Below are 72089 nucleotides of genomic sequence, written 5' to 3' on the forward strand. Positions count from 1 at the left end.
AAAAAAAACGATGGGTTATAGCCCATCGTTTTTTGAATTTTTTAACTTTTTTTCAAATCCTAAAAAATGATGAAAAACGGCGTGCTATAGTATGCCGTACGGTATGGGCTATAATGGTCAAAAATGGGATAAAAAACGTCTAAAAAATAGACGTCTAAAACACGTCTATTTTTAGACGTGTTTTAGACGTCTATTTTTAGACGTTTTATCCCATTTTTAGACGCTCGTCTAATAGCCCATACTGTTCGGCATACTATAGCACGCCGTTTTTCATAATTTTTGAGGATTTGAAAAAAATGGAAAAAAAAAACAAAAAACGATGGGTTATAGCCCATCGTTTTTTGAATTTTTTATTTTTTTTCAAATCCTCAAAAATGATGAAAAACGGCGTGCTATAGTATGCCGTACGGTATGGGCTATTGCCCATGGTCAAAAATGGGATAAAAAAACGTCAAAAAATAGACGTCTAAAACACGTCTATTTTTAGACGTGTTTTAGACGTGTATTTTTTGACGTTTTTATCCGATTTTTAGACGCTCGTCTAATAGCCCATACTGTTCGGCATACTATAGCACGCCGTTTTTCATCATTTTTGAGGATTTGAAAAAAATGGAAAAAAAAACCGATGGGTTATAGCCCATCGTTTTTTGAATTTTTAAACTTTTTTTCAAATCCTAAAAAATGATGAAAAACGGCGTGCTATAGTATGCCGTACGGTATGGGCTATAGCCCATGGTCAAAAATGGGATAAAAAACGTCAAAAAATAGACGTCTAAAACACGTCTATTTTTAGACGTGTTTTAGACGTCTATTTTTTGACGTTTTATCCCATTTTTAGACGCTCGTCTAATAGCCCATACTGTTCGGCATACTATAGCACGCCGTTTTTCATCATTTTTGAGGATTTGAAAAAAATGGAAAAAAAAACGATGGGTTATAGCCCATCGTTTTTTGAATTTTTTAACTTTTTTTCAAATCCTAAAAAATGATGAAAAACGGCGTGCTATAGTATGCCGTACGGTATGGGCTATAATGGTCAAAAATGGGATAAAAAACGTCTAAAAAATAGACGTCTAAAACACGTCTATTTTTAGACGTGTTTTAGACGTCTATTTTTAGACGTTTTATCCCATTTTTAGACGCTCGTCTAATAGCCCATACTGTTCGGCATACTATAGCACGCCGTTTTTCATAATTTTTGAGGATTTGAAAAAAATGGAAAAAAAAACAAAAAACGATGGGTTATAGCCCATCGTTTTTTGAATTTTTTATTTTTTTTCAAATCCTCAAAAATGATGAAAAACGGCGTGCTATAGTATGCCGTACGGTATGGGCTATTGCCCATGGTCAAAAATGGGATAAAAAAACGTCAAAAAATAGACGTCTAAAACACGTCTATTTTTAGACGTGTTTTAGACGTGTATTTTTTGACGTTTTTATCCGATTTTTAGACGCTCGTCTAATAGCCCATACTGTTCGGCATACTATAGCACGCCGTTTTTCATCATTTTTGAGGATTTGAAAAAAATGGAAAAAAAAAACCGATGGGTTATAGCCCATCGTTTTTTGAATTTTTTAACTTTTTTTCAAATCCTAAAAAATGATGAAAAACGGCGTGCTATAGTATGCCGTACGGTATGGGCTATAGCCCATGGTCAAAAATGGGATAAAAAACGTCTAAATATAGACGTCTAAAACACGTCTATTTTTAGACGTGTTTTAGACGACTATTTTTGGACGTTTTTTCCCATTTTTAGACGCTCGTCTAATAGCCCATACTGTTCGGCATACTATAGCACGCCGTTTTTCATCATTTTTGAGGATTTGAAAAAAATGGGGAAAAAAAAACGATGGGTTATAGCCCATCGTTTTTTGAATTTTAGATTTTTTTTCAAATCCTGAAAAATGATGAAAAACGGCGTGCTATAGTATGCCGTACGGTATGGGCTATTGCCCATGGTCAAAAATGGGATAAAAAAACGTCAAAAAATAGACGTCTAAAACACGTCTATTTTTAGACGTGTTTTAGACGTGTATTTTTTGACGTTTTTATCCGATTTTTTGACGCTCGTCTAATAGCCCATACTGTTCGGCATACTATAGCACGCCGTTTTTCATCATTTTTGAGGATTTGAAAAAAATGGAAAAAAAAAAACGATGGGTTATAGCCCATCGTTTTTTGAATTATTTTACTTTTTTTCAAATCCTAAAAAATTATGAAAAACGGCGTGCTATAGTATGCCGTACGGTATGGGCTATAGCCCATGGTCAAAAATGGGATAAAAAACGTCTAAAAATAGACGTCTAAAACACGTCTATTTTTAGACGTGTTTTAGACGACTATTTTTGGACGTTTTATCCCATTTTTAGACGCTCGTCTAATAGCCCATACTGTTCGGCATACTATAGCACGCCGTTTTTCATCATTTTTGAGGATTTGAAAAAAATGGAAAAAAAAAAAACGATGGGTTATAGCCCATCGTTTTTTGAATTTTTTAACTTTTTTTCAAATCCTAAAAAATGATGAAAAACGCCGTGCTATAGTATGCCGTACGGTATGGGCTATAGCCCATGGTCAAAAATGGGATAAAAAACGTCTAAAAATAGACGTCTAAAACACGTCTATTTTTAGACGTCTATTTTTAGACGTTTTATCCCATTTTTAGACGCTCGTCTAATAGCCCATACTGTCCGGCATACTATAGCACGCCGTTTTTCATCATTTTTGAGGATTTGAAAAAAATGAAGAAAAAAGAAAACGATGGGTTATAGCCCACCGTTTTTTGACTTCTTTTCAAATCCTCAAAAATGATGAAAAACGGCTTGCTATAGTATGCCGTACAGTATGGGCTATAGCCCATGGTCAAAAATGGGATAAAAAACGTCTAAAAATAGACGTCTAAAACACGTCTATTTTAGACGTGTTTTAGACGTGTATTTTTTGACATTTTTATCCCATTTTTAGACGCTCGTCTAATAGCCCATACTGTACGGCATACTATAGCACGCCGTTTTTCATCATTTTTGAGGATTTTTAAAAATGGAAAAAAAAACAAAAAACGATGGGTTATAGCCCATCGTTTTTTGAATTTTTGATTTTTTTTCAAATCCTCAAAAATGATGAAAAACGGCGTGCTATAGTATGCCGTACGATGTGGGCTATAGCCCATATCCTCGCGGTGTATAGCGGTGTATGAGCGGTGTACCCATTCTCATACACCCATCCCCAATGCATTCTCTATGGCAATAGCACAAACTTTGGCATGCTACTAGTCCTACATACTTACACCTAGCAACCCCATTCTAGCCTACTTAGGTTCATCTTACGGTGGACATGTTTGCCTGAAAAGGAATCTTTGAAATGTTTCATAGTTTTAGAAATTTGAGACATTTAACATGGGGCTCAATGGCAGCTCTATAGGCACGTCAAAAGTCACTTTCACCTAGAAACTCCATTCACACTTTTTATTATTCAGCTTACTGTGGAGACACATGCTGTAACTTTTTTATTTTGAAATGTTTTGTAGTTTATGAGTTATTTAACTTAAACGCCCAATGCATTCTCTATGGCAATAGGGTGAGGTATTGATTTTACCAAAAGGTGGCGTGCCGTGAGCGACCTGAGGAATTAAATACATGCGCATGCGCTGCTGCGCATCCCGTGCACCGCAGCTCAAGGAACCCCCCCCCCCCCCCCCCCCCCCCACACACACACACACACACACACACACACACACACACACACACACACACATGCACACGCGCGCGCACAAACACACGCACGCCCCAAATGAGACAGCGGACACACTTCTGGTCCGTTACAACGGTGTACTGCAGCTGTCAATGCAATCCCTATGAGAGGCATCATAAAATACCCTAATTTCACTGGTTCATTACTGAGGCTGTAGCGACTTTTTTGTGTTCTAATAAAGTGTCCCATTATGTTTGATTTGTCCTTTTCAATGTCACATACTGTACCTGCCATCTCAATATACAATACAATGTACTATTCATATACTCCATCAGCATGTCAAAAGTGCTAGAATTTGTTAATCTCAAGTTAAAATGGTATCCCTTGAGGTTTTCAATATGTGTATAAACTGTTTTTAGATCATTTTGAAATTTGTTTTAGCTTTTTATTTGTAAACCTTGTAATTTCACATGTACAGTATACATTGTATTGTCTTATTTGTTTTTATTTTCCTGATCTTCTGATGTATTGTGATGTTTTTCTATGTGATTGTATTACTTGACAACACTGAAAATGAGTTTGATTACTCAGTGTAATTTGAGGAATAAATAAAACTTGATTGAATGAATGAGTACCCAGATATTTGTTGTGTTTCGTTTTATATGCTATATGTATTTGTCGAAAAAGTATCCAAACAGCATCTTGGCAAGACTAATTATTAATACTCATCTGGAGAATTCACCGGGTAGTTGAAAATGTCAGGATATGTCACTCCTCCATTTAGCTGGGTTATTTTTCCCAACTACTTGTATAATTAACTATAAGTCAATTATACAAGTGGACAACAGTAGTATAGTCCCAGTCTATGCGCAGCAAACGTCACTTCAATTGACTTTTCCAATTGCCAATCACAGCGGGCATTCCTCGAACTGAGGTGGGATCCATGATATATAGGGCTCTTTGCATGCCGTAAATGGAGTAGTTTTTGTTGTGCATACCGAGACCTGAATTGGGTGGTTTCTACGAGAAATGTGTGCATGTTGGCAGGTCTGCTACTTGTATGATCACTCAATACCAAACAATGCACGCTCACAACAAACTTTCCTAACCTGGTGGAGACCTGTGCTCCGAGGAGCACACTTTCTAGTTTTAGTTATGGAAGTGCCCTTTGAGCCCATGACCACATTGATACCTCACTACAGTTAGTGTATACGGTCAAGCCCATGATTCATTCTACATATAGATTAAACACAAGAGAGACTGAACGTTAGTGAACTTAAAAACTTTATTTGAAGATGTGACAAACAGGAACAACATGGTCATTTCTATAAAGGATTCAAAAACCTTAAAGCCCTTAACTTCTTCTCTTTTTTAATAAACTTTTTATTCACAGATATATTAAACACTGAACAGGTAAATTCTGCAAACACAAACAAAGCTCAAACATTTACTTTACAAATGAACATCAGTCCCTTACTGTCCACAACCAAGTTGATTCAACTATTCCCCAGACTCCTGAAATCTCACACCAGTATTTGTGTCAAAACATCCTGGCAATGGCAATATAAAATGCATGAGAAACAAAAATGATTCAACTTTTAGATTCAACCTTTGAATATCCTTCTGTAAAATCAATGTATTTTTGAGTGATGCAACCACTCCAGAGAACAGCAATGTCTGTGTTCACCTATGTGACGCGTGTGTGCCTATGTATGTGTTGGTTCATGAGCACCAGTATTGACTATGACTACCGTACCAGTAGGGGCACTGTTGTGCCAGAAACAGAGAGAGGTAGTATTAGTGCTGCACTGTTGCCTGCTAATGAGAGAGGAGGGGGGGGGGGGGGGGGGGGGGGGGAGTGGCACCACTCAGTTCACATGGGTGTGATTTTCTTTAATGAATGAATCCCTCTTTATCATTCCCACACTGCACACATGTAGTGGAAGATGAAGTCATACTCTGACTTAATAAAAACAACTGAACATTTACAGTATTTACAGAACCCCTTTAAGACACAAAGAAAAATAACCTTAATTTGGTTTTAAATGTACATGTATCGACTGAATTCCAGTGTGAACTTAGAACTGTACATGTAAATCTAGAAAACATGGGACCACATTATTGATATAGGTATAAAACAAAAACTAAATTGTTAAGAACTCATGTTGCACAGTGAGAAGAAGCTGATCAGCTACACGGGAGGTGTACTGTTGTCTTTTAATCAAACACTGCCATCTAGAGGTTGCATGATTAAAAGCACAAAATAAATAATACTTTATCATTTCTAAAGCTTTTGTATTTCATAACATTTCAAAACAAGAATACTTTTTTCAAAATGTGAACAGATGTGTGCCTGGTCAGAGTAAGAATACCTTTAGAACTTAGTCACCAAGTATAATTTAAACAAACTGGGGGAACTTTTACATTTTTATCATGATTGGTGACACCTCATATATACACAAATTCAATTTCTGGTATCACAAAATATTTCCGTAAAATATCTTCCATAAAATGTCAATTCCAATCATATATGCAACTGCAGCCAAGTACTATATCTATCTACTAACAGGTTCAAACATCACTGATATCAGGTTATTAAAACATACAGATATTTTCAGCCAGCTAGTAAAGCATTTCATAAATATGAAGCACCAGTACTCGGGTTAGTTTCAACCAGGAAAAGTACTGTAAGGCAATGGCATCAACAATGTATATATTATATAAACATTTGAGCCGGTAACAAGTTGTGAGTGCACACTTTGCGCGCAGTTTCGTTCGGCAAGTCATAGACCGTGAAGCGCGTCTCCAAACCTACCCCTGCATCTCACCCCAGCTCTGTGGTTTCCATGCGCTGGCCCCAGAATATACACAGACAGCGGACACACAACATTAACGGAGAAATAACAACAACATGAAGCAGCGGACACATGACATTCACAGAGAAACGGAACAACACCACAACAACCGGCCCAGCACGGAAAACACAGGGTCAGTGGCCAAAGATAAAGTGTGTCTCTCACTCGGATCGCACTGCATCACAGATTCGTGGAGTTAGACCGAGCATAAACCCTCCCTGATGGCCTGCAATAAATCAAACACTGTGGGTAATGCATAGCTAAAGTATGTGCCATGACTAGCAACCATTATTGGCTTTTCCACTAGACTGCAGCCATCAGTTGAACAATGTGATGCTGCAACAACACTCCTGCTAGGCCCACATGTGCTGACCAGGTATTGCATTCTGACAATGTCTTCTTCATATGGTTTCCCCAACACTGCATTCTCTTCAGCACAAATAGAAGGGGCCTTGGACAGTTCCAGCCCATCTGTCCCAACTGCTGATCACAAAACTGACACAACCAGGTCACTTCAGTTTCTTTAAAAGCATTGCAGAGGAGTTTCACAATCCCATCGAAACACCTGATGCTCCAAGGCAAAGAGCTGTAGTACCACCTGAGCAGCACTCCTATAGTTATGGCACATATACAGTGTGACTATTTATTTTGGTTATAAGCCAGGTGGTGTATTTTAAGCGCATCCACACATCACTGTCTCAAAAGGCAACAGGAGCATCTGCTGATCCCTCTGGCTCAGTGACAGCAGACAACAGCCTGAGAGAAAATGTTAATGCCTACGTTACAAAGAGACACCGAGTGGGGTATTATAATAATGATAATAATAATAATAATAATAATAATAAACAGCCCATTAGCTCGAGTTTCAGTTCAGTTCAGATCTAGACCTTTAATAAAGCACTACAGAGAATACGCCGATCACTACAATCAAACATCAAAATTACATCAGAAACAAAACCTCAAAACAGAAAAAGTGGCACTCTGAACAAGCTGTTCCCCAAAGACAGGAGGGGAGGGGACTAGTTAGTAAGTGAGAACCAGCCTTAAGAGACTGTGGAACTTAAAAACACCCAATTTCTCTAACAGCATACCTGGGTCCCCACAGAGTCAGTGAGCGGAATAATTTTCTTTGGAACAAACAAGCAGTGCATCAGCTAATAGAGCACATCTCCCAGAGGGTAGTTCAATATAGGACACTCCACTTCCCCTTCCTCCGCTTAAGCTATTAATAAACCTAAACAAAAGAGCAGAGGGCTAATGAGGCAGTAACAGGGAACTCATGCACACAGAGCTTTGTGGTGTTTAACTGCAAGGATACTACAGAACAGATACTACTTGTCTATTTTAAAAGCACAGGTAAACTTTTGTTGGCTATTTCAAGTGCTATGTTCTGATCCCGTCGACTGCTTAACCACTTTCAACCCGGCGTCTCTATTTAAGCATGTCAATATAGGTAAACATTTTCATTTGTTTTTTCCTTTTCCAAAAATAGATCTAAATAAAAAATAGGGCTGAAGTCGTTAAAATTATAATCAATTGAATAGGCGTACATGGATGCATAGTTCTGAGTGAAGAAATGTACTGAATGTCTTGCTACTAAAAGATAATCTTTACATATTTTACTAGTTAGACAGAAAATAATGTGACAGAAAGAAGCATTTCTGTACATATTTGCATGAAAGAAAATATCTCATTCAGCTTAAAAGCAGACTGTGAAGTTGTCTCACTGTTGAAAATGGAATTAGATGAATGAGTGCATTACTTAAAACAGAAACGTCCAGATAAAAAAAGGTGAAGCCTTTTATACTGTATCTTCATATTCTATATTAACAGAATATCGCAAATAACATGGAATAATATAACTCATGTTGATCATACATATCTGTATTTAAAAAATATATATAAGATAACAACTTTCTTGTGTTTAAGGGCATTTGCTGTGTACTGCCCCTTATCATTCCAGTCACTCCAATTGTCAGAATAATTTAAACATACTCTTATTAAAAAAAAAAAGTATAAATAATAAAGTATCAGCGTCATAAAATAATGCAAGTTATCACACACTACACAGTGCAAAGATCATTATTTCAGTCATGCAGTACAACATGGCAAAGAGAGGAAGTGCTTTGGAAGAAAAAAGCAGAGTTGGTTTAAGTTCCTAATTAGGAACTTGATGTTGTCAACTTGTCATATAGGGTATAGGTTTAAGATATAGGGTATAGGTTTAAGATATAGGGTATAGGTTTAAGCGATATTAATGAGTGCATTAATGACAATAAAGAACACCCATTAGTGTAATATTGCAATTATACAACAGTTATCCTTAAAACTAAGATAATCGCTGAACTTTTTCTATCTCTACTACGACCCGATTTGTTATGGGTAGATGGGGTTAGAATTGTTCAAACAAACAAGATGTATTCTACAACGTATTTCCCGAATGCAAGTGTGTAACGGGGTGGCACCTGGGCTGGCACCTCAGATTCCAGGGATGATGCATGACACACAAAACCACCCACTGGCCACACCACCATTTTCTAAATACGGTAAAAAAATGTTTTTAAGTGGTTAAGAACCAAGGCGGTGATAAGCAGGGGATTTTCTTTGCAGCAAGTCTGATGGACAGAGGAGCTCACTTTGTTGCAAGTAAACTAATTAATCATATTTAGGTCAAGAAGTACCATCCATCACCACACTTTAGCCTGCAGCATACTGCGAAAGCAATTCAAACATTTATTCTGAGAACGAACCATTTTATACTGGCTGAGGCTCATCTTTGAGTTCTTATTTTGCCTGCTATTTTTGCCATTATTTGGTATTTTATACATTTATGTTTTTCTATATTTGGTTTCTACATTTTCCAATTATTTTGGTAAAAGGTATTCTTTGCAGTTTAATTTCATATTTCCGTTCCATTCTGCTCGTATGGGTTCAATTCCTCATTTATTCCCTTTGAGTCATGTGCAGACAGTGAGGTAAATGATTTGTTTATGTGAATTTTATTTTATTACGTTCTATGCGTTTTGTTTTCCTTTGCTTATTCTGAACACCGTTTATTATATTTTGTGTCAGTTTGTCGTGGGCATTCGAGCACAAATAAAGCCGCCAGTATGTACAAAAACTACTGCCTCGTTCTTCTCATCAAAAGGAAGTGACACTTATACTGTACATACTGTAGTGTACACAGATCTATTCTGTTTGTTTACATCAACCTCTGACATAACCTTGACATAATTTGTCTCACCATTTCTGGCACCAGACACGATGGACAAGGTGTGTGTGCTATCTCTCTCTATTAATGACTTGTCGTCTGCTCTGATGACTGATATATAATACCTCATAACCACCCACAGACAACCCTCCTACAAAGCTATCCATGTTACACTGCCAGCAGATTGCTGAAAGAAAATACAAATGCAGTGCATTGGGTGTCTGACCAATCACATGCCTCTTTAGTGACGTTTGCTAGTTTGAAAGTCTTGGGGGTGTAGGATGGCAAGGCACTGCGTTTGTTTGTACGTTTGCTCTGCAATTACCTAATTAATTTTGTTGTTTGACTGCTGAAGCATTTATTATTTATTTGTATGCTGCAGGCTTTATTCTACAATACATGCTCTACGGACTACTGTAAATGACAGCCATTTTATTCCAACTTCATATGCAAGGGGTTGGCAATCCCCCAGTAAGAAGTACAGTAAGAGCAAAATGTCCACTGTGTGAATATCTGGTAGGTCAGATAGTAATTTTCTTTTGGCACACAATATATATTAGCAAGTCTAACTTCCCCCTTTGGTATGCTGAACCTCAGCAACCTCAACTTAACAACTAATACCCCCATGGGCTGGCCAATCTGAATGTTCTGGTAGGATATTCCAACCAGTCCCATTCTTTGTATTCATGTTGAAATGATGTCAACTTTTAGGTCCTTCACTATAAAATACTCCCAGTCCCACGACAATTCCGCTAAAGGCCCACATATTGGGTTAAGTATCAAACCATGTGGTATGTCAACCATGGTAACACAGTCATCCTCATTACAGCTACCAAGCTAAATAACCAAGATTCTAGACAGATTATTTTCTATTAGGGCCACCTCCACTCAGGTTTTTGACTGACACAACTGCATTTGATTGACTATGAAAATACTGTACACATGTTCTTATCAACAGGCTACGCTACTTTAAAAGCAAAAAAGCAAAAAAAAACACATAGGAACCATAAAAAGCGGCAATGCATGTCAGTAAGTAGGCAAGCAAGTAGGTCGAAGTGGCTTATTGTCGGTTTCATCCAAGCAACAAGGCCACGACCCCCTAACAACAAGGCCCTAGACCAGGGAGATGGATTGCTGAGGTGGAGCACCTCACCTACTGTCAGCTCCCAATACTTATGCACAAACAAAGCCATGCTACTCTTACGCTTAGTAGGAAATGCCTGGTATCCAACCCTGGCACGCTAAAGCAGCTGGTAGGGTAGAGAAACTTGAGCCACCACTCAAATGTACCATAATTTAGCTAGTTTATTTTGCACCATGCTTCTGAACACTTTAGACACTTACACAAACTTTTACATGGGCTCTGTACTTAATGTGTAGCCATGGGGTCTCACATTGAGAGTTGGAATTAGAGATGCACGATATTGACATTATGAACGATATCCGATGCCGGATTATTTGCAGGGTCATATCGTCAGATAACGAAATATTACTTTATTATATTATATTTATATTGAAATTTGGTGAAAGTAGATGGTAAGCCCCCCTCCCCACTAACACCTGACATTCTTACAGAGACACAGGCTTCTCTGCGAGTACAAAGCCATTGATGCTCACATTATTATTGAGTTGTGTCATCAATATGAAAATGAAAAAATATTTTGAGATCGGTTCGATACCGATATGGCCGATTTTGATATGCTACCAATTATATTCTGCATCTCTAGTTGGAATTAATTTCTCAACGAGTTGGCAACTATGAACATTACATAGACATTGTCTTTCTTTCTCTTTTGCTCAATGCATAAATGTCTCTACATACACAGAATATCTAGATTTAAAAAGACTCCATTGTCCATTGATTAATCTCAGAGCCATCTGAAGCACACACAAATAAGTTAACATAAAAACAATATATTTTATCATAAATAAACTTCAGTCTGTAAAGTTTTAACATATAAATTACCCTGCTCCAGACTTTTCTCAGAAGAAGAAAAAAGTGGACACCTTTACCCAATAAACTGTATAAAGCACACTGCAACGTTCCCTTTAAAATCTCTAGAGCTCTGGACACATGGCCAAAATGTATACTTTGTGTCAAAGTATAAGTTAGCCTCAACATGTTGGACACACAGGGGCAGTAGGACAGCACATCTGTTTGCTGACACTCTTCCCGGGTACACGGGAATTACTAAAGGCTATTGCTAGACATGATTGATTGATTGGTTGAGGTTGTTGCTGCTCCTGTTGCATGCTCGTTTCTGAGTCATGCTCTTGTCCATGCATTTGAGGCAGCGAGCTGCCAAAGGGAGAGTGAGAGTAAAAGAAAGAGATAAGGGAGAGAGGGATCTCTACACTGTTCCTATCCATCCTTTAGTTCAACAATATTTGCCTGTGTCACTCCATCTCTCTTTCACTGACCCTCTGAGAAGCAGAAGGCTGGAGGCGCTGGCTGGTCTGTGTGTTCAGAATCCGTACCCGGGGTCAGAGGTGTGTTGACAGGGGTGCTGCAGCAGGGCTGGGACATGGAGGAGGGGTCGCTCTCCGGTGGGGTCTTCTCCTGAGACTGGGATGAGGACGAGGAGGACTGCGTGCTCTCGCTGGAGCTGCTGCGCGTCTCTGTGCTGGTGCTCGTCTTCTTCATCTTCCTCCTTTTGGCCAGTGGCGCCTTATCCACCGTCTGTAGGCGGAACCCCTCTCGCTTGCACTTATTGAAAGCCTGTGAAAAGCCACAGGATTGATCTGGATTAAGGTCATGTAAGAAATGATAAAAACACAATGATAGAACAGAAAGGGGAGGAATGGTTAGACCCCCCCAAAGAACATTGTGGACAAAGACAAGTTATACAAAATGCCATGATTGAGTGTGTGTGTGTGTGTGTGTGTGTGTGTGTGTGTGTGTGTGTGTGTGTTTGTGTGTGTGTGTGTGTGTGTGTGTGTGTGTGTGTGTGTGTGTGTGTGTGCATGTGTGCATGTGTGTAATTTCATACATTGAAGGTGGCTTTGACATAGGTGTGAACGTTGGCGGTGGAAGAGCCCAGGATGTCTGGGGTCATTAGGGGGTTGGAGGACAGCTGGCTGTCATCCTGGAGCCAAGCGTTGTAGCGCAGACCACACATCTTAATCCTCTTGTTTGGATCCACCGTCAGCAGCTCTATGTGAAGCCAGACTCAAACCATTAATGTTAGCTTTTCTGAAAGGGTGAGCCAAAGCTGAACTGGAAAAGATAGAACATTTCCCCGGCCAGGTAGTTCAGCCAAACTGAGCTGCTCAGTAGAATCTTTAAGGTTTAGACTTACTAAAAAAAAAGAAAGCATATACTGTGCCATGAACCATATAGGTTGAGAGTTCTTAATTCATGGCAGACAATTTCTCTGCTATTCCTCCAGTAAAATGTTATACCCCTTACAAAATGTCCTTAAAAAATAATAAAAGAATATAATAATAATAATAAAAACAGTAAAACTTTTTGGTTGGATACACATTGCCGTCAACTCAAATCTAAATCTTTAAGCTAAGTGAGACTGATGAAAAGGATTCAACTTCCCTTCCAGTCTAAATGGCAAACAGCTCACACAATTAGATTTTTTTCTTGTTGAAAATAAAACTTGTAATGACAAGACCAAGTAAGGGCCTGAGGTGACAAAACAGATCAACATTGACTTCACAAGCTCAATGGTCAGCTGTCAATTTGACCACTTCAAAATGTTGCCAGTTAACAGCATGTTTTATTATATAATAAAATTAGACCAATCAGAGTGCTGTCACATTAGAGTGCAGATTAGCCTCGGTCCCAGGCTTACTTATCTGCGAAAAGAAAAGCCTGGTCACAACCTAAGGCAGAGAAGCTATCGGCGGTTGTATCCTCCGGAACAGCCATCAAATGTATTTCCCCCGGATACGATATTTTCCCGACCAATCACAACACTTGTTTCATTCGCGGAGAATGTAAACTGATTTGTAAAGCATCAACGATTTCACTTCCGCTAAAATCCCGCAACTTCCGCTGATAGTCTTTTCAGCTTAGGTCTTGCCCAGGGTGAGTGCAGATGGGCCAAGTACCTTTGGAAATTATACAAAGCGAAGGCTGGGTGTGATAATGACAACTACATCAGTTGTAGTGCTGCCAAAAATGACAGTCAAATATTCCTTTTAAAACACCACGTGGGTTCGACTCATTTGAAAAATATTTAGGACGACCGTTGAGCCAATTCTACTCTATGGCTCCGAGACATGGACACTTTCAAAGAAACTAGAGAAAAGGTTGGATGGCACTTACACCCTAACCTGACGCTGCCAGATCCAAGAAGCTTGCTACACAAATTTGTTTCACAGCTTATTGGGATCTGGGATCGCGGAAGCAAATTCGATGACGGGGCTGTTCCTTTTTTTTCAAGATACTTGGTAGATGATTGGATGGGACCGTCTGTCTATCACCGTGTGGGCGTGCAAACACAACCAATCATATTGACGTGTCTATATAGCTTCACATCCGGTTTAGCACATATCCCGCCCTTAGCTCACGCTGATTGGTTCGGTACGGAACTGATTTTTGTCAGCTCAACTCCCTGAGAGATCCCAGATGAGTGCTGTGTTGGGGAACATGGTTACCCAATACCGCCCTCATCTGGCAGCGTCAGGTTACTTACACCCGCCTTCTAATGAGAGCGCAAAATCTGTCTTGGAAGAGCCACCCATCGACTAATCTAATATCTAATAATATAATTTATTTTCGAACCTTATTTCTTTTATAGTTGATTATCGTTTAATTTTTTTATATTCCAATATTCCTTTGAATATGGAATATCCGTTTGCAGCACTAATCAGTTGTAAACTAGAAATGATACTAGCGCTAAACTCACGTTGTATGAGGTCCTTAGCCTGCTGGGACACATTCTTCCAGGCCTCTCCCTCGAAAGAGAAATCCCCCTGTTTGATCTTCTTCATTATCTCTGCTGCACTGGTGTGGGTAAGGCTCTTCTCCTGGCACTGGAATGGTACCTGACCTGACAGCATAGTGTACTGAAATGAACAAGAAGATCACGTTGAGTCGATTTCAGTCAAATCACCTGGCCAGACATCACAGTGTACTGAGACGAACAAGAGCATCAACTGTGTTGATGTCAAGTTCCAGAGTGAAAGAAACCTTGGCCTGACAAGTATAGGGTTTAGGTTGTTAGAGGGCTCTAATTTCCAGTACGATAACTTTGCTAGTTTTAGAATATGGGAGTGACCTTTACAAAAATGTAGTTAGTTATATTTAAAATACTTGGTCACACACACAGGAGAGATAATTTGCATGTAGTTTCATTAAATACATAAGGTTTCTGCATCATGAGCAGTTTAATAAACTGAATCCGTCATATCAATACAACAACCAATCAAGATGTGCTGTTCCGTATTTTAGACTGCTGGATATCTAATGTAAACAAGCTTTTAGGCATTAGATTATTGCTTGAAGACTAACACACTAAATACCATATAATTGTAAGGAGTCAGTGACATGGACATTTAGGCAACACTGGTCATGTTTCCACCACAAATTGGTATCTGAATATATTTGTAAATAGGGATGTCCCGATACACTTTTTTCGCTTCCGATCAGATCCCAATACCTCAATTTCTGTATTAGCCGATACCGAATACAGATACCAGTGTCGTGATCTCATGTTGTGTTTATATATATATATATGACCCGATATGACAAATAAGGGCAAATACGATACTTTTCCCGATACCGATACAGTATCGGGACATCTCTATTTGTAAATTTAACTATTTTATTTGTGCTAGAGATGAGACAGTCTGGATACGAGATTAATTAAGAAATCAAGCAGGCATTGAAACATGAACAAGCACTAATTAATTAATTAATTGGTGTTAAAATGTGATCCGCATTTTGAACATTTGTAACATTTGGTAGGCTATTTAATATTGAATCTCGTTACACAGTTTAACTGGAACCCACTGTTACACTTCAGATTTTGTTAGCAAAATAACCTTTTAATTCAAACATTTATATTTTAAATCTTATATACTTCATTGTTTGTCGTATCGAGAGAATAGCTTCCGCTTCCAAATCACGGTATTCTGGTTTTGCTACATTTCAAAGCAATTAGAAAAAGCATTACTTGGCATAATCCAATGCCATGGCGTTCTACTGCAATTATAATAAATTATTCTGAGAAGTCAACAGAGATCACCGTCCATACCACATCTACAGTAGCATTGTAGCAACAACATGGCAATAGCCTGTGCCTTTTATCTCTCTGTATGGCTAAGCCATAAAATGAGGAGCAGAAATAATGTTGAGATTACTATTAAGCCTAACAGCCTAGGAAAGCCTTGGCATGCTTAATTAGAGCCGTTTACTGGCATCTCTAGCCATTTGCACTTCTGCAGTACTGTAAGTGTTAATGACCATGGTTGGATCTCTGCTGATTCTCAGAACAAATAGAAGAGATCTTTATGCTAAGCTGCCAGAAGAGAACACTCTCACCTTGGCCTGATTATATCTGCCTTCCAATTTCTCATTATGCTTAATTTATTCTTAGTTTTGCGACCGGTGTTGCATGCCAAATATAGCAGATCTACAAGCTTGTACATCAGCAATTTTTCGGCACACGTCACATACAGCATGCAACAATGTAAAAATCTGGCTTTAGAGTCACAGCAGTGGGCTTTAGGCTGTGTACACTCAGATGTATGCATCTCTCTCTCGCTTTCTCTCTGTTCCTCCTCGCTTTCTGGCACATGCATATTGTGGAAATGCACTCTGTTTGATGTATTCTTCGGACTCTCCTTAGCTGGCTATGTTTCCAGGGCATTGTGCAGGCAGCTTGTCAGGAGCCATTTCGTCAGGGCTCCATGAGGCGGCATTGCTCTCTATCGCCCCCAGGGGGCGACAGTGTGAAGCAGTGCTTGCAGAGATAGAGAGCGAGAGAGATGACAAGAGTAAGCAGGAGTGAGTGAGAGAGAAAAGGCTCTGCATGCATGAATAGTCTCTCTCACTATCTCTCTCTCTCACGCATGCCCTCTATCCACAAGCTCTGCTTTTAACATTAAGCATGAATTTGTTGCATGCCGGTGTCGTGCAACCAAAATAGCTGGTCTACACGTTGCAGTGTAACGTGTTGTGACTATGCGCTTGTAGATCAGCTATTTTTGTTGGCCGACACATGCACACAACTAAATATAACTCAGGCTTTACTCCTGTCTGTGCAGAGAGCTGTTGAGTTAGAATGACATTTGTTCTGCCGTGGAAAGCCAAGTCTCAAAAGGATGCTATCTTCAGCTTTAACCAGCTCTCTGAGTTGGAGCTGGTTACTAGTGGGTCTGTGGTGCATGTTGAAAACTGTGTCAGCACACCACAGGACACCAATGCATGCAGTGCTGAACAGGAGAGGGAGATCACACAAACCTGACTAAACAAGACACAAGATACATACGTATGTGTCGGTCACACACACGTACACAAGGTATGTGCACACACACACACACACACACACACACACACACACACACACATCTTGAAATACAAAAACGGATTAACAATGCAACACTAGGCTGCCTAATGAGGACACCCTGCAGCAGAAGGCCAGTCCATAAACTGGAAAATAAATTATCCACTCAAAGTAAAATTACCTGGCTGCTGTTTTTTATAGCTGTTGTGCCAATTCCCAATACCCCATGTAACGTAGTCACTTTTCACTGCTATTTCCTACAGTCCTAGGTCGAGTACAGACAACCGCATGTCTCCTCCGATACAACATGATGCCACTTCTTCTCACCCGACAGTGTGGAGTTCTACCGAGAGGACACAATGCAAGTGTGTACGGTCCCGTGTCATTAGTCAGACGGCTCATTATTCCGACGGCGTGTTGGTCCAGCCCGCACATTACTAACCATATCCCTAACCCTAACAGCACGCGGAGCCACATAGTCGGACTAATGGGATGTCAAGAGTTATGGGCAGTCCATAAGTGGTCCATAAGACACTAGGGCCTCGATTAAGCAGATCCAATGAAATTCCATATAATATTACAGTTTTAAGAGGTGGGGGCATGTGGAATGTCATATAGAAATTTTGGGCATGGTAAGAAGCGCTTTCGACACCCCGTGGATTGCGCAAAACGGCCTTGAATTAGTCATGGTAGTGTTTAAGGAGTGTTTGAGAAGTACCCAATCAACATGTCCGTACTATTCTCTTTACCAGTCAGCTGATGTCACATACGGAATGCGCACTTTGGGGATCGTGGTATTACATTTCTTCAGGCTGGCACCATAGAAGACATGACATGACTTTGTCACATTTGGGTTAATTATTCCTATTGCACTGCATGCGGTCACCTTTATGCCTCAAAATAATTTGTTTCTATTGAAAAACACCAGTAAAATAACGTTTATTATATTTTATTTCATTCAAGTAACGATGAAGGAATGAGTTAATTGAATGCGTGCTGCGTAATGCTGTGGCCCCGATGGTATATGGTCTTCGCTCGTAGCATTTTATTGAAGAAGACTTGAATCAGGTGTGATACAGCGTATGAAAGCAAACTTCCCAAGGATTATGGAGATTTTTTTTAAAGGTTGAGAAATGAAAGAATTATGGCCGTTTCTAATCTCAACATTTTACCAACTAAAGACGCAGCAAAGAGCGCTGTTGCCATGTCTCATAGAAACAAGTAAATAGGTTTATAAAAAGAATCCCAAAAGAAGCGCATATAACAGGGGTCTGTAACCTATTTTAAACGAAGTGCCATGTTTTTATTTTCTAGATAGTGAGTCTGCCATATCCAGATTAATTTTAATGACACCACATTAAAAAAAAAAACATATTTTGATTGTCCACAAATATATAGTTCTTCCATCTTTTAAAATATTTTCTTGCACATTGTTATAATGATCATTATATATCCCCCTGCAGTCAGAGTTCATAGTTTTAATGAATGAATGTGATGCATTGTGAGCTGGTAGATCTGCTATTTTCAAAAGTAATCTTGGAAAAATGTTTAAAAAAAATTGGATTAGCCAATTAGTTGGGCAAATGCATTAATCTGGGGGTCCTTGACATGGGAATGTGCCGTGTGAGGATCACTGGTTTAAACAACATTAGGAGAAAAGCCCAAATAACCACTTTAGTAACAAGAAAAGCAACCACAACTAGTACAACTACCAATATTTGCAAGCAACTTTACAGAAAAAGAAGCCGCTTATAATAAACAAACATGGCAACACTCCAGCAGAGTTCAGAGCCGAGCGAGTGTAAAATCAAACAAGAGGTGGTCAGACCCACGTCTTATCGTTATGCGCTGAGTGTTTTTAGGTCAAGGGGCTTAATAGCAAATTGTGCAAATAATTAACATATGGACACTCCCACTAAAGTTCTCAAACTCTGCCCGAACCCGACCAGGCCCGACCAAGCCCGACCCGACCCGACGTTTTAGGGCCGGGCCGGGCCCAAATAATATGCTAATTAGTCGGGCCGGGCCGAGCCTCGGGCTCTGTGATTTTCCGCAATTTTGTTCTTTTTTTTTTTTTTTTTTTAAGTGTTATTATAATAAAAATAGCAATTCTGTTATTTGTGTAATGTGATTGTGTATACGTGTATGCATTTATTATGAAGAGGGCTGCGCTAGGCGATTCACTTGTGACAGGAGGAGGACTGGAGACGGGGTCGCATCGCACTGGCATTTCAGACTCGGAGGCCTCGTACACACATGTCAAACCACGTGACTTCCATTAGAAAAGCATTGAGAATAAGGCGGCCATGAAACACAGACAGAACAGATCATGTCAGTCCAGCATGTGTGTACGAGGCCAGAGCAGCATTGCAGCCTGCCCCGCGCGCAGGCAGTAGACTAGAGAACAGTGAACGGTGAGAGACTTGCGTGCCTTGCTACCGCTGGTTTCCCTCTGGTTTGCGCACCAAACGAGCTACTAACCACCAGTTAACTTGCCAAGTTGCCATATGCTTAAATATTTTATCAAATCAATCGGATTATCACAGCTGAAGAAGCGTCAGGTCTTCGTCATGTTGCACTGAGAGTCTCGTTAACCCAGCTGGCTGCGATGAATAAAACCTAATTATTAATCAACGTCACCAAACGATCCATGATGGTGATATATAACTTATAGCTACACGTAAAGCAACTTCACTTCAGAGGAAACTAAGGGAGGGAGCTGCAGCAGCTATTCATGTTTACTCACCAGTCACCACCACCACTGTATGGAATCCATTAGAATGATTGGAAATGGAACTCACGTTAGAATAGGCTATTAATGACATACATCCTTTATTTCGATAAATCCGCTGATCTCCGTTCTCACTTTCACACTGAAACACGGCGCCGCTGCGCTGCCATTTAGTGCTGCTTTTTTTTCTCTCTTTTTTTTCTTTCGGGCTTTTGTTGGGCTTCGGGCTTAACATTATGGCAATTTTTAGGGTAGGGCCGAGCCTCGGGCCCACCCAGTTAGGGTAGGGTCGGGCCGGGCCATAATTTTTGGGCCCGTTGAGAACTTTAACTCCCACAATGCTAAAATATTCAGGAACGTCGTATGCCATATGTGTGTGCGTTCAACACGGGCCGATACGGCTTCCATAATACGAAAGGGCGCAGAGCGAGGCCAATTTATGTATTACCACATGGGTTTTACCATTTTCAAAATCGACCAGTAAGTGGTCCAGGAGCATGCCACATGTTGTGTGTTCGAGTCCCTTTCATGACGACCTTTGCTGCATGATTCTCCCCTTCTCTCTCTCCCTCTTTCCTGTCTATCTTAATTGATACTATCAATAAAAGGCAGAAAAGCCAAAAACCAAAAAGACACTATGATGGTCCTATAAATCAGTGGTTTTCAACATTTTCAGGCCATAACCCCCCAAAATAATCATATTTTAACTGGGGACGCCCACCCTGATAAGCACTTGGAATGTAGGAGTTGAGGCATTACATTTTGTTTGACTCCACAGATAAATATTGTGAAAATATCAGATCTAAAACAGATCTACAATCTAACTAATCAGCTATTTGAAAATGTTTGCCTCTTTTATATATTATTTGAAACTTTGGCCAAACATAAAAGGACTTTAAAAAGGTCTTACATTCATTAAATTGTCACTTGACTGTCATCTGGGGACCCTCCCCAAATCCACCCACAGGTTGAGAGCCACTGCTATAAAATGACCCTCTCTCTTGGTGTACATCCAGGCCCCGTTGCCCGTCTTTGCCTTTCACAAGGCCACTCACCAGGATGACCCCCAGACTCCACAGGTCACAGGACTCGTCATAGCCATCATACTTGAGGATCTCGGGCGCGGCATACTGCAGTGTGAAGCAAGGTGTCTTCAGAAGCTGATTATCTGGAGGTTTTAAGCGAGCAAAACCAAAGTCTATGATCTTTATCTCCAAGTTTTCACTCTCGTCTGTGAAGAGCAGGTTCTGTGAAGCAAGTTAGACAAAAACATAGATTGTAATCATTTATAGAATCCGGTTCACACCTGCACTTTGTCATTCTATATTAATTTGCATCTGTGACGCACGTACTGTGGTTCAAATGTTTGTTATTGTTTTTTCATTATATGTATTGTGTTTTATATGCTGTGATCAGGGCGCCCTTAAAAAAGAGAGCTTGCTCTCAATGGGCTTCCCTGAATAAATAAAGGAAAAGGCAAGATAATAGATTTTTTTACACAGCGTTCATTATCCATTTGTAACTCTGGGAATATACAAATGGAATGAATTGGACGCGTAAATCATTTGGTTTGATTTGCACAGTCTCATCGTGAAATGAACAAGGAATAATTAATGAAAATGTTACAGTATGTGTACCTCTGGTTTGAGGTCTCTGTGTACAACCCCGACATCGTGCATGTGACTGACAGCGGAGACCAGTCTGCGCATGATGCGGCTGGCCTCGCTCTCACTGAAGTGCTGCTTCCTGCGGATCCGCTCCAGCAGCTCTCCTCCACCCAGCATCTCCAGGACCAGGTATGTGTGGAGCTACACAAACGGACACACACACACACCCACAGTGGTGTAAAGTAACAAAGTACATTTACTCAAGTACAGTACTTGTCTTAAGTTCAATTTTGAGGTATTTTATTTTTACTTTGCTAGAGCTCAGAAGCAAATATTATAAAAAAAAAGAATATTAAAAGAATGTGAGTTTTTGCACACATATACATACACACACACACACACACACACACACACACACACACACACACACACACACACACACACACACACACACACACACACACACACACACACACACACACACACACACACACACACACACACACACACACACACACACACACACACACACACACCCCTTTATTCTTTGACATGGATTGAAAAATGATATTGACTATATCAACATGTGCAAACATGCCTGTAGGGTTATGCAACTTCAACAAACAGTGAGTTCAATTACACCTTGAAGTTGACTGATGTGATTGTAAGTTGATCGTGTTCTCTCAGTTTGGACTGCAAGTTGAAAACAGTCAAACACAGACCAGTGATATGCTGGCATCAAATCGTTCTTGTATGACAAATATCAGCCCTCCCCCCCCCCCCCCCCCCCCCACCTCCTCAATCCCAATGTGAGATCAAACCAACACGGTGTTCTATGAAGTGAAAAGCAGGCCAAAACTAAATTGGTGATGGGAATAATGTGCATGTTCCTGGTAGTGGTGGTGGTGGTGGAGGTACAGTTTCTCATTAGTGCAGGAGCCAGGGAACAAAGGCATGGGGCTGGGGTGAGGCCGCCGCGGCGGTAGTGTTTTGATCTGGGTCACACAGGTCCTCTGAGGTACAGTAATAACCCCACTGAGCTCATGAGAGTTTAAAGCGCTGCTCTCGTGCTTGAAGGGCTGGTGCTAATGAACCTGGGCGCCACCATCAGCCACACAGATACACACTGTCCCCCGGCAGAACAAGCACACCATGTTCCTCACATTGTGCACACTCGAGTAGGTCAAGTGTGGACCCAGATTAGGCAACACAGCACCGGTAAATCTAGGTTGTATGTAAAGGAGCTGCAAAATAAGTAGTGGTGCAGCTGATGTTGTTTGAAAATGGATACGCTGTGAGATACCAGCAACAGGGAAAAGTGTTTCTGGGCCGATACGCGAAAAGATAAGAGACCCAGAGGGCTCCCAACCCCTACCCCCATCCCCCCCACATTAATCCTCTTTGTTCCAGTTCCAGGACTTAATAAGGCTGCAGTCTCTAGACATTCACAGTGAACATCAAATAGAATTCACTGGTGTGAATACTCGGTTTCCCCTATATGAAAGTCTATTGGCCGTTGATTGTGTTCAATTTAGGCCCAAAAAAAAAAGAATTGCACACGCGTGCACGCAAATACACACGAATCCCCTCCCCACGCTCAACCCCCCCCAACTTCAGATACGCTGTGACAGGGGTTCTCAACCTGGGGTTTTTTTTTTTTGGCAACTAAATGGCTTGAAAATGGAAATTTAGAGTTTACATAGTACACATAGCGCATGCATAAACGTTCCTTAATTATTATATCTGGTTTCAGTATTTATTTATGATGTATTTCTTCTATTATTAAGGTTGTTATTGTAGCGGTCAATTTGTATTGGTGGTGGGGAGGGGGGTCGCAAGGCCAAAGCATTTTCGGGGGTCCCCAGCCAAAAACGTTGAGAACCCCTGCCCCTGACCTCACCTGATCGTGATAGACCTCATGTAATTTGACAATGTTGGGGTGGCCATCACACAGCTTCAGGGCTGCTATTTCCTTCTGTGTTTGCGCCTCCATCCTGAAGGTGTGAAAGTGAGAAAAAAATCTAAATGGTAACTGAAGTGTGAACAATACAAGATAAAACCACAAAGACGCAAAACCATGCAGACAAAGTCACCCCAGTTCTATAATTCAAGCCGTTGTGCATATGAACAAGGGCGACATAGTTCACTAAAGTATCATTCACTTACTAGGTGGGCATCATCGCAGGAAGGTTGTGCTGTCATACTAGAGGCACTCTGGGTGGCTGCTTGACACCGTTTATTAGTGGAGGAACTTCTGCTCATGTCAGAGGGTGTCACTGTCGGCACACCTTGAAGCCTAATTTATGCCTTGGTGAATATGCGTTGTGTGACATGTCACTCGACATTTTTGTTGAAGCATAAATTAGGCTTGTAATTGAGCTCTGTATGCAGAGCAAGAACAGCCCAGCTGTCTTATAACTCGGGTGCTTGTGCACCAAGCTGTGTGACCTTGTGCTTCTTTAAATGTCATAGTAAACAATGGTCAATAAAATTAACCAAGTACTTAAACCATTACGACCTGACGGTGATTCTACAAATGCCTTCTAAATCAGTAGTTCTCACACTTCCAAAAAATTTCAGATGTACAAGCTTGTACTGTATCTGCTATTTTTGAATAGCCACGGCTAAAATCTCAAATTTAACAGATGCTTTCCGTTTTCAGTTGTAATGAGTTAAAAGACCCTTAGCACTTACCCTAAACCCTTAGATAGCATTTCTGTTGGATTATATAGCATTTGATACAGACTTATAGCATGTTATGTAGACAGCACTGTAATTGTATTGTATGTAGTCATAGCACGCCATAGTACACATATATAGCATAGTAGTAAAGATGTATAGTTTATATGTATAGTGTATGTATAGTTTCACTATATAAATATTCCACTGTTACTTTCTTAGCTTACGCATGTTTCATGATAAATGCTTTTTATGTGATGTATTCCCATGCTTTGTTCTTGCTTAAATGTAAGTCGCTCTGGATTAAGAGCGTCTGCTAAATGCCTAAATTGTAAATTGTAAAGACCAGTATTCATAGATTCTTGGTCACCAGACATTATTACATCGTGGCTCTGCAGGGAAAATGGGAGTGTCAGTGTGTCCTCAGCTAATATCACAACCTGCTGGATTGATCAATGCCACATTTCGTGTGCACATTGCCAGTAGGCTACAGACGTATGTTCAATAAAAATAATATTAATACATTTTAAAATATATTAATAAATAAATAAAACATCACATATGCTTTATACTTTCTGAATTATTAACCATTTTATATAATGGAAGTTAACAGGGCTTTGATCAGGCTTTAACCTTTCCAAAATTTGGCATCAGCCACACCATTCACACGATTTGTTTTGAGAGAGGGATGTAGAGTACTAAGTTAAATGATGAAGACCAGTTTCTGACAATCTTAAGGCCCTCATTTATCAATTCAGTGTAAGATCTGCCCCAAATTCGAGTGTGGGTTTCGTAGTACACCCACGTCGCCACGGCATTTATAAAGTGATCGCAAACAGCTGATCCTTCCTTAATTTCGTTCTGACGTTAATAAATGTGACGGCTGAAATCTATCTGGCACCCCCTATGAAATCAAGCCTCGCCCTCGTTTTTGCGACATGAACAACAGGCAATAAGTCCTGGAAACCATGGTTACAGGAAGAAAAAAAAAGTTTCTCCCGTGCCTTGCTTGCCCGCCTCACGCCCCTCTCTCATACACACACAGACGCACGCACACACGCACGCACACGCAACTTGCAAGCCCAACTAACTGGTGTGTTGTTAAATAAATAAAGAACAAACACCTGCATGAATTAAATAAAGTTGTAGGCCTACCCTGTCTGTTTCCCTCTCACCTCGCTTGCCTTGCTGTCATGTCCACGCACGCACGCACCTACATGACACATCGACATCGCATCGCCATGAATGGAATACGTTTGTAGGCTGGCCTATATTAATTTTACCCATTCGTGCGCAGTGCACTGCGAAGGCGTGAGACTGCGCACTGCTGTGATAAGTCCTGTGGGTGAGTGATGCCTGCATAGATAGGCTATCATGTCATCAAGGCAGTCATAATCAATGTTTATGTAGTGATTTGATCATTGATGAACGAATCATAAACATATGGATGAAGGCTTGCCGCTTGCATGTGTGCTGGTATGTGTTGGCGACGCACGCCGCGGTCCCGTCCTCCCGACCCCCAAAAATGATCTCGCTTTTATCTGAACTGTCAAAGCACTTATTTAAATGGTGAATGATTAAGCCCCTTACGCCTATAGCCTGCTACAATTGCAAATAGGCAAGCTGTATGCTTGTCATTGTCACTTGGAAATAAACGCGTGCAGTCCATTTATGCCTTTAAATAATATCACAGTGATTATATAGGCATCTGATGTCACGCTCATGCGCTCCCAAATCATCTCACAAGTGCGCTCGCATAACAAAGGCCAGTAAAGCACTGTTTGATTAAGCGCAAACTAATATATTGTAAACATGTTATATTGTTTATATTGTAAACATGTTATATTGTTTTTAATTGCGCGATTTTAATTACTTGTAAAGTTGGAAATCTCTCTTTTTCTTTTTTTACATGTATATACATACAGTTTTATATTAACATTTTAGGAGTGAAAACATATGTTTAGATGCCTGTGACAGCATGTCAGCAGTTCAGACAATGCTGCTCCGCTTGTGTACGACAGAAAAACAGCCGAGGACAAAGCGTACGACAGCTCCCGACCAGACGTGACTTTTTGTCTTTTGAAAGTTCAATTTCAAGCTTTGGCGGAAATGGTAAATGCTGAAAATGCCGGTAATTTCGGCGTGCACCCATATTTTGGCATACGCACGGTTGATAAATGAGGGCCTAAGTTTACAAGTTTGCAGTGTAGCACAAACTCAGCACTCCACTATTTATATACTATATACTATAAATATATACTAGTACTAGTACAGCAACAGCAATCACCCTCGTAGAATGAGAAAAGAAATATTAAACCGTTTCATCCCATGACGCCAATAGCATCTAGTTTGGCAAACATGTCAGCGTGAGCAGGGTTTAAGCTTGTACCTTTGGCTGACAGTCTTGATTGCTTATTGCACATTTTAGCAAAGATTTGTTGCTTTGTGATCATATTCACTCGACAGTCAGTGTTTCTAACCTTGCCCAAACAGTTTATCAAAAGATTAATAAGCCATTAAAAAACAGCTCATTCATAATATCTAGGTTAACACGAGCACATCAAAGGAAGCATGTTTGAGCTGGTACATTGTATTAACATAATCATAACATAACACTGATAATATTTAGGTAGACAAGCATACTAGCAGACTATGAGCAAGTACCTCTTGCTGACGATCTTGACTGCATATTTCTGTCCAGTCTTCTTGTGTGTGCATTGTCTGCAGATGGAGAAGCTGCCCTCTCCTAGAGCGTTGTCCTTCATGTCCATCTCATAACTCATATAGAAAGGAGAGTCCTTTGGAAGGGGTAGACATTGGTAGTTTTGAGACATTGTCTCAAAACAATTAGATCATTGTTAGATCCAAGAGTGGAGGACATGCAGAGGTTGATTCCATAATGGCATGTCAATGACACCTAGTTACTTAGGGTCATAGTAAAACATTTGTTTAAGCAAGATTCATTTCAGCTGTTGCATTTTTCATGATTTTCTTTTTTTTTCTTTACATTTTTATCCCACGATTTTGTAACCCAGTTTTCTTTTCACCCAGTGCCAATTATCTAATGTATTCCTGGGCGCTACACTTCCTCTGCCAACCTGGGGGGGGCAGTGGACTGACCTCATGCCTCCTTCTATGCATGAGGAGTCCAAGCTGCTTCTTTTCACCTGACAGAGGGGAATTACCCCGGCCGGACGTAGCGCGTGGAAGGGACACGTTATTCCGACCAGTTCCTTTCCCCTCCATCAGGCGCCCCGGCTGGCCAGGGGGAGGTAGTTTTAGAGACCAGGATTACGGCATGTTTTTGTGAGGGTATCTACCCTAGGGGACACAGGGAGAACATGCAATCGGCAGTATATGTGACAACTCCCTTTTAAACCCAGTCGTCACATCACGTGACTGATGACGACTGCATGGGCAGGTGATTCACTAACACCAATAAGTGACATGACAAATTATAACAATATATGAATGACCACCACAGCAAGTAGGATTACAATAAGACAACAGTTTCAATAAAACTTGCTGGTATTTTTGCTTGTTACAGACTGTTTTAGTATTTTTTTAATACATTTTTTAAATATTTTATATATTTGAGATTTTACATTTTTTTAGTTTGTTTTTAAGATTTAAGATTTAAAAAGCTTTTGGTACCAAAAGTAGTTTACAGTTTGGGCAATCTGCTCCAAAATAGTATTAGTCAGTCAGAACAATATCAAAAGGAACAGGTCCCCCCATATTGGTCACATCACTAGAGAACCTGCCAGAGACACTCAAGATGATTGTAAGCAAGCCCCAAAAAAGTCAATTGCAAACACTAGGCAAAACATTATCAAGAATGGCTCAAAGTTTACTTTAACGCTAAAAGGACAAGAAAAGGAAAAAAGCTATCCGTCAATGAGGGAAGCCATTAACGTGAGTGTTTGTGTAGCGGGTTCCAGGCCCATCCATCTTACCTTCATCATGGCGCTGCGGGCCACTGCAGCAGAGCCTGGTCTGTCAGAGCCCCCACACAGCTGGACGGGGTCATCCATCACCACGTTCCTCTTGAACAAGATGGAAGGGGCCATGAAGGAGTAGCCCTGCACCAAAACATGCATACAGGACCACCACAAATTTAGATTATGGAGAAACATACGACGTGGAGCTTGGCCTATGTCACAGTACTATACAGAACATTGAAAAGGAATTCACATAATTTAAAGCCTCAGACTAAACCGTAGTATCACCATCCATTTGATGGTGTGTGTGTGTGTGTGTGTGTGTGTGTGTGTGTGTGTGTGTGTGTGTGTGTGTGTGTGTGTGTGTGTGTGTGTGTGTGTGTGTGTGTGTGTGTGTGTCATTGGCTGTCCATCTGTGCCTATTATTAGAGCTGTCATTCGTGGAAGGCTGCCTGCATGGTTCCAGCTGTTCGTAGCTCAGGGCCTTGAGCTGGCATTAATGTCTCCCTCCCCTCTTTTCACTCAGACACAGAGACACCACACAGCTGTGTGGCACATAGTGACAGCCGTGGATGGACGGAAGGATGGTGTAGTTGAATGCATGAGAAGCCCCTAAATTACCAGGCTTGAATATTTGATTGCTCTGCTGTGAAATTACATCTCAGGCCCATTAATGCAATTTTAATCTTGTTTTGTAAGACAGTATTGTGGGGGGTTGGGGGTAAGCACACCGTTTAAAGTTGGGCTCGCTGCCATTACCTCACAGATTGCTAGGCTTGCAAATTATAAAGACCACAAAATTTGAGACTGTGAATGGCAGGCGAGAGGTGAAGATAAAAAAGAAAAAAGCCAAGATGAAGTTGGCAATCAAAGGTTGAAGGCGTAACCAAGACAGAAATGGTGATTCTCTCAAAGTGTAACCTTTTATTCCATGAGAGAAGCCTGTTAATGGATCTATTGATCTGCTGGGCTCAAGGATCCAGAAGGCAATCAGAGTTGAAAATTCATACGATACATCAGACAGACATCAGCTGGCAGAGTTTGCAGGCCACATTATGGTTCAAAGCCACATCAAAAATAGTGATTCACATCTGTTACCTCAATCAAAAGCTGCATATGGCAGTAATTACAAGCCTTCAGTGAAATCCCCTTCAGTCAATTTCAATACTGATGCACACAGACAGGCTTGTGTTGACTCACAAGCAACATTCAAGTGCATTCAGATTTTCACTTGAGCATTTCAATAACCGTGGAGTGAGTATCTCAAATATAGTCGCAGTGTAATGTTGTTTTTAATTTTACACTGAATGCAACCAAAGCCCAGGCGTACCAAACCAAATAGGTATGCCTCCAAAAATAGTGTACAAAAACTGAAGCATAAGTGACAGTGAAAAGTAGGTAAATGTAGGCCTGTGTGATGACCTAAAAGCACCCCACAAAAATATTCTCCAGTTCATAAAGAATAACAAAGCTATGGAGCCACAACAAAAATAGTCTGACTGTCTCAAACTCCCTCATGTTCTTCCCACCTGGAAGATACGGTCACAGTTCTGAGGCAGAGCTGCAGGAGAATAGGTAGGGTCCATCTCTGTGAACTCTTCTGCAAAGTTGCTGACATCCAGCTCGTCCCGAATTACTGGCTTGAAAGGGGCGGGCACCTTTTTAGCTGCCAGATCTTCCCAATTCATTTTCTAAAAGAGATTATAAAAGGGGGGGGGGGGCGGGGGGGAGAGAGAAAGTTTATTCAGCACCAATTTCTTCTCCTCATCCTCAAACTACATTCAATTTAGTTAAATGCTTTCCCCTCCAAATGGCTCTGTGATGCAACGCCAACAGCCCACCCCACCATTTAAAACAATGTGAAATGTCAGGAGAGATGTGTCCCACCTGGTAAAATGGGTGTTTTTTTACATTTTCGGCCCCACTAGGACCTGAGCCCAATCTCTTATTTGGATCTTTGACGAGTAGCCGCTGGATGAGGTCTTTAGCCAGTGGTCCCATTTCTTTAGGGAAAGGAGGATCCTTCTTTAAAATTCTCCTGAGAGGAAAGGGGCAGGGAGACAGTCAGTTATCGATGTATTGACAGTGGCTTGAAATCAGCTCAATATAGATTATACACAGCACATTAATATATATATATATATATATATATATATATATATATACATATATATAACAAAATACATACATAAATGGATGCACCTGGGACGTATCCTCAGTGATGTATCCCAAGGTCATCGGGGTTTCGGGTCTCGCAACATCATACCCCTCACTCAGGTGACCCAGCCGGGAGTGATCAAGTCCCGACTTACGTCCCAGTAGCTACCCTCGATAAGTCCCATTAGGGAAAAACCAGGGCCACACAATCCGTTCCTCCTGAACTACTCTGCCGGGACTGGGAGGTACCATTCTGGCACATGGAAGGACTAGGCTCTGTGGGTTGATACCTGTCCGGGCCCCTCCTACGTCTCACCAGGTCCACTCCTGCTCTCACCAGGTCAGGCCCTGTGCGTTGCACCAGACTCCCAGCACCAGGCACTTCATTCAGGAATGGTGGATTCTCAAGCCGCAACGGTTCCGCAGGCTCCACCTTGCCCTTGGTGGTGCCGCAGGCTCCGCTTGAGGCTTGCATGGCCCTCCTAAAGGGTTTGTTGGGCTTCTTCCTCACGGAAGACACAGGCTGGGGCGCTAACCCATACTGCTCCCGGGTGCCGTCTAATTTCCGGCTGCCACCCGTCTCTCCGGTGGTCACCAAACTATTCCTGGTTGTCACTTAGTCTATTCCTATGAGTCACTATAAATAGAAGAACTATATATATAAATATATAAATATAATTATAATTATAATTATAATTTATTTTGTCAAAGTAACATTATTTTGGCATTTTAAAGCAAAAACTCATTGGAAGATTCTTGCAAAGTACAGATTTGAGTGTTCAAGTAATTAGTCAAATTACTTTGGAGAAATAAATAACAGGAGAATGGCCTAACTTTATGTAAAATATAAAGTCTGATAACAATGACATCAATATTGCACAGTCCTTGTCAATATTGCACAACTGTAGTTGGAGTATCCATACTTGGCGATGTCTGTGTGTGAGTTCTCATCTCCATCAACAGTGAAAGGCGATCCACCCGTTAGAAGCTCATACATCAGCACACCGAGACTCCACCAGTCCACAACCTGAAAAACATTAAATATTACATTTTTGAGTGGTGCAAGTACCAGTAGGGGCAAAAGTGGCGCTGTTGTGCCAGAAACAGAGAGATAGTGCTGCACTGTTGCCTGCTAATATGAGAGAGAGAGAGAGAGAGAGAGAGAGAGAGAGGGGGGGGGGGGGTCAGGGGAGTTGCACCACTCAGTTCACACAGGTGTGATTTATTTTGTTACGTCCCATTATAAAAGTATGAGAAAGTCAAATTCCTTGGTTTCGACTCTTCTCCATTCCAGGAACAAGTGGAAACAAAAAAGTACAATAACAATGAAAACACCCATCCATGACCGGTCACTTTATAGAAAACTAAAGAGGAGCTCATTGTAGATAGTGTAATACACTAATTACATTCTGGAAGAACTCAGGGTGTGTTTCAATGAGTGGAAATAAATAAATAAAAATACAAAGAAGAGCAAAGCAGCATGAAACTGTAATATACCTTGTCATGCCCAGACTGCCCTCCTTCCACAATTTCTGGAGCCATGTATTCAATGGTGCCACAGATGGAGAATGCTCTCTCCACCTGTGTGAAAACAAGAATTACATACTTTAGAACTCCCACGTTTTAGGAAGTGAAAACATAGCACATGGCATTAACATTCCACGTTGAGTTAGAGATGTGATGGAATATTTAAAACTTGATAATCTAAACTACTCAACCAGGGCCACTGTCCAGAGATTCTATAATGTTTGGTAGCCATTATTGGATTATTCTTAATCTGGAATTGTAATTTATTCTTCTTTCTGTATTATTATGTTTTGGGATATTTATTTTTGTGGCGTATATGTCTGTGTATTATTGATACATTTAAAAGACAGATACAAATATTTGAATAATAATAATTAACACAATATAATTTTTTGAGGGGCGCTAGCGTGGTACAAACGTGTTTACATCACGGAATGTGATGATTTTATTGGCTGAGCACGGAATGTGATGATGTATGCTGATAAGAGCGCCCCTCACTTCACACGAGTGTGATTTACTACTTTTTTTTTAAATATCTTTGGGGGTTTTTTTCTGTTTTTATTGATAGATGAACAGTAGGCTGACTACTGGTCATTGGGATCAGGATTCGAACGTGCGACACGCTGTCAAGCTGGATTACTAGCCTAGGTGCCCAGGCGGCTACGCCAGCTGCCCGGGCCATAATTAACACAGGAGTTGAGAAGCCCATGACCTCCAGTACAAACTATTGGCACTATCACCACCAATAATAATAATAAATGATTGAACACTATCTGCACAGTATATATTATACAAATAATAATAATAATAATAATAATAATAATCAGTGAGCAGATTGATGATTCCCAATCAACGTATAATTAAAGTAGGATTCCAGTGTGATGACTGTGTGATGTGAATGTCACGGTAGGGTACTATCACTTTCCTTACTAAGGATGGAAAATCCAAACATACTATCACACAGACATACCTGGTCAAACTCTTTACTGAGGCCAAAATCTGTGAGGACTATATGACCACTACAGTCCAGCAAAACATTCTCTAGCTTCAGGTCACGATAAACAATTCCTAGCTGCATTGGGAGGAAGACACAAGGGAAAAGGTACTGTGAAGCGCTTTTTTTTTCTTGTACTGTAATAGGTATTACAGTCCATTCATTATTAGCAAAATTGAAGCAGACATAATGTGCACTCTAGGCTATTAACAAAACTGAAGAAAACCTGACTAAGTGGAATGTGGGAGTTACCTCGTGTAGGTGCTCTAGTGCTAGCACGATCTCACCACTGTACAGGGCCACTTCCTGCTCCTTAAACCTAACCCTCTGCACCAAATGTGTGAAGAGCTCCCCGCCGTTTACATAATCTACAATGAGAGGTGCATGACAAAGAAATGAAAAGACATTGGACACTTGGTCAGCTGTTTTAGAATAACCCCCTTGTGTATAGAATCATCCACCTGGTAAACATTGGTCCACTTCTTTCACCAGCCGAATGTAACTGACAGGGTGAAAATGTGAAAAGGGGTGTAGATTTTCTTATCCACTTTAGTCCACTTGCCAGAATGTGAACCCAGGCATGTTGAGTACACCAAAGTTTTATGTTAGAAATGTTGAGTATGGGTCCCCAGCATGTAGAACCTGCCGGATGCTAACTTGCATATTATGTTGAGCAATTTTCATAATTGGCATATGTGACCATACCATTAACAACCTATGGAAGGCAAAACATTCAACATTTCATCATGCTTTATGTAGCATGTCCCATGTGAAACTAAAGGTTTTTCATGATGCTGAATCCATTCCAAGCATTAGTTTTGCACCACTCAATGGCCTTGCCCAAAAAACACTCATTGGGCTAAAAATGTAGTGTTTTTTGTGCAAAATTAATGCTTGGAATGGATTCAGCATCATGAAAACCCCCTAGTTTGACATGTCAAGTGCTGCATAAAGCCAAAGGTTGTTAAAAGGAACCCTGGCTAATATGACAAATATGCCTTAAAACATTATTATTAACAAACTTTGCACACACACACACTCTGGATGCCAACGATGAACCTCTGCCCCAAAGTTTCCAGAAATGCCTGTTATTGCGAACGCAGTGATTGCGAATGCAATGAGCACTAACTATGAGACCCTGCAGATCATGTCTGTCTGTCTGTGTGTCTGTCTGTCCCGCTGTGACACCACCCGCCGCCACCAGAGGGCGCAGCTGTAGCACACACACACACACACACACACACACACACACACACACACACACGAGCTGCGTTCGCTTCCCACTTGTAGCACCAACAGGAGGCCAACTTTTGAAAAACATTTTTTTTTTATATTACTCCTCCAGATTCTGTCCAAAGATTCTGCAAATCATTACACACTATCTCTATAGTCATGTGTTCAAGATGGATCTGTCCGATATTTCAAAATTTGTAGGATTGGCCCTTTTGAAACAAAGAGCCTCAAATCATGAACGCAGCATGCAACATCATCAACTGTCATATCATCCTGTCGATGATATGACATCATCGACAGGAGCAGCTCCTATTGAGTGAAAAAAATACAATATATATATATATATATATATATAAAATAATATATTTTTTATTTTTTTATTTTAGTTGTAGAGGGCAAGTATAATGTTTTAAGGCATATTTGTCTTATTAGTCAGGGATCCTTTTAATGGTATGGTCAGATATTATGCCAATTATGAAAATTGCTCAACAAGTTAGCATCCGGCAGTTTATACATGCTGGGGACCCATACTCAACATTTCTAACATTGGTGTACTCTGGTACGTAGACTACTTCCTCGTACAACAAATAGTGAAGTGATGTGTTGTGAGCTTGGAGATCGGCTTTTTGCCGCAAAGACCAAAAAATAGACACATTTTAATGTAGTTAAATAGTGCGATTACCGTAGATCACATAGACAGTCTACATTTCTCAAAAGGAAATGTAAAATAATTAATGACAAGAGAGGGTTTATCAAAAGCAGAGGCACTGACCTAGAATGAGGTGCAGCTTGGTGTCTGTTTGGAAGGCGTAGTGCAGCGTGACAAGGAATGGTGACTGTCGGATGTGTTCCAGGACTTGACGCTCTGTCCGTGTGTGCTCGGCAGTCTTTGCTTTTTGCACGATGGTGGCCTTCTTCAACACCTTCATGGCATACAGCTTCCCTGCATCGTGACCACTCACCTTTCGCACCAGGAACACCTTACCATATGCTGACATGGGAGGAATGTTATCACAAAGACAGCACACCTCAATGTTGAGTTAAGTGCCTTCAACACCACACACTGTTGGACATAAACAAGGAACCTCATCACTTCAAAAACAATGATTCAAACACTTAACATTATCACATGTGCAACACATTATAATCTAGGTGGCAATAAGCAGGCAAATATTTATCAGTGTTACTTACCTCCAGTGCCCAGCACCTTTAACAGCTCAAAGTTTTCAATGCCAACCCTTTCCACATGGCCTGTCAGATTGGCTGAAAGTTTGAAACAGAGCAAAAAAGGAATCAGATAATGTAAGCTTTATACACACTTAATACACTCTGGGTTCATATCATGTCATATAACATTGAAAGACAAAGATGGATTTAGAAATAACAGGGAAAAAGAAAAGTAAACACTAACAACATCACACCATCACAAAAACCAGGGGGTGAAGCCATCAGATGCCCTGATTGGCCAACCTAACCCATCGGCTCCACGGATTGGCCAAGCTTTGTGGTTTGTGCCGCTGCGCCAATATACTGTAAGATGTCATCAAAGTGGGTACTCTGACAAGTACAACGGGTATTGCATAAACGGGTGGGGTATGCATTGATCCCAAGTTGCATTCTTCCAAACATCATTCATCATCATTCCTGAGTAGTAGTAACAAAAACAAACACTACCCTGCTTGCACTGGGGCAAACAGAGTTGCACTGTAGAACCCTAAAAAGAAGAAGGGATGGTGGTACCGTAAGTGAAAAAAGCATAACAGGAAATGGAGGATCACCAGTTTCAATCCCCTTAAAAAAACGTCAGTGACCCCTTGCATATAACAGAGAGAACCCACAATATTGCCATAAAGATCACTCACTATGCTGGCTTTCTTTTGCTGGCAGCAACATTCCCACCTTGAACAGGTTCAGGTTGTACATGGGGCTGCTACTGCTAGTGACGAAATTTGTTGTACCGAGTGAGCTTCTCCCAGGTGTGACTATGTGTAATGAATGTGTAGAACTGTAGCAGGTCAGTGCTGGAAAAAGAGCCTGCATGCTCAGCAAACTTTCCCTGGACAAATTCTGGCCAACCTCTCTTTTCTCCGGTAATGTAACCCAGACTAATAAAACACTCACCTAAACAAACATCACCCATGTGGCCTAATTGTCATTGAACAAACGGTCTTCTTTAACTGGAGAAGTGTCTTAACTTTCAAGTTTCGTCCATGAATTTGGCTCAGGACTCCAGTGTGCCAATGATTTCATCGCGTTGGTGTCGTGATGTCTGTTTGTATCCCAGTACTATCCCTGTTCAGCCGAATGAGCATACAGTATCACGCTCATATAGACATGCATGCCCATTGTACTGAACACATTCCTTCTGTCTCTCACTCTTAAAATAGACACAGCACTGCACAATTAAGGCATCAGATTTAATATTTTGTCAGTGTCCCTCTTTCAAATTTGATAAGAAACTAGTGTAACTATTAGACAATTTAAGTGAATTTCATTTCAACAGATCAATTATTTGACAAAACGTGAGGCCAAGGGTTCAGGTTGCATGACACCATCAAGTTCATCAACCTCTCCCTTCTGGGTCAAGTTTGATCTCAGTACTTATTAATAGACTAGATCAAGAAACATAGCCTAACTACTTAAATCTACTTGGCTCGAACTAAGCATGTAAGGGGAATGGCATCCTCCTTTCATACGATTAGAAAGATCTTTCTGTTTTCTTCTAAATAAACAGCTTTCTCTCATCCAGGCTTACTAAATTAATAGGCAGGTGTTTGACATACATATTTGGGCCTACTGCATGCATCTTATGCAAAGCAACATTGCAAATAAGCAGAAAAGGCTTTGATTTTTAAGTAAATCACGAACAGTGTAAAACTAAAAACTAAAACAAAGCAATAGTTCCCATAAAATATTACTTTGGTCTAGAACAATTTTGTGTAAGCGAAGAGTGCTACAAAACAGGAGCTAGAGAGGGAGAGGGACAGAGTATTTTCTCCCTCAAGGACAGATGACATACCACTAGAACAAGTACGCTCGCTAGAAAAACAAGATATATGTTTTATATATTTATAGTATGAAGGGAGGTGGTTGAACGTGGGGCTGCATGATGTTATCATATTTTTATTACATAGTGCAATATGAATGTCCACAATAAACATATCACAAAGGCCTTCGATGTCAGAATGGCTGAGTTACAGGAAACTGGTAAATCGAGACAGCAGAGAAAAGGTCCCCTTTTTGTTCTGGCCATGCAAAGAAAGTAGGCTATAGCTGTATTAGTTGTCCACATTTTTCAGCCTGCTGGTTGTAATTGTTCACTAATGTAATTATAAACATTAAACAAGTGTCAGATGCAGTCAGCTGATTCTTTTTCTGAGGAAATGCACACAGTTGTTGGTCTCCGTTTTTGGAGGGAATCTTGCCCCATACCAGTAGCTACGTGCAATCATACCTGCTCAGAGCAGATAATGTTATGATGTCTTAAGTTACAATCGTCATCATCAATCAATTATCAATCATAATAACTTCTCCTCTGCCTGGGCCGTGACTCAGCGGTGCAGGCACCTTGGCCGGTGGTCCGAGTCTGGCAGTGTGCCACGGGTTCGACTCCCGATCCCGACCGTCACTCTGTACTGCGTGTCACTCCCCCATCTCTCTCCCCATTTATTGTCAGCCTACTGTCTGTTTCTCTATAAAAAGAATATTAAATAAAGGCGAAAGCCGCAAAAAAAGAAAGAATAATAACTGTTCCTCCCCAACCCTAACAGATAATTTCCCTTAGCCCCCACCCTTCCCTTTAACTGTCTCCATGCCACATGACGCCTTATGACGCCTCCCCTTTGTGTCCTATAGTGCCATGGATGCCTTTATCTTTTTTGATGTTTTATTTTAATTGATTTTATTATAATGGGCTTCGGTGGCAACAAGGGCCAAGACTGGTGTCCACCAGGTGGCTGATACAACCACCACCACCCAGCCAGTTTGACAATGCAGGCAGCAAAATGGGCCCACAGTACATCCTTACTATCTCCGACCTACACCTACAGCACCAGGACCTCCTACAGTATGTGGACTTCAGCTTTGCAATCAACACCATCCCCCCCAAGTAAAGCTCTGCTCCGGGACAAGCTCACTCAGCTGTGTGTGCCTGACTCCACCTGCAGAAGGATCACTTAGTTCCTAGTAGACAGGAAGCAGCCTGTGCAAACTGGATAAGCAGCTAATCTAAACCACTTGTGTGTAATTAATGTCCTGAAGTTTGTTGACAACACAACAGTCTTTGGTCTGCACTGCAGTGGGTTAATTGATCAACCGAAAGGATCATCTGTGGCTACCTGCCATAACTCTGTACCACTCAAAGTGAGCAGGAAAGATAATTGCTGAGTCCTCCGACCCTGGGCACAGTTATCAGCCATCGGTAGATCAACATCACCATCTCGCCCCACTCAACACTTTTCCCCCCAGGCAGTGAGGCTTATACATGCCCACTGCCTTCCCCCAACAAACACACTCCCCTCAATGCCCCCCAGGGCCACTGCTAGTCATATGTAGCCAGACAAGAGACAACTATTCCACAATCTCCGAATGCTATAGGCTCATTGAAAGTGTCCGTAGACTAACCCCCTACCCCAACACGTGTGTGCGAACGTGCACACACACACACACACACACACACACACACACACACACACACACACACACACACACACACACACACACACACACACACACACACACACACACACACACACACACACACACACACACACACACACACACACACACACACACACAAATAAGAAAGAATAATCAGTCATAGGTCTGGGTCAACAGGTTTGGGTCGATTTTCTTCTGCCGTTTTCTTGTTATTTTTGTCCATATATTATTTTATTTCCTCTGTGTGATGCGTTTTATTTTATTATTTCTAACAGATCTGCATTTCTTAAATGTTCTGGGTTTTTAGGCTTTCTCCTTCACATGTTTTTAAATATTTGTGAAAATAAACAACCAAACAAATTATTATTTTCAAGGCATCATCTAATAACAGAAAGGGTTGGAGGTGACTGACAATGTAGGCTTTTTAACATTGCTGGCAATGCTTAGAACAGTACAGTATCGGCATGTAGTCAGTGAATAAAACAAATATATATCACACGATTGCATATTTTCACTATATTGTGCACCCCTACTTCTGGAAGACAATAGCCCATCCACTGCTCAGCATTTATAAATGACGTTGCTTGGAAGAGGGTTTTTGGTAGTCTGGCATGGCCAGACTAATATCAAGGACTGTCTAAAGAGGACAAGAAGCGAAGACCGTAAGGGTGCTGCCATGTTGCTCACATGGTGCTCCATGGAAGGAAAAAAACATGCGCAGTTGCAGACCAAGGAAGCTGAACGCGGAAGTGTTGGCTGCATATAGCCCATTGCGCATGTTTCTTTCCTTCCATGGAGCACCATGGCGGCGCCCTTACGGTCTTCGCTTCCCGTCCTCTTTATACAGTCCGTGACTAATATCACTGCGTAGATATTAGTCTGGAACTTTGTGGAAGATATATTTACAAACAGATTCCAATATCACAGCAAAAAAGTCTTACTTTAAATAGTGGGCTCTGATTGGTCACCCACAACTCTGGGGTGAGCTAAATGTAATTCAAACTGAGGAGTGCCAGACCAATCTGCCCAGGGCATTTTTCTTTTCCTGTGGCAGATTCGTCTGCATGGTTTCCAGGCTAGGTTCTTGTGTCGATTTTGCAGGCCACTGAACTCAACGTGACTCAGAAATTATCCACCTTCTACACATTCTAAACCTCATATTTCAAGATATTTTGTGGGGCCTTTTCTGAAAACGAATTCACTAATACATTAAACTATACAATGTATCTCTTAATAGCAAAATGATAGCACGATTCCTGATGAAGCCGGTCTATTTGACATATGGCTAATAATAAAGTGGGACAGACAATAGTATGGCTGCCCTGTTAGAGCAACCACACTAAACTAGACTAACTGCATATTTAGGGCAGGACACAGGACAGAAAATGGAAGGGGGGGGTTAGCTCTACATGTTGGTGCCTGAATGAAACATTATAAACCATGGGGTAACTGCAACTGCATTCAGCAAGCCAGGACAACTTTAGTTTTTGTAGCAAGTTTTAGGTTGTTATTAGACAAAGTAAAAGGTGAGTGTGTTATTTGCTGCTTGCTTTCATTTTAGCTATTTTTGACAGGGGGCGGGGGCATTCGAACATGGGGCTAAATATGTCCTTTTTTACAAAATCCTACTAGACCCCAGGAAATTACATCTGGTCACAAAAGATCACAGGATCTACTGAATGATATACTAGGGGATGCCATACTGTGTTTGTCACATTCAATAGATCCCGTGATCTTTTGTGGCCAGATATAATTTCTTGGGGTCTAATAGGACTATAGTAAAAAAAGAAAATCACCATTTTTTTTTTTTGTAAATGAAATACATATTTAGGACCATGTTCGAATGCCCCCTGTCAAAAACAGCAAAAATCACTAAAACTAAAGAAAGCAGCTAATGAAAAACAATTAACACTCATCTTTTACGTTCTCTAATAATAACCTAAAACATTGGTTGAAAAAAACTAAAGTTGTCCTTTAAGTACAAGACAGTGTGTTCTCTACACAGACAGTCATTATTACAAACATCTGGGAGATGCTTGCAGTGGCTTGTTTCCTGTTTTCATGGTAGGCCTATGGTGTTTTGGTGGATGCATTACCTTCCAATTGCGTGTTATAATAAGTATAAATTAACAGTAAGTAACCTAATTATAACATAAAACCAATAAAGTATTCTTTACTTGAGACATGAAATGAGAAATGAAACCATGGTCTGCCGAGCAAGTATAAGAATGAAAGATTGTGTTTTTCACGTGAATCAACATTAAATGCTAAAACTAGTATAAGTAACCTAGCCGTTGTTCTTGTGACTGTCCACTCCTATCAGAGTGGAGACATCGCCGTTAGCTGTTCAGTGTTCATGTATGCGTGTGGTCCCTGGTCTTTGGTTTGAGTACAAGTTATCCGACGTTATGTCCGAATACAAATCGAAACAAACACTTTTACATTTTGTCTCTCTGTTATGTTATGATTTGAAGACTACTGAAAGTCAAGTCATTTATAGCTGTGAGCTGTGTTAACTAGGTTAACAGTAGTATTAGTTAGTAACAAGGTTAGGTAACAGTTTGCTTGCCAGAAAGCTATACAGCTCCCGTGGACGGTTCACTTCACTGACGTTAGGATTTCCCTGCCTTTTTTGGACTTACTAAGGGGAACACTCAACACTAATGTTGTAGAAGATAATTGCAAACGCCCATCGACGGGGGAAAGATATGCCTTTAAAGGCTACTAGCTTAACACGCTATAATTTATCCTGTGACTGTCACACGTGTCACCAAAAGAAGGGACGGACGGGACAGGTATACGGGCTATCAAGTGCACAGCTGGCTGGCGGCCAAACTTACCATGTTTTAGCTCATGTTTCACAGTAACCAGGTCACCTTCTCTGGAAGATCCCTCCATCGGGGATGGCATCGTAATTTCGTATTCCACTTATGTTGAGACACCTTGCTATTCACATTAGCAAGTCAGTTTGCAATATAAACATGAAAAACATACGAATTCAGCAAGGTACACTAACGCATTTGCATTAGGAACCCGAATCAAACTTAAAGAACATAATGCACAAATAGCAAAATGGCAGAATATTATTGCAAAATCTAACGTAGCAGCGCAAGGAAACACTTGCTTTCACCACCACTGCCACTACCATCGCAACCACGAAGCCCTACAGTGGCGATTGGTGTTGCTATGTGAAAAGGCACCCTCTAATTGGCCGTTTTTTGTGTCGGTCACATATGGACCGCCTCCGTTGAAGGAATTCCCCTCTAATGTTGTTATCATAGTTGACGATAGATGGCAGCGTTGGATAGCAATACATCCGCACAAGATCAATCGATGAATAAATTAGAATGTCACCAGAATCACAACTACGTTTCCCATAATCCAACATTTTTATGATATTATGATGAGTTTTCATTAAGCGGTGCAACCACTTCCTTGGGTTGCTGGGTTGCTTCCTTGGGTTGCTGGGTTGCTTCCTTTGGTTCTTTGGGACGCTGGGTGCGTCTGAGCACGAAAACAGCATGGTTGTTTTTCACCACCTGTGTGCAACCTAACACACACAAACACACGCACATATTAACTGTATATTCACTGTATATTCACCACCTGTGCGCAACCTAACACACAAACACACGCACATATTAACTGTATATATTCACTGTATATATTATATGGTGATTTCGGGTGTGCCAGTACAGTACAGTACAGTGACAGTACACTACAGTAGAGGGTACAGTATAGGGACCCCCACACGGTAACTCTGTCATTTCTCAACCGTTTCGGACGCGGGCGGGTCGCCAGAATCGGGCCGGTGTCCGGCACCCTGGGTCTGGACGTCCCGCCCCCCCCGTCCGTCCGTCCGTCCGTCCGTCCGTCCGTCCCCCCCACACGGAGTTGCACCACTTACTTCACACAGGTGTGATTTTTTTTTTCCTTTTGTTGACTATGGATAACTAACTACATTTTGGCAATTCTTCAACAGTGACGTGCTGGCAGTAGCCAGTACCAACATAATGTCAACATTAAAAAACCTATGCAGGAGGACACCTGTAGGTCCTCCTTCTCCTGTTTATGTACCAGGCAAACCATGCTATGCCATTCCATGTCATAATATCTGGACTATGTAACATGTTTGCCATGCCATATTATGGACTGTGTTTGTCATGCCATGCCATACTATGGACTGTGTTTTCCATGTCATGTCATAATATCTGGACTGTTTGCCATGCCATGTCAAGTCATATCTGAACTGTGTTCGCCATGCCTGGACTGTTTGCCATGCTATTCCATGCCATGTCATAACATCTGGACTATGTTTGCCATGATATGCCTATGCCATGTCATGTTATAATATCTGGACTGTGTTTGCCATGATGCGACTAAAAAGCAGCACTGGCTGGGACACTAGTGTCAGTTTACCATTAGGCCTACTGTGTTCTGGTACAAGAACACAGAAATTGAATATTGAAATAGAAAATGTTCAAAATTTGTATTTAGTTTATAAAGTTAACATAATTTGAAAGGCATTTGAATTTAAATAAAAATGTTACTTTTCAGGATTCCAGTTGAAAAAATAAATAATAATCTGCAGCTGGAGAAAACTAGAGTTCTCAACAGGCCCCGAGAATTAAGGCCTGGCCCAGCTGGGCCCTTATCAAACCCTGTACACTCAAGAGAATGTCCCCACTACCACCCTTAGATCTCCATAGAGCTGACCTGTTCTGACATTCCATATGTTGATCTGACCTCATCAAACCCTGTACACTCAAGACATGCTCCTTATATGGCCAGTACAGAATTAATTCCATGTTGATCTGACCCTCCATGCCAAAGCGCCAGCGCTCGCCTAGCAGTCTGCCGTCAACTAGGCAGATTTGTGCCCGCTTCTCGCCCTTAGGCGTCTTACTGGTAGTAATAGTAGGCCTACATAAACATTTGATTACAGAGACTTTAGTTGTCACTGTAGGCTACAATACAAAACAGTTGTCATGTTGCAGTTGCACAAATGCTAGATATTAACTCGTTGAAAACAATGTATTCCGTTTGTCACATTCCAGGGCTGCATGAACAGTGCTAAAGCGAGTGTTGTTTTCTGCCCCCTCAATGGCGCAACTCCCCTTCAATGACTCTGCCCAACACATGACCCAACTTTGAAAGCGCGTTGTCATCAGCATCATGATCACACCCCAACCAATCAACCGATGGATCGTTCTCTTAACAGCCAATTAACTGCGAGTCCGCTCTAAGATCAACCAATTGATTTTGTTGTCGCGGCTCCGTCTGTCTTTCCGGAAATAAAATCAAGTCATCCCAGGCAGGCGGCGGCTAGCTAGATTAATCTGTACTCTGTCAGTCTGCTGTTGTTGAATTTTGACTGTACTGTTGACCTCCTTTCCAACATGGCTGGCGTTCGAGCCCTTGGTGCACTCTCCAGAATAGCATCAAGGAGATACGCTCTCATTAATACAGGTACACAACTTAATTTCTCTTACGATTCATTATGTTTTAAAGAGACCAACCCTTTAAACGGAAAATTGTCCACTGGGAATAGTTAGCCTAGCGGGAAGTTATCTCGGTGCTGCTGATCGACTCAATGCATGCTAACATAAATGACCGTTATTATTCCACTTCGCTGATGTCACGTCTAATAACACAACACAAGCTTGTAATGTCCGTGAATACTTCTCCATCCACACACAGGGGCTTGAGGAATGAGGACACCAACAACTAACCACATTTAACACCTGAAAGTATAAGCTGGGTAGTAGTCAGCTGGCTAGCAAAACCAGACTAGAATGGGAACTGTTCGCTTTGCAGATCGCAGATCCGGTTAAGAAATAATGGATACGGAAACTGTTTGTGTGCGTGTTTGTTTGTGTGCAAATTACAGGATACAGTAGGTGGTTTGTAGACCGGATGTGAGCATTGGGTAGTTAAATAGAACTTCGGCACTGCTACGGAAAGCCTAGTGAATGACGCGAGGTTAAACCAGGCCGGTGTGTTTGATAGAATCATAGAAATAACGAGTTTGGTGTAGCTTTATTACAATGTTTGATTACAATACTGGCATTCACTTCAGTTTTTGGTTTGGTGATGGATATTGACAGTGATTTGGTTGTGTGGACAATTTTCCATTCATTCGACTTTTCTGTGTGCGAGTGGGAGGGAGGCGGGGGATGTAGGTGAGAGGGCACGTTTCAGTGGATTTGCATGCGGTGTCCTGAGTCCTGACTCTGACTGCCAGTCTTTTCAGGTCATAATACAGAACTGTCTGTCAGTCTGATGTGCCAGTTAAGCAGTTGTCCCAGCCAGGATGTTGTATTACATAACAGGTTGTGCTGCAGGGCTATATTCGTCATGATGGGGGGGGAGTCAAATCATTTTAACCATGGTACTTCATGTAAACAAATGGATCTGTATCCATTTGGTTCATTTGAATCTGATTCACAAATTCATAAAATTAATTTAACTGTGAAATAGTCCTTGTTCCGTTATTGCATGTACTTATGGTGTAACTTTTCCTCACAGCTACTTATCGTACCTTCTCAGTTGCACCTGCCATGCAAGGTAATTTAAAATCATATGAACTCAATTATATGTTGTGGGCATACGGTAGGCCTACATTTGGTTAATTCTCTATCTCATTGCACATTGCTTGTCTTGTATACTTTTAGCCAGAACTCACGTAAGCTATGAAGTCAAAGACGATGTTGCTGTTGTACGGATCAATGACCCAAACTCCAAGGTATGAACCATTGACTGCATATAAGCTGCATATAAGCTAATGTAATGAAAGATGAGGCTGTGGGTGTCATTTAGGACCTGTCTACAGAACCGTAGAATTTAACTCTGTCTTTAATGTATTTTCAGGTCAACACTTTATCGGTACAAATGCAAAAGGAGATGACAGAAGTTATGGAGGAGATATGGGGAAATGATACTGTTCAAAGTGCTGTTCTCATCTCCTCAAAACCTGGTTGCTTCATTGCAGGAGCTGACATCAAGTAAGATAATGGCCCTAACCAGTGGTGTAATGGTTATTATTATTTTTTCAGTACCAAGTCACGCACACATGCACTCGTGCGCATGCTAGCCTCCTACATGTGCACATGCGCACAGAACAGCTGCTAGCCTAAGCCTATATTGTTTATAGTAGGTGAGTCATTCTATGAAAAAAAAGTGCTTAACCCCCAAAAAATTGCAACAAAAGGTTTTTCAATGGATTTTGGTAGTATTGGGCATGCTAAACAACATACTAAAAGTTTACCAAAATCAACCTCCCAGAAAGCCGCCATTTTCAAGATGGCGTCCATAATGGCTGCGGGGAGCTTAAAATGGCTATATCTCAAATGGAGAAAATGTTTAAAAGGATTTATCAACTGATTCTGGTACCTCTGGGCATGCTTAAGGACATACTAAAAGATTAGGAAAATATACCTTCCGGAAAGGCGTCATTTACAAGATGGCGTTCAAAATGGCAGCTTAAAATGCTTAAAAAGCACGGAAAGCTTAAAATGGCTATATATCAATAGAAAAAAAATACACAAATGATTTTTCACTTGATTATGGTACCTCTAGACATGCTTATGATCATACAAAAATATCTAGGCGTTATTTTAAAAATGGCTGCCTGGAGCCATTTGTGGTTATAACTTAAAGTTGGTTACTATTCAACCAACCATACTGTACCTTACTGTATGGTATCATACTGTACTGTACCGTACCGTACCGTACCGTACCGTACTGTACTGTACTGTACTGTACTGTACCTTACTGTACGGTATCGTACTGTACTGTACTGTACTGTACGGTATCATACTGTACTATACTGTACTGTACTGTACTGTATCATACTGTACCATACTGTACTGTACTGTACTGTACTGTACTGTACCGTACTGTATGGTATCATACTGTACTGTACTGTACTGTACTGTACGGTATCATACTGTACCATACTGTACTGTACTGTACTGTATGGTACTGTACTGTACGGTATCATACTGTACTGTAGCGTACCGTACCGTACTGTACCGTACTGCACAGTACCATACTGTACCGTACTGTACCACACTGTACTGCACTGTACCGTACTGTACTGCATCGTACTGTACCATACTTTATGGTATCATACTGTACCATACTCTACTGTACTGTACAGTGCCGTACCGCACGTTACTGTACCATACTGTGCTGTACTTTACCATACTGTAGTGTACTGTACAGTACCGTGTGTGTGTGTGTGTGTGTGTGCACACGCAGGGAAAAGGGAGGGGTCGGTTAATGTGGAAATTGTAATGTAATTTGCGTCACAGTGAAATGTTGCCCAATAACAGTATGTCATACAAAAGCAATATTTGTACAGTAAATATGACATGGATGCAATGTAGTGCAGATGGTTTTCTGTGGCATGCATCATTTTTTGTGCATAGAGAGATGTGTGCTAACGGAGTGATTTGGTAGGAGAAGTCGGACGGATAAACAGACATATTGCTTTGCATCCCCTATAGTAGTAGGATCTAGGATGAGCATCAAAACTATATATTTTAAATACTTTTCATTAGCACATGCTTGAATTTTACATTCCATAGGGCTGGACCACACATGGACTCCATTTGGTTTTGTTTTCTGCATCTTCCTCTGTGACCTGCCACCTTCATGTCATCTCTCACAGCATCCTTAAACCTCGTCTTTGGCCATCCTCTTACCTGACAGCTACATCTTCAGCATCCTTCTCCCAATGTACCCTCATCCCTCCTTTTCACATGTCTAAACCATCTCAACCTCACCTCTCTTGCTTTATCCCCAAACCTTCTAACCTGGGCTGATCCTCTAATTTAGTCATTTTTGATAATGTCCTTCCTTTTCACTCCTTTTCACAACCATAGCATCCTTAATTCTGCCACCTCCAGCTGTGCCTCCTTTTCATCAGTGCCACCGTTTCCAACCGTACGGCATGGCTGGTCTCACTACCATCGTATACATCTTCCCTCTCACAAATAACTCCTGACACATATGTCCCATATTCTCAATACACTGGCTTCGCTTGCTAGAACATTTCTATCTCTATACTCACCGTAACCTGTTACACTACTGTCTACTGTCTGGTCAATTGGTACAAATCATTTTCTCCCTCCCTCACCATCTCTCTTTGCACTTACTGTACATCTCATATACTTTATCTTAGCCCTGACCACTTCTTAGCCCACACCACCTGACATCACATCTCTCTCTTCTTACCCATCATCTAAAGAAAACCCAATGGGCATTGCACATTGACATATATTCAAGTCTGTGTGTGTCTGTACATCTGTAATCCACGTAACTCGAGAACCGTTTGCCCCACCGACTTCAAATTCGACACACACGTTCCACACCCCCACAGGGAGTGCAGTGCCCGGTGTCGAGTCGGTCGGACCCACGGTTGTCCAGAACCACCACAAAAGGTGGCGGCCATCTTGAAAAATGGCTGCTATGGGCACCATGTTAAAAATTCAAGATGGGTCCACATCCAAATCTTTGTATAATGCCTTTGGCTATACGTGTACCAAATTTCATGCTTTTATCACAAACTGAACGATCGTTTTGCTTAGCTGCTGCACTATGGGGAGGATGATGACTAAAGACCAACAACAGAACCACCTTTTTTGGTTGAATAGTAACCAACTTTAAGGTATAACCAATTTAAGCTCCAGGCAGCCATTTTTTAAATAACGCCTAGATATTTTTGTATGATCATAAGCATGTCTAGAGGTACCATAATCAAGTGAAAAATCATTTGTGTATTTTTTTTTCTATTGATATATAGCCATTTTAAGCTTTTCGTGCTTTTTAAGCTTTAAGCTGCCATTTTGAACGCCATCTTGTAAATGACGCCTTTCCGGAAGGTATATTTTCCTAATCTTTTAGTATGTCCTTAAGCATATCCAGAGGTACCAGAATCAGTTGAAAAATCCTTTTAAACATTTTCTCCACTTGAGATATAGCCATTTTAAGCTCCCCGCAGCCATTTTGGACGCCATCTTGAAAATGGCGGCTTTCTGGGAGGTTGATTTTGGTAAACTTTTAGTATGTTATTTAGCATGCCCAATACTACCAAAATCCATTGTAAAACCTTTTGTTGCAATTTTTTGGGGGTCAAACCATATATTGACTCACCTATAGTGTATCAGAGTCCCACTGCAGGGTACTTGGTGTGTCTTGGAAAGTCTGGTGACCCGAGGTTAGGTGCGTCTTCTCTTGAATCTAGGGGGATCTAGTGTGCACGGCACACGTGTGCACCGTTCCGTAATTCTTTTAGTACCACGTGTGGTATTGCGTTCTACGAGCATGACACCACTGGCCCTAACTAACCCTTTCATAATGTATCCAATTGTGTACATAATTATTCTAATATTCTCCCAATTGTCTGCAGTATGATCCAGGCCTGCAACAGTGAAGAGGAAGTGACCAAACTGTCTCAGGAAGGGCAAAAGATGTTTGAAAAAATTGAGAAGTCTCCTATACCCATTGTTGCTGCCATCAATGGTTCTTGCTTAGGTGGCGGCCTAGAGGTGATGAAAGCTCTTTTAAAAGTTGAATGTTTTCTTTTAATTGATATTAGGTAATTGCATATAATGTATATTTCAGTTTGCCATCGCATGCCAGTACAGAATTGCAACTAAGAGCAAGAAGACAGTCCTTGGCACCCCTGAGGTGATGTTGGGGCTTTTACCTGGAGCTGGAGGGACACAAAGACTCCCTAAAATGGTTGGTAATACCACTTGAGAAAATTCTTTACTGTACAAAACTCTTACATATTGCGATTGTGGATTGATCCCATGTATTCTCTACCACCACCACCAGTATAACAAAGCAAATATTCAAATTGCCTTTTAGGTTGGACTTCCCAGTGCTTTTGATATGATGTTGACCGGCAGAAATATCCGAGCAGATAAAGCCAAGAAGATGGGGCTTGTACATCAGCTTGTAGACCCGCTTGGTAAAGCCCTATCATTACTTCTTGCATCCATTGTTGTATTGAAATTCTCCTTGTGATTGATGTCGAGCTGTGTACCCAGGGGGGCAGTCAGTCAGATATTTCGTGAAGCCTCATTTGAAATCGGTAGTTCATATAATGGCCTGTTGTGGCGCTGGACTGGACCCAAAAAGCCCCATAGCTCCATAGAGGCCCATGTATTTTGGCCCAACTTCACCTAGACTGTATTACCTTAATAAACATGGTCATGAATACTTTCTGCTTCCAGTCACTAGTTTAAAGTCTCATTTCTAATGTCATAATATTCTTTTTGGAAAATTATGGTCGTATTTATTTAAAAAATGACCATAAAGTCGCGCATGTTTTGAGGGGCGTGGCTACCGTTACAGTCTATGATCGGGATTCCCCTCCCACTCGAGTCAAAATAAAAACCAACGGAGAAGAAGGGGGGAAGTCCTGCCTCGTTGTCTGGGCCAGCCAATGGCCAGCTGGTCCAAAAGGGAGCCAGCCAATGGCCAGCTGGGCCAAAACGGATCTAGAAAGATGGCGACTTACAGTGCTTATTAGAATTAGAATGCAAGGGATTTCAGGCTTCATTTTACGTTCATGTTAGACCCGGGGAACGCTTTGTCCATATATTTTACAGACTATGTGTGTACCTCACAGTGCAAGCAGTGACCAGTACAGTATGTCCTTCAAGTGACCGTGGTAATTCATTAATCATGTTATTTAAAAGAACACAGTATTTACAAAAATGAGTTCCATAATAAGCACATAATTGACCTTTCAACTAAAATTGCCTTTGAAACTTCTCCAGAATCAGTAGAATCATAATATACATAATTTCTATGTATGTATATTAACTTTACATTAAGAGGTCTGATCAGACACCAAAATGGCATGAACTACTCACTACTGTATAATAATACCCTCTGAGTGCTGCCACTAAAAAAAGATCTAGTGTGAAACGGTCCTATAACAACTGTCATATTTATGAAGTGTAAATTGGTTATTGTGGCTATTGTTTTAATGCTTCTATTTCCATGTTGTGTTTTAGGCCCTGGTCTGAAGGGGCCAGAGGAAAGGACAATGGAGTATCTTGAGGAAATTGCTATTGATTGTGCAAGAGGAATTGCCAATAAGAAAATCTCACTCTCCAAACCAAAAGGCATGATGCAGAGTAAGTAAAATTGAACAGAAAAGTAGTTTTTTCTTTAGGATCAAAGCAAATTAAGAAAGTTTTTGCACAGCTGTGTGTCTGTATTCTGTAGCATGGAATGTGATGATTTGATCGGCTGAGCACGGAATGTGATGATGAGTGCCCCTCATTTCACACAAGTGTGATTTTATTATATTTATTGTCTCCATAGAGCTTCAGGACTACATTATGAGCTATGAGATGGTGCGGAATCAAATATACAAAACTGTCCATGGGAAAGTTATGAAGCAGAGCAAGGGACTTTACCCTGCGCCACTCAAGATCATAGATGTAAGTTTAAGGTTTTTTATAAGCTTTCATTTTGAACTTGTGAATAAGAACTGAAATATTTTTGTCACATTATCCTTTGCCCTATTCTCTTTTGTGACAGTATTTTGTTCCTTTTCAGTTCTAGTCCAGAATTTGCCTGTTAAGACTTAAAATAATTTACATTTGTTTTTCAGTCTGTAAAGGCTGGAGTAGAACAGGGTTCCATTTCTGGATATCTCGCTGAATCTCAGGTTAGGGGGTTACGCATTTGTTTTTCTAAATCAACAAATGCACTCATTCATTCAATAAATATACTGTGGCAGCTGTTGTAACTCATTTCCACGTTTTTGTTTACATTCTTTTTTTTACACAGAACTTTGGTCAGCTGGCAAGAACCAGTGAGTCAGAAGCCCTCATTGGCCTTTACCATGGCCAAGTTGCCTGCAAGAAAAACCGCTTTGGAGCCCCTGAAAGAGCTGTGAAGTAAGCTAATGTAAAGAGACTTGAAGGGCCTGATTTGGGGGAAAGCGGATTGGTGTGAGCCTGAGGCTTGCAGAAAATGGGTGTATTGTCCATTTCCAGAGGTGAAGTGGTGTGATTTTTGCATGCCTGCATGCGTTCGGTATATTGTGGACACTGTGCACCATGTGGGGGTAGTGCAGTAGGGGATTTGTTTTGTGCAAATCAGCATTGCACTGCGATTTTGGGGTCAACAGTGATCAGGATTTGTGCTGCCTGCCTGCTTGGACCAGGTATAGCGAGATGCACAATCGCCCATTGCTATTTTTGCACACTTTAGATGGTGCACGGCTGCACGCACATCCAGATACTGTAGAAGTATTACGTACCATTCATTGGTATTACCTCAAGTTGGAGAAAATAAATGCTTGCATCCAACAAAACTGTTATAATAATATCCATATTGCTTTCTTCTTTATAAAAACTTAAAAAGCTTACTGATTGGTCAAGGTTATTACACGTAATGCCTGATCCAGGTTCTGTTGGGCTCACTGGACGTTATTGACCGATGCTACAAGCATCTGTCAATGATGGAGTTTAAAACAGGGAAGACATCTACTGTACATGTCATCTACTGTGCAGCCATATAGACCTTTTAGTCCAGATTACTAGAAGCATGCTTGGAGCATGCCAGCCCAGGTATGTGAAAAGAAATCTCGGGATTCCACATAGGAAAAGTGTGGCTCAAATACGGATCTCAGACTTTATTTTGCCAGCATTTGACGTCGGTCATCTATGACATACTTTATCTGATGTGTGCAAAGTTTCACCCTGATCAGTGCCCAATTGACTTACTTTAAATTAATATATTTTTAAAAGTGGAGGTACTTCTGTGGCCTACTGGCTGATTGGTCCAGTGGTTTGTGAGATTAACTTCGGACACATGATTGCTGCAGTCTGCAGACATTATTCTCATCAGGGCCTGCTTTGGGTCCACTGTCCATACTGGCCTAAAGTGAACCCTGCCTTAGATGTCTTATTTGACCATTATTAACTGTGCTGAGAAACTCTTATCATAGGACCACCAGTGCCAGACATAATGTCTGCATTTCTTATTTCTGTATATTTGTTGTTGACGTATTCATTATTATTATATATTTGTGTCCGGGTAGCTCAGTCGGTAGAGCTCTCGCCTTTGGACCACAAGTTCATGGGTTCGATCCCGGGTAACGCCAACTCGGCGTATGAGTACCATGGCTTGGGTGTGGCAAGTCGTGCGGGAAGGAGCTGATGGTAGGCGTGGCACTCAATCTCCCAGGGGTCTAGCGTATTGTAACGGGGATAGACACCCGCATGTTACTGGCTGATACCGACAATAAGCCACTCCCCGACCCACTTCTTGCATATATTCAAACAAGAATATATATTTCAAGTATCTGTTTTTGTGTCTGTCTTTATTATTGAACAGAACACTGGCCATCTTGGGAGCAGGTCTGATGGGGGCTGGCATTGCCCAGGTAATGATGGACAAAGGTGTGCACATAATCCTGAAGGACACCACCGTGGAGGGATTGGCAAGAGGACAGCAGCAGGTCTACAAAGGGTGAGTTTCAGAGACTAAATTATGTTTTCTTGGCTGTTTCTGAGGCATGAAATCTCAGAGTACACTGATTTAGAATGTTGATCAAAGATTTGCTTTTTTTCCTTTTTTTTAACAGGCTTAATGACAAGACTAAAAAGAAGAACATCACATCCTTTGAGAGGGACTCGATACTTTCCAGCCTGACTGGCCAGTTAGATTACAGTGGGCTTGAAAAGGCTGACATGGTTATTGAAGCTGTGTTTGAAGACATCAACATTAAACATAAAGTCATAAAAGAGGTTGAGGCCGTAAGTAACTTCATGCCATATTTTGTACTTTGCTTAATCAGGAAAGGTCTTTATATTGTGGGATTGTCATAAAAGTATTACTTCCTTTAAATAAAAGTTGTACTAAACTTCATTTAAATATTTAACCAGTTAATATTGATTGATGCTTAATTAATATTTAAGCTATTAATCTACCAAACCTTTGTTTGCAGGTGATTCCGCCACATTGTATATTTGCCACCAACACATCTGCTCTGCCAATTAAAGATATCGCTGCTGCCAGTAAGAGACCAGACAAGGTGGGTAATGGTAATCTCTATATTATCGTAATATAATATTTACTAATGTGTTTTCTTTGCACTCTTATTTATGTGATAATTTATCCGATCCTATATTTTGACTAAGGGGCTTCATGCCATTTACTCTGATTATGCATTTGTCTAGATAAGCTTCTGCTAAATGCCCTGATTGTAAATGTGGTCAAGAATACCTTTTCTTACCATTCTAATCACTTTGAGGCACAATAATTGTCTTTGTAACAAAGGGACAGATGCATATACAAGGTTGAAGTCTCAGAGCCAGGCATTGGCATACTTGTTTAATTACATTCTGTTTTTCTATGCCCCTAGGTCATTGGAATGCACTACTTCTCTCCAGTTGACAAGATGCAGCTCCTGGAGATTATCACCACTGATCAGACCTCAAAGGACACTACTGCCTCTGCTGTGGCAGTGGGCCTGAAACAGGGCAAAGTCATCATAGTTGTGGGGGTGAGATAAGTACTGCAGCTTCTTGTTAGCTAGATTGATATCAAGTCTCATATGCCTTGATATTTGCCAGCAAAGTAGTTGTTTCTGATGATGGAATCGTGTCTTTAAAGATTTAACCACACACATCCTGGGTAGAAATTGAACTAGGAAAGCATGTTTTGACTTGTTAAATTTTGTCCTACAGGATGGACCTGGATTCTATACTACAAGGTGTTTAGCTCCCATGTTGGCTGAAGCAGTGAGAGTACTTCAGGTTAGTAGTGTCACGGGGTGAAACCAACTATGAAGTTAAAAAGTATGTTGTAGCCTCTCCCATATTGCTTGACTGAATGTATGAGTGTTGAGTAAGCGGAAGTGCTCAATGACTGAATACATACCAAGCCATACATACCAAGACAAACAAAATGAACAACAAAATATGGAGTGTACACTGATATATGCATGCACTTGTTCCTTTTTAATAGTTCCTTTTTAATTTGTGTATTTCATTTTACTTACAGGAAGGAGTTGGCCCCAAGAAGCTGGATTCTCTGACCACAGGCTTTGGGTTCCCAGTAGGTGCAGCAACATTGGCTGATGAAGTCGGCATTGATGTTGCTGCCCATGTGGCAGAGGACCTGGGTAAAGCTTTCGGCTCTCGCTTCGGTGGTGGAAATGTGGAAGTCCTTAAAACCATGGTGGACCTGGGATTCAAGGGTATGATCATTCTACCTGAAGTACTGTAATTATAATATATTGACTACATAAAATATTTCACATTTGAAATCAGTTGTAGATCGCATGATTGTTTTAAAAAACACAACAAGGTAATGTATTAATTGTTACCATGTCTTTTGAATCCAAAGGTCGCAAATCAGGAAAGGGTTGTTACGTCTACCAGCCAGGCCTCAAAGTCAAAGATGTCAACCCCGATATTGAGGAAATCCTGGAGAAATACAAGATGACACCAAATCCTGCAGTGTAAGTTAACATTGGAGAATGGTACTGTATGCTGCATCTCTTTATCTATCATGTTGGGTCAACATTGCTTGGACATAATCACTGGATTTGATTATTTTTAATCTCTTGGCAGTGGCACCACTAAAGGTGGTTGCACACTGGGTGCATTTTTTGGAAAACCGATGGAGAAACGCAGCTAAAAATCCGAAAATCGCACCCGGTGTGTGGGGACCGGTGTAATTATATCCTGGACACAGAATCACAGACCTAAATCAATACTCTTAATTAAACTGCATTAAACGTAACCATAATAAACAATCTCTGCTATCTCTGTTATCAATTGTAAAAGTACAAAATATAAACACCCAATTCTTTGGTTGTCATGGTATACATTGTAATGGTTTCCTCAGTAGCTTATTTGGGGTGACAGGCAGGCACAATGTTAAAGGGAAATATCCTAAGTCTGTACTTTTTCGCCGTCTTCCTTCAGGTCCTCGGATTCTGATGTGCAGTATCGTCTGGTCTCACGGTTTGTCAACGAGGCAGTGCTTTGTCTGCAGGAGGGCATCCTTAACAGCCCTGTGGAGGGAGACATCGGGGCAGTGTTTGGACTGGGATTCCCCCCTTGTCTTGGAGGTCAGCTTTCAACTATGTTTCCTGATCACAAGAGCAGCTCATGTTGTGCCTGTTGAACAGTTCATGCAATAAGACCGGGACTCTGAGAAAAAGTTACATTGTTTTGTTTAGTGATCAGTTTGACATTATGAAACACTTGCATGAAAGGAGGCTTATCGATAATGAAATGAATGGTGCATTTAAGTCTCATCATTCAACATTTACAAAATTGGTGTATATACAGTGCACAACGATGTATCTACCAGTGGGGAAGTTTAATAGCATCTTATTCACAACTTGTGGGACTGATTTCAAAATTATGGAATCTATGGAGGTGGTCATGTAGACATTGTAGAGTAATGCTGTTTTGCTGCAGTTCTGTGATTGTCACACAAACATAAAACATCAGTCATCCTTTCCTCTTCACAATGGTTCTGCTGAAAGAAATGCCTCTTGAGGGGATGTGGACCAGTGACTGAATGATGAAAGTGTTGACCATTTGCGGAATTTAGTGATTTTAAATGTTGTAATGTCTCCCATCATGTGAAGCAAACCTCATAGTAATCTTCTGTTGTTCAGGTCCATTCCGGTTTGTGGACTCCTTCGGTGCCGACAAGTTGGTGGAGAAGATGAGGAGATTTGAAGCAGTCTATGGAAATCAATTCACCCCATGCCAACTATTGCTTGACCATGCAAATGACCCCAGCAAGAAGTTTCATAAGTGAAGCTGGACACCATGTGCTGATGCGAACTCATGCAGTCCGCCAGTAGAACGTGCCTAAGATTTGCGTGGATCACAAAAGAGGAAGAAAGGAATTTAAAAATAATACAATGTCCTCTGGCCAAATTCAAGCATTCTGATTGTTAGAGATGGATATGGTCTTTTTTTGCACTTTTTTTTCCTAACAATATTCCTTAAGTTCCTACTGTGGTATGAACCAAAAGTTTGATGGACTACGGGCTTGTTCACACACTCTCTAAAAAAATGTGGATGCAAAGAAATTCCAAGTTGACACAAATAAGTATGGATTGGTCAGTTAGTCTATTAATAAGTTAACTATTGAAGTGACTGTTGTTTTTGTTTTGTTTTTACATTAAAGACTGCTTATTTTGTAGTGTGGGCACTGATGTATTATATTTGAACCAGTAAATAAAACGTGTTATTAAATTAATATGAATATTTGTAATTGGTTGTGAATGAATAATTATTATATTTAGTGTTAATATCGTAAATTGTGTTTTCTGAAATCCAATTTGTTGTGCAAGTCACATGTCTCTTCCATTGTCCGCAGAGTAGGTAGGGTGTGTGCAAAGTGCAACGGGTACTAGTCTGGGTTGGGCGTGTGTGGGTTTTTACTCTGGCAGAGGCACATTTCGCAGCATCCTTTGTACCATGATACCATATGCATCATCGCTTGCCGGCTAGGGCAGCCATACGGAGGAGTGTGACGTTTCTTCATGAGACAGTGAGACTGTTGGCTAGGGCTAAAGGATGCGAAGGGTGGAGAAAAGAGAACACAACGCAACGTTCATCAGGACCTCCATACGATACAAACTGGCCTACGGCGATGGGGATATCCTGTGGGATATATGAGGTGTGTCTCGACTGCGTGACCGCTTTTGCTAAATGAACGTGCATAATAACATTGCCGCTGCCGCACCTGTATACGAGGAAGACGCGCGGTTGAGGTAGCCTACTACTGTTTTGATACGCAAACGATATGGCTTACATAAGGCGTTGACTATTAGTAAGAGGATTGTTTAACCAAAATGTCAAAAACCAAACATTCCGAGGCTGTTAGGGTGGTGGTCCGCTGCCGCCCGTTCAGCACGAGAGAGGAGATGATGGGCTTTGATGACATCCTGGAGGTGAATGATAAACTGGGACAGATCACTATCCGGAATCCGAAAGCACCACCTGATGGACCAATGAAGGTATTCACATTTGACTCGGTCTATGACTGGAAATCAAAACAAAGTGATATTTACGATGATAGAATTAGACCTCTTGTGGAGTCCGTGATACAAGGCTTCAATGGGACTATAATTGCTTATGGACAGACCGGGACAGGTAAAACATACACAATGCAAGGCGTTTCAAACGACCCAGAGAGGAGAGGAATTATACCAAATTCCTTTCAGCACATCTTTACACAGATATCCAGAACTCAGAATCAGAAATACCTGGTGAGGGCTTCATATCTTGAAATCTACCAAGAGGAAATCAGAGATCTTTTGTGTAAAGAAAACAACAAGAAATTGGAGCTCAAAGAGAATCCTGATTATGGCGTGTATGTGAAAGACCTGTCCTCAGTAGTCTGTAAAAATGCCACAGAGGTTGAGCATGTGATGAACATGGGCAACGAGTCCAGGTCTGTGGGGTGCACAAATATGAATGAGCACAGCTCTCGATCCCATGCCATCTTTGTCATAACGGTGGAGTGCAGCGAGATCGGGGAAGATGGTGAGGACCACATCCGAGTTGGGAAGTTGAACATGGTTGACCTGGCTGGAAGTGAGCGCCAGAGCAAGACAGGTGCTAAAGGGGTGAGGCTGAAAGAGGCAGCCAAAATTAATCTGTCCCTCTCTGCTTTGGGGAATGTAATATCAGCCTTGGCAGATGGGAAGAGCCCTCATGTTCCTTACAGAGATTCAAAGCTGACCCGCTTGCTCCAGGACTCACTGGGTGGCAATGCAAAGACTGTTATGGTGGCAACAGTGGGACCATCTGGCAAGCACCATGATGAATCCCTCACAACGCTGAGGTATGCCAGCAGGGCAAAGAACATCAAGAACAAACCTCGGATCAATGAGGACCCCAAAGATGCCTTGCTGAGGGAGTTTCAGGAGGAGATCGCCCGTCTGAAAGCACAGCTGGAAGAGCGAGGTATGCTTGCAAAAGAGAGGAGGAGGAGGAGAAGGCACAGTAAAAGATTGAGTCAAAGTCTGGCTGGCATGGAGGATGAGCTCTTTAAAGAGCGAGAAATAGAGTTGTGGAAGGCTGTTGATGAGGAGCGGGAATTAGAATACTATCTGAAACATCAGTTTATGGACAATGCTAATGCCAATGCCTGCCAGGGAAGCCCTGAGAAGTGGAAGCAGCTGGACGAAAAAGTAAGAATGGAGGATATGCAGAAGGAACAAGAGGCCCTAGAAAAGATTATTGAGAAATATAAGGTACTGTGCAATAAAATCACTTGCCTTTCACTGTAGTACAGTATCCAACAGCTAACATACTGTACCATTGGAATTGGAACAAAGGAATTCCACATAAATAATTTATTGCATCATGTCTGTCTTTGTTCTCAGGCTATGGAGAGCAAATTATTAGTTGGTGGAAAGACCATAATTGATCACACAAATGAGCAACAAAAAACACTGGAGCTGAAGAGGCAAGAAATTTCAGAGCAGGTAAATTGTATCATACTAAGAGTCAAAGAGTCAACTAAGAGTCAAAGTTGGTGTCTCTGACACCAACTTTCTTCATATTATCTGTGCAGTTCAGAATGTGTGTACTTGTTCTAGTGTGTTAATTGTTAAACTGTTCTGGACCTTGGAGCTGATTTATTTGTCTGGGTTTCTAGATAAGACATGAGAGGGAGATTCAACAGCAAGTGATGCTGCAGGATGAAGAGACCATAGAAATGAGAGATACTTTCTCTTCCTTACAGCAGGAGGTGGAACTCAAAACGAAGAAGCTAAAGAGGGTAGGATGACTCACTCACTCATCAATATGTGTCACTCACTCACTGCTGAATTCATGACAACACCACAGCAATCAAAATATATTTTGTTTGTGGCTATAAAACAGTTATTCATCTGTATCATTTAACAACTGAGAATTATAAAACCCATGTCACTTTAACTTAATGTTAGTTAATATTTAATCACAACCTAGTAAACTATTCCTGTGTCCATTAAGATATATGCCAAGCTGCAGCTCGTGAAGGCAGAGATTGGTGATGTAATCGATGAGCATGTTACAACTAGGCAGGAGCTTGAACAGACGCAGAATGAGCTCACCAGAGAACTTAAGTACAAGTGAGTAATAATGCACACTAGCAAACACATGTCCGCTGATGTGCCATCAGAAGACTCTTTTTTGCAGAGCATGGGAGTCCTACTAGTAGTAAAAGCGCCGGCTACTACTAGTAGGGCGGGGTTATAACCAAAAAATCAAACCTGTTTGAAGTGATATAACATATCATGAGCCGATTTGCTCAGTGACAGACAAAACAAACATTAAACTCTGTTCACTGTTAATGGCATTTAATGTTTGTGTTAGTGACAAAACAAACATTAAACTCTGTCCATTGTCAATGGTGTTTTTAATGTTTGTCTAGGAAAGACAAACATTAAACCTGTATATAGGAGGAATAAAGCATAACAGCTTCACGATTAAGGTATTAATGCGTGTAACTGTAATGTATATGAGTATATCATAGAACATAGAGCCCGCTGGCCTAGTGGTCCAGGCACATGCCACATATAGGCTCTGGCCTGACAGCACGTTGCGTGTTCGAGTCCCATTCATGACGACCTTTGCTGCTTGTCTCTCCCCTTCTCTCTCTCCCTCTTTCCTGTCATTCTTCACTAGTAACTAACTAACTATCAATAGAAATTCTCAGGCTGATGTTAGATGACATTATTTTCCACTTAAATCCGAAACCCTATGGGATAAGGCATCAGGAATCTAGAGAGGGAATCCAACAACCCATTGTGAACTTGCTTCTAGGTTTTAGTACTACAATCAAATTTATGTCTGCTGTTCACAAAATGACACCTGTACCTGCGTGTTTATTGCAGGTATCTCTTGATTGAGAATTTCATACCTCCGGAGGAGAAGAACAAGATTATGAACAGACTGCATTTTGACAATGAGGAGGACCAATGGCACTTCCGGCCTGTCATTCCATCAGAGAGGTCAGTGATTTGATATGACTAACAATAGGTATAGTGTAGTACATTCTGCACAGCCTTTTAATATTTCTGTCTTCGTTCAAATGGTAGGAAAACAGGTAAGTAGAATACAATAAAAGAGATAGTTACAATACAAGCTACAATAAGGTCCATTATTGGTTCCAGTGATAATTATTTCACCTATTACACTATCTCTTTGTAAAAGAAGGAACCTATTTCTAACCCTTGGTTTTCCATGTCTTCATGCCAGTGCACCCACTCAGGTTAGAAAAAGGCCTTGCTCTGTCGTGGGACACAAAAGACCAATCAGCCAATATGCACAGCTGGCTGTTGCCACAGCAGCAGGGGCCCCATCAAGATACCAGGTTGGTGTTAATGAAAAAATAATAATATATATATATATATATATATATATATATATATATATATATGTGTGTGTGTGTGTGTGTGTGTGTGTGTGTGTGTGTGTGTGTGTGTGTGTGTGTGTGTGTGTGTGTGTGTGTGTGTGTGTGTGTAATATATATGGACTCTCTGGCTTTATCTCCAAAACATCTGACATGCGCTGTCCCTCTGATGTACTCGTTCCTGATCCTATCCATCCTTGTTTAATACTCCCAGAGAGTACCTCAACATTTTAGTCTCTGCTGCTACCTCCAGCTCTGCTTCTTGTCTTTTCCTCAGTGTGACTTTCACTAAACACTACATTGTAGGGTTTAGTGAAAGTCTCACCACTGTCTTGTACACCTTCCATTTCATTCTTGCTGATACTTTCCTATCACATGTGCAATAATTTCAACCACAGCAGCTTGAATATATAGCATTCATACATTGGATGATGAATGATGATAGAAGATGTAGAAGTACATAGAAGTTGATCTATTGAAGATTCTGACCTTCAAAGTACATCATTTTTGTTTTGATTGTATTGCTGTATTTCTGTATTGTTGTATTGTTCTTTCTGCTTTGGCAATGTAAACGTATGTTTTCTCATGCCAATAAAGCCCTTTGAATTGAATTGAATTGATAGAAGATGTCTTTAGCTTTTAGTTTGTCATAAAATTGGAGCAAAACTAAATCTATATGAAACATATGAAACTACATGTGACGAAGAACATTTAATAAATCATGATGTTTGGATCAGAATCAGAATCAACATTATGGTCACAACAAGTAAAAAAGTGGGTGAAATTTGTTTATGTGCATAATTCTCATGGTGTAATTTTATCCAAGAGATCAAGGCAGAAGAAAGTTTGTGCACTTTTACTACAAAAAGTACAAGTAAAGGGATTCAGATCATTTAGAAGCTCATATTTCCTTGTAAACATAGAATATTAGAATTGTGTGAGAAACCAACCACGTTCTTTATCTGTTCTTCCTCCAGGCTGAGAATATAATGCTGTTAGAGTTGGATATGGCTCCACCCACAATGTTCACCTTGAACCTCAATGGAGCTCATCTGGAGCGGGTGTTCTCTCCCAGACCGATGAGGGATCTGCTCACAAGTGCACCCTTCAGGGAGAGGAACACTACATCGCGAGTCAGGAAGTCCCGATCCTGGTGAGAGAATGGTTTCAAAAGGCAAAATATTAACATGGCAAACGGTGTCCAACTTAATGTGTGATGATGACACTGTAATAGCCAATTCAACTTGTTAGCTACAGTACATTAATCATGTTTTGAAACAAAAGACACATTAAAGGTTTTATGACATTCATTTTCATTTATTTTTATTTTTATTTTTATTTTTTATTTTAGGTTTTATGACCTCAATTACACCCAAAAAACCTGAACTTTGAACATTCAGTGGATTTTCTTTGGGTTTTTTTGGGCCTTTTGAGCTACAATGAAAACAGGCAACACAGTGAAACAGTGACATCTGCTGGCAAATCCCATTGACATATATGGGATTTGCAGTAAGTGATGTCACTTACTGCCGGCAAATCAGAGCACCTGTTTGAGCCAGAAAACCCCAGATCACAGAAAATCTACTGAATGTTAAAAGTTCATGTTTTTTGGGTGCAATTGAGATTAGAAAACCTAAAAAAAACAAGAACAATTCCAAAACCTTTTTTTTAATGTCACAATCCCTTTAAGTGCAAACTAAGTGGAGGCACAATGTAGAATACTAGATATGATACAGTATGTGGTATAACCCACTGGCACCAAGCCCCCAGTAAGGCTATCCAACGTTGAAGATGCCTACCTACTGGCGAAATGAGGAATTGCAGCACTTTAATGGAGGTGGTCAGACGTTCATGACGTCATGTGCGTATGCCCAGACTTCAACATTGAGGTTCGGGGCTAGGCTAGGCTAAACTTCCGCTCGCTCGAGCCATTTTGAGTTATAATTATACTTCCGGCAATCTTCCGGGTGCTTCAAAACGCCACTGAGCAACTTCCACTGAAATTAATATCAGAGGGGGCGGGGCTAACGCTCCGGTTCGGTCTCTATCCTTTATAGCTCTATGACTGGCACCCATAATTATGCTGTGTCAGTGTATTATTATTTTTCTTTATTTTGTGTAGTGTCACTAAATAAAGTCTTATTCTGTCGTTATACACTACAGGTATCAAGCAACGCAAGCACCACAAATCACATCCTCCTCATCATCCCAGTGCCTCTCTCAGCCTCCAAGACAGAGACCATCCTCCGTTGCCTATCATCCACTGGAAGGTGCCAGTGAGACGAGCCCTTGACATGTGTGAATTCTCTTAAGTTTGCATACACAAACACACCGCTAGCCTCTGTTCTAAGTGCTGCTTGTGGTTCTTGATTAGCCAAAGGGACAAAATAACTGATTTAATATCTAGTACATTTTTGTATTGATTTTAAATTAATTTGTGAAGATATGGGATTCAGTAAGCATGTATCTGGTGTCGCAGGAGAACTCAGCGTCTCATCTTTAATTTGGGTATACGCTAAAACACTATACTAGAATGAAGTTAGAAGCTTGTCAGAAGAACATAGTGATCCGTGGAGCTCTTGTAACTAAGCCTACCAGATGCACAGTAAAATCCTCAGTGTTGTACAATCCATTAGTTTTATGTTGTCTGCCGATGGAGAGAGGTAATTGCAATCAGTGGCAGCTGATTAGGCTTAGGTGCTGCAGCACAGGGCACCAACCTTGGGGGGGCACCAAACAACGGGGAGAAAGTGAAAGAAGACTCAACTATCGCTGCAAGAGTGCCGAAGACTGCTGAAGGAGCACTAAAACGGTGAAATGCGCTGGTGAAGCGACAAACCCCCCCGCTACCACAACCCTTAAAACAGTCCCAAGGAGGCACCGGGCAGGGCACCAAGATTGCAATTGTAACATGGTACACCCAAGATTTGAAACCAGCTTTTCTTAGCCTTGGAGGCATACCATTTTCAGGTTTATGATCCGGTCGGGAGCGATAACTTATGTCATGTTGTAGTGAGTCACTGGTTTGTAGTCATCAGGCAGGAAACCACAAACCAGAACCAGAAGTACCCAAAATTCCCTGTGATCAAGGGCATCATCATTTTATTTTGATACAGTTTCATCTAGCAATAGCACAACTCAAATAATGCTAATAATACGTTGCATTAATTAAAAAGCACTATTATTGCGCAAAGTAAACAGATACAATTTTGGGTGGTGAGGATGAATCCATATGTATTCCAATGATGCAATCACTGTAGGCCTACTGCTGACAATAGATTCACATAAAAGGTATTTTGGATAATTACACTGTCATGATGCCAAAAATTGGAAAATGGGTGCTAGTTAAAATGTAGGGGAAAGATGTATATTATGGTGAACCCTTAGATATGTCATCAATTTAATGATGGGTTGTTCATTGTTGCTTCTGCCACTCCCTGTTGCTATAGGTTGTATGAGCAAAACAATTTGTGAATAAATGTGATGCTTTCTTGATTAGCTGCCTTATTTTTCTTAAGGTTGTGGAATTGTGCAAAATCCATTTGCTTTACACATCAGAATAAACAGATTGAAGAATGGAATATGACTCTTAATTATTTTTTATTTTTACGTAATTACCAAGTCATAATATTTGGCGTGTGTGACTGTGATGTGATGATCATGCACATACCAAATACATAGCCTACATACTGTACATGAGATTGAGAAAACTCAGGACTTTGAAATGACAGCAGCCATACAGTAAGATGACGTCTCTATCGGAGTCACATGACACGCTCTTTACAGTAAAGTCCAACATGGCAGACGGAGAGGAGCTTACGCGGTAACTAAAGCAACATTTCAACAGAAACGGACACGTTCAACACTAAATACTCCGCACAAGACGGCGACGATGAGGGAGAGGCAGAAGAAAAAGAAGGGGAGGACGTGGGCAGAAGCAGCCAAGACGGTATTCGTACCGGGTTTTTTTAATCGGCCCGTGTGTTTGTTTGTGATCCTTTGCAGCTCTCCCACTTGTACAACTGTGTTTATGAGTTCATGACCCGCCGCCGACTTGTCGTACGATGGTGTCGCTCGCCGACAAGTGCCGGCCTGCAAGTTCACACGACGCGTTGTGAGCTTGCAGATCGGCTCTTGTCGGCGAGCGAGCGACACCATTCTACGACGTAGTAAGAATACAATGAGGTTTGAATGCTGCGTCCACGGCGACGAGGCCTGTGTGTGGATTGGAGTGTAGTGTGGACGGGGATCCTCCTGGTCTGGACGTTCCACCGCTGTCACGGCTGTTCGAGTGTTCGTTGCTCGACCATGTCGCTCGATAAAAATGATTCAAACTGGGACTGGGGTGGGGGAAGGAAAAAAAGTGTAGACGCGAGTCTTCGCGTCATTTTTGTCGCGAGACACGCTCGTGCGACGTCCATATTAAGCTTTTTTTTTTTAAAGCTAATTGTATCCAGCCTTAAAGACCAACAAAAGTGTTTTCTTTTTGTATTTGCACCCAAACCTGGCAAACCCGTGCGTGTTAATAGTCCATATATAGTGTTATAACACAGTTTAGCGCGCGTGACAGACATGTCTCACATTTTGAAGTGAGCTAAAGTAAATCCTCCTTAGTAAACAACACGTCAAAGTGTTGCGCCCTAACTAAGCTAGCTGTGGAGCTAGCCAGTTAGCAGCCCCACTACCTTCTGGCTGACCTATAATCTCAACATGCTAACGTATCAAGATATAACATAAAACACATAATTTAATAATCACACAAATTAATGTAACTATTGCTTTTGTGATTACAAACACTGAGATTATTGTTTACCTCTAGGCCATGCTTTAAAACCTTCAGCAGTTTCAATACAGCTGGGTTGGATGACTGTTTTCTTATTGACACTCGTATGCAGTCTGCAGATGTCAGATAGACAATAAAACTAACGCCAGAAATGTTCGAAGTTTGTGAAATTTTTTGATTCTGCGGTGGCATCATGTGGTCATTTGTTTTATTTTGATTGATTGAATACTTTATTAACAGTTTGTAAACGTTACAGTGGCACGATTTTACAATGATTGTTAAAGGGATAACGCAATTAACAAGCCTTATTATGGGTTGTTGTTGCCATTGTGGTCTTGGCCAATTCATCAAACTCATCATACTACCACGTTATCAAACTTCTTAGTAGAGGGGGGGGGGGGGGGGCATGATATAACAGTATTTAAGCACACCTTCATTCATTAAGGAAGCATATATGCACGTGTCTTATTTGTTATTGTGGGCATTTTCAATACTGTGCAATGATACCAGAGGCAAGGGAATTCATTACCACAGATGTTATTTCAAACTGCTGTTAGCTCAAAGATTAGATTTCTGTGGATTCCCCAGCTCCAAGCTGTCAATATTATTTAAAGTTGCACTAACTTTACTCTTGTAACCCAGATTGAACCGGCCGGTTTGCAAGTGCACATTTTTACCATTGAGCTAATAGAGCCTGCCTGCTTGTTCAGGCGATAAACTTGATCATCAGGTCAAAATGTTAGATCCTGTGTCTAGGTGAGACATGACTATTGATTTGACATGATCTAAATGTCTCAATAGAAGAGCAGGGACACAAAATACAACCACCCCAATTGTAGTTACTGTATATTGCATAACATACTCTACCATACAGATTGGACAAAATTAAAAATGTATTCGTTAAATAGTACTGCCGCATTAATGCAGACTTATAACTCCTCAGATTTTGAAAACTGACATGTTGCAACCCATAGGCTATTAACAAACATTATATTTAAATGATTTTATTTTATATAGCTACTGTAGCTAATACTCCATAAAGGTGTGTATTACATATAATTATATTAGTTTATGCTGCACAGCATAGTCAAACTGTATTTGCATCATTGTCATTTTGATGTCCTTAAAAACAGTGTTTCATTCTTTCAGGTTTTGGAGAAGTATCCAAACACGCCCATGAGCCATAAAGAGATCCTGCAGGTCATCCAAAGAGAAAGGCTTAAAGAAATTAGGTAAAGAATAATTCTAGTTCCTTTATTTCTGGGTTTCTTAATGCATCATAGCATCATAAGAAGCAGTGTGTCTTTCTCCTTTCTCATGTCATGTAATTTCCTTACATAGTGGTGATTATTTCACTCAAATTCTAATTATATAATTTCTTTTTGTTTCATTGTCACTGTTTCATCCAGAAGGTAAGATAAAAGCTAGATCCCATCCCCCACCTGCCCACCAACTTTACCCTTTAACCAACTCACTGCAATGCCATTTTGTTTTGTCTTATCTTGTGCATGTTATTAACAATAACAGGTCTTTCGTTCAGTTTTGTTTCGTTGTGTAACTAGACCATGACTGAGCCCAACCTCAATTTGCTAAACACATTTCAGCTGTTGCATAAAAATAAATTGGTTTCTACCTAGAAGCAAGTTACATTTGCATCGTCTTATGGACCTTTAGTGATTGCATTTAATAAAAAATAAGCTGTCAAAAATGTTAAATGAACTGAATAAATCAGAAAATACTGAATCAAATTTTAGCCAACTTTAGCCAATATCTCTAAGCACCCTTATAGTGAACAGTGAAGTAGCAGGAGTAATTGTGTTCCTTATCAGTCATAAAGAAATATTGTTCACAATAATTAAACATTAACATATAATGTTGTGTGTTTGTTTTCCTATGGAAAGATACAACTGCTCAGCCTGAAAATCTAAATTGTATTTGTTTTTATGCAACAGTTTTACAGCATGTCATGGCAGTCTAACGCTCAATTTATGCTTAAGTGAAAAAGTGCCAGGCGACATAACATGAAATTACTTTTCAGTTGCAAAATGACTTTTTAACTGAAAAAGTTAAAAATATAGCTATTAATTCTTGTCAAGCTACAGGTCACATGACATGTTTTTGCCAACAATGCATACATTTGGCTTAATTAATTAATTGCAGATTGCTGTAATGCTTAGATCAACCAAGTTTATGCATTTGATTCTTTATCTAGCAAAAAACTCAAATGCCTTCCAGTGACACAGATATGAATTTGAGTTGGAAGTGATGTTTTCCCATTCCTCTTAATGCATGATAGCTTTTCCCACCCAGATACCAGAACAGGTTTCTTTCCTTACAGCACCCATGCAGCTGTCTTTCTTAACGGTGAAACAGATGTTTAATTTGCCTTTCTCTTTTATGATCTAGTGGAACCTCCCCATTGGCATGTCTCAATGCAATGCTACACACAAACTCCCGTGGGGAGGAGGGATTATTCTACAAAGTTCCTGGCCGAATGGGAGTCTACACCTTGAAGGTTAGCCTGACACTAAAGTGCTTTGCAGAGTCGAACGTAATCAACGCAAGAATACATACGCAACGGAGGGTGAGATAACTTTCTCCCTTGCGTCACGTCAGTTACGTGATCTGTCTCGTTCCGTCGGGTTGAGATCTGATCCAGAGCAACCATATTGCTTGCGTTGCCTACCTTGCGTCGAGGACACCCTGGCCCACCTAGAGGCAGCAGAGAGCAAGAAGGCTTTTCCTCCTCTGCTCGACCCCTCTTAAAAGAGGACGACACTTCCGCCGGCACATTGAGTTGTAAACGTCGGCATGGATATATCACATTGAAAGTTAAACAGGACAACATGACGTTCGAAGCACTGCTTTGCAAACCCGTCGGTGATTATCAGGCCTGGACTGACGTTATGTGTGGCTGACGTTATGTTATGTATGTTATGACAGTGGCCGCCCAATGAATGGGCCGCCCCCATTGTTTTAATATGTATTTGGGCCAAATGTTAGCCCTTTGACCCAGTCCAGCCCTGCTTTTCAGATGAGAACTCCGCAGACTACAGCGGAGAGAGAGTGTGTGTGTGTCTCCTAATCCTATGCTTCCATTTGGTGACAATTTGACTGTTTACAGACGTGACCAACAAACCGTGTTTTCCATTGCTGATGATCATCCACTAGCGGCTTCCTTTGACAATGAATGGTAGACTGCAATCTGCCCGTGTGAACGCAATGATTAATTGATTACATCACTAGCAAAAGACGCAAAACTGGGTCAATTCAATTAGAATAAACAAGTTTCAAGCTTGCAAGCGTCGTGGTGTGAGCTTGTGGATCGGCAGTGGTATATAGCCTACTTCGATTGATGATATAGTGTAAAACTCATTATATACAGTTATAACTACATCTCAACAAAAATAAAGTGGCACGTCAGTACAGTTTATACAATCTAAACATATTTGAGCATCGCATTCGCATGTAATAAAATAGACCAACTGCAGGGGTCTATGTCTATGTCAAGGTCTATAGATGTCACAGCTGCCATCTAGTGGGCGAGTAGATGCTTGCACATTAAAGATTATAATAAGCGACTATATATCTATGTATAAAATAAGCTTGTGTTTTTTGGGTCCGTTTGACTCCCCCACGCAAGGAACAAAACGGACTCTGTCCAGGCCTTTAGACAGCTTTGAATCAGAATCAGAAACACCTTTATTGGCAGATACATTTGCATATACTAGGAAGCTGACTTGGTTGGTGTACAGTGTAAACTGTAAACAGCTCTTCACAGAAGTCAATTCAATTCTCTACGAATAAAACACCAGCCAACGGGTGGTACATTTTGTCTGTTGTGGCTGGTCAGTTTGCCTACTGTACCAGCCACTTTGGCAGCCCTACAAAATAATAATGAAGAAAATAATAAAGTGCTCTTAAAAATGACTGGTGGCACAACAATGCTAAATAAGGTGTAAGTGCATGGTCATTACAGCACTAAAAGATAAGTAACAACCATTTTTCATACACAAGCACATATTCACGTGCGCAACACACACACACCTGTAACATACAGGTAATTAATATATGCCTGCCATTTGTTGTAGACGGACGTCTCAGATGTGGCCAAAGAGCTGTCTGAAGAAGGCTCTGAAGACAGCAGCGACAATCTCTCTGATTCCCGAAGCACAGAATACAACAGCAATTCCACTGCACCAGAGGGCAGAAGGGGAAGGTGGAGGCGGAGAGGTACAGTGCCAAGAAGCCAAGAAGTTCAGAACTATACAGAGCTATACTTACTGATTAGTCAACACTAGTTTTATTTTTTAAGTGAACTTACAGGATGTGTAGATATATTTGTAGTGCCCTGAGAGATAATGCTTTGAATGGGTATCTGTCATGAGTGACTGTGTAACGCTGTGTGGTCGTCGATCGATCATCTGACAGCCCCGCCCCCCCCTGGAGTCACTGGCCGGGGGGAAACTACACCCCCTCCCCCCCAGTAGTTCCGCGCCTGCCATAATGGTAGTTGTGGAGAGAGGATAGTCTATATAGACCAGTGGTTCCCAAAGTGAACTCCTTGAGGGAGTTCCAGGGGGTCCACAGCTAATGATAGTTTGGAACCAAATGGCCCCTTATGGGTCTGTAACTCTAGAGTTAAATTAACATAGATTTTACAATATAATTTGGGGGTCCCAAAGATAGAAATGCCAACTCTTCCATCGCCACTAGGGGGCGCAAAAAAGGCCCTGACCGCCAGTTTCTATACATTATTTTATTTTTATTTTTTTGCCCAACGTTATACACGTTTTAAAAAGGCGTTAATGGCGTTAGTTGGCGCTGTAGGAGTTGATAAAAAAGCAGTTAATTAAGTCCTTAATTGAGTTAAATGGGGGTCCGTAGACTAATGCATTTCAAACGGGGGGTCCTTGAAATTAAACAGATTGAGAATCACTGCTAGAGCCATAGAAATCTTCTCTTATGGGGGTCCCTGGCATATCTCTTCAAATGTATTTGATTGTATAGTAGTCGATCTCTGTACTCTGTAAAAGCAAGAAAGACTAGATAAAGTGCCAATCGGCACAGGTCTCCACCAGGATTCTTCCTCAGCCTAGTGGGAATATGCGTGCACAGTTTCATCGCAATCGGACGCTGCGTTGAGGAGTTGTGGCCATTTGCTACTCCTGAAAACTGTAGGAGCCAATCGTGGCCAATCAGGATGGAATATGAGAAATCAAACAAACCTGTCTTGATCACATGACTATGGAGATCATGTGTACCGATTTGCGAAGGAGTAATAATAGAAAATGTGTTTTACATATGTCGGCCTCCTGGTGGCGCTATAAAGAGCAGATGTGAAAAATTCCAGGCAAAGGTTTTTCCTTGGCCTCTAGGGAGTTGGCATACAAAGTTATCCACAGATCCGTGCAGTTAGAGGTAAAAACACTTTTGGGCCAGTTATAGCGCCACCTTGAGGCTGAGTTGAAATTGTTCATGTGGCATTTCGTCCTCGGCCTAGTGGGAATGTGGGTGCACAATTTCACGGAAATCACGCGATGTGTTCATGATTTGCAGCATTTTGTTTGAAACTGAGCACTCCTGTGAATTTTGGAAGCCAATCTTAACCAATCAGGATGGAGTCTGAGAAATGTGAAAGACCGGTTTGGTTGAATGGCTCTAGAGAGACTGTGTACCAATTTGCGTGATGTTTGGACAAAATCTGTAGGTGTACTGTGCACAAACTTGTTTTGCACAAAGCGGCCTCCTGGTGGCGCTATAACAGGCCGTTCTGGAAAGTTTGGGGCAGAGGTTCATGGTTGGCATCCAGGGAGTGTGTGTGCAAAATTTGGCATCGACCGGGTTAACGGTGGCCGAGATTAGCTGCTCACGGACGGACGGACACACGGACGGACGGAGTGCAAAACATACTCTCCCCCATGCCTTCGGCTGGTGGAGACAAATATCATGAGACAGACGGTGACTGCTTTCTTTCAGTGCTGTGTAAACAATCCATTTAGTTTTATTAAACACATTTCTTCCATGTAGCCCATGTTTTGTAATTGCATCATCATGCTATTATTATGTCCATGGATATACAGAGTGAACTCAACAATTATAAATTAATATGATAATACCTTTTATATAATCACCA

General features: G+C 41.0%; 4 protein-coding genes across 4 annotated transcripts in view; 3 read left to right on the plus strand and 1 right to left on the minus strand.

Moving 5' to 3' along the window:
* Positions 1-8492: 8492 nt before the first annotated feature.
* Positions 8493-41883, minus strand: rps6ka5 (ribosomal protein S6 kinase, polypeptide 5). The gene is made up of 17 exons (XM_083791154.1): positions 41589-41883; positions 35281-35352; positions 34862-35080; positions 33109-33224; positions 32833-32934; positions 31833-31916; positions 31259-31362; positions 30066-30216; positions 29708-29869; positions 28194-28319; positions 26902-27035; positions 23459-23552; positions 21589-21759; positions 21007-21198; positions 14620-14779; positions 12748-12911; positions 8493-12476 (listed from the first exon to the last, which is right to left on the minus strand). The coding sequence occupies exons 1-17, from the start codon at positions 41656-41658 to the stop codon at positions 12171-12173; spliced, it is 2427 nt and encodes an 808-aa protein (XP_083647280.1). The 5' UTR covers positions 41659-41883; the 3' UTR covers positions 8493-12170.
* A 2193-nt stretch (positions 41884-44076) lies between these two features.
* Positions 44077-57033, plus strand: hadhab (hydroxyacyl-CoA dehydrogenase trifunctional multienzyme complex subunit alpha b). Its single transcript, XM_083792702.1, has 20 exons — positions 44077-44217; positions 45277-45315; positions 45423-45493; positions 45619-45752; positions 49163-49301; positions 49378-49497; positions 49627-49729; positions 50784-50906; positions 51097-51215; positions 51389-51445; positions 51568-51677; positions 53122-53256; positions 53372-53543; positions 53735-53821; positions 54152-54292; positions 54477-54545; positions 54793-54988; positions 55138-55252; positions 55722-55867; positions 56426-57033. The coding sequence occupies exons 1-20, from the start codon at positions 44148-44150 to the stop codon at positions 56569-56571; spliced, it is 2292 nt and encodes a 763-aa protein (XP_083648828.1). The 5' UTR covers positions 44077-44147; the 3' UTR covers positions 56572-57033.
* Positions 57034-57616: 583 nt separating this feature from the next.
* On the plus strand, positions 57617-63463 carry LOC310878070 (kinesin-like protein KIF3B; the record flags this gene model as incomplete). The annotated part of the gene is made up of 8 exons (XM_083792164.1): positions 57617-59023; positions 59156-59257; positions 59431-59553; positions 59769-59887; positions 60653-60769; positions 61017-61131; positions 62148-62323; positions 63334-63463. The coding sequence occupies 8 exons, from the start codon at positions 57617-57619 to the stop codon at positions 63461-63463; spliced, it is 2289 nt and encodes a 762-aa protein (XP_083648290.1).
* Positions 63464-64975: 1512 nt separating this feature from the next.
* asxl2 (ASXL transcriptional regulator 2) overlaps positions 64976-72089 on the plus strand; it is an 18678-nt gene continuing 11564 nt past the window's right edge. The window contains exons 1-4 of the mRNA XM_083792033.1: positions 64976-65119; positions 67103-67185; positions 68360-68468; positions 70045-70186. Of these exons, the coding sequence (XP_083648159.1) occupies positions 65063-65119; positions 67103-67185; positions 68360-68468; positions 70045-70186 (391 nt within the window). The 5' untranslated portion in view covers positions 64976-65062. The remainder of the gene's footprint in view (positions 65120-67102; positions 67186-68359; positions 68469-70044; positions 70187-72089) is intronic.

The sequence above is a fragment of the Protomyctophum parallelum genome (genome assembly GCF_964188405.1).
Source record: "Protomyctophum parallelum genome assembly, chromosome: 20".
NCBI classification, from domain to species: Eukaryota; Metazoa; Chordata; class Actinopteri; order Myctophiformes; family Myctophidae; genus Protomyctophum; species Protomyctophum parallelum.

Bases quoted from the DNA above. Each gene is read 5' to 3' on its own strand.
- rps6ka5 (XM_083791154.1), bottom strand. From the start codon at position 41,658: ATGCCATCCCCGATGGAGGGATCTTCCAGAGAAGGTGACCTGGTTACT. The intron at 32,935-33,108 runs GTAACTCCCACA...CTCCCAATGCAG, and splicing joins CACTAGAGCACCTACACGAG to CTAGGAATTGTTTATCGTGA. The intron at 31,363-31,832 runs GTATATTACAGT...AATGTTTTTCAG, and splicing joins GGCAGTCTGGGCATGACAAG to GTTGTGGACTGGTGGAGTCT.
- hadhab (XM_083792702.1), top strand. From the start codon at position 44,148: ATGGCTGGCGTTCGAGCCCTTGGTGCACTCTCCAGAATAGCATCAAGG. The intron at 49,302-49,377 runs GTGATGAAAGCT...TGTATATTTCAG, and splicing joins GCTTAGGTGGCGGCCTAGAG to TTTGCCATCGCATGCCAGTA. The intron at 54,989-55,137 runs GTATGATCATTC...TTGAATCCAAAG, and splicing joins GGTGGACCTGGGATTCAAGG to GTCGCAAATCAGGAAAGGGT.